This window comes from Thamnophis elegans, chromosome 12, assembly GCF_009769535.1.
Source record: "Thamnophis elegans isolate rThaEle1 chromosome 12, rThaEle1.pri, whole genome shotgun sequence".
In the NCBI taxonomy this organism is placed as follows: Eukaryota; Metazoa; Chordata; class Lepidosauria; order Squamata; family Colubridae; genus Thamnophis; species Thamnophis elegans.
The window spans coordinates 10,418,178-10,488,918 of record NC_045552.1 but is presented as its reverse complement, the minus strand read 5'-3'; the positions used below and the strand labels follow the sequence as shown (position 1 = coordinate 10,488,918).

Here is a 70,741-nt window from a genome sequence, read left to right as displayed (position 1 = left end):
GCGCTTATGCACCCCCCCTTACAGACCTCTTAGGAATGGGGTGAGGTCCACAGTAGACAGTTTAAGGTTGAAGCTGTGGGGGTTTGAGGATGTAACAGCGGAGTCAGGTGGAGCATTCCAGGCATTGACCACTCTGTTGCTGAAGTTGTATTTTCTGCAATAAGAGTTTGGAGTGGTTTATCTTAAGTTTGTATCAATTGGTTGCCTGCGTATTATTGGGGTTGAGCCTCCATCTTTCCAAGCTTCTTTCCCAGTTCTTGATCTAAAAGTTTGCCAATCGTTTTAGAGAACAAGAAATTCTCACAAAACTGATTTTGTGTGTGTGTGTGTGCGTGTGCGTGTGCTGTTTTGCTATCTTCGCATGACAAAAAAAATCAGGATTTCCTGCTTTAAGAACAAAATTTAGGCAGAAATCAGTGTATGTTATTCCCACTTCCCCTTTTGAAAAGCAGAAGGGGAAAATGACTGAGTGCGTTGAAGAATTAAAAAAGAGATTTTTTTTTAAAAGAAATGCTTCTAAGAACAACAGCGGTACAAATTGCAGTGTCTTGTGAAATAATTATGCCTTTTTAAGCTTTTTTTTTTAAACTGACACTAGAAACAATAAAAAAGATTCAGGAGTCCAGCATAAACATAGATGTAAACCAGCTGAGAAGTTGGCTCAGCAAGTTGGCGACTTCTCCTATTTTTTAATATTATGGGATTGTTTTCTGGGGCCCAGAATGATGTTTCAGTAAAGTGTTTTTGAAAGCAGTGGTGTTTCACCTCTCCAAACCCCAATCCCCCCTGGATGGCAGAGGAGAGCAGATAAGAGTGAACAGGAGTAGCTTTTTGATAAGCACATCTGTCCCTAGTCGAGAAAACCCCAGGATCACTTAATTTATTTCTGGATCTGAGTTAATCCTCCATGTTTTCAGCTTAGACAGCTTTAAAGCAAATGATCAATTTGCTTTCCATGGAGTAAATTTTGCAATCGAATGTCACAGCCTCTTTTGGGTGGGCATTGGCTGACCACCAGGAAGTGCCTGAGCCTTGGACCAGTGGGGAGGAGACAAGGGAGAGTGAGCCAGATCTCAGCAGTGAGTTGTTCCTGGATGCCCGGCACCGAAGAGCTAATAGGCGTCAGGAACAGTTGCGCAAGTACAGGAGGTAATTGCACTCAGCTGGTGGTCATTAGGCTCTTCTCCAGACTATAAAAAGGACTGCTTGTGCACACACCCCTCTTGCAGAAGTCAACGCAGGAACTAATGTTGGAGAATAGAATTGTGAGCTTGGCAGGCTGGATTGCTGCCAAGACTTATCTGTGTTGGATTGCTGCCACAGCTTATCTGTGCTGGTTTGCTGCCAAGGACCTGTCTGTCTGTTAATAAATTCTGTAGGTGTGGCCTGCTTTGTGGGAGTGGCTTGTTGGCCATGTGACTGTGTGGGAGTGGCTTGCTGGCCATGTGACCGGGTGGGCATGACCAACTTGCAAAATGTTGTGAAACTCACTTAACAACGCTCTTGTTTAGCAACCAAAATGTTGGCTCAGAAACTCTGGCATTTGAAGCACGCAAGTCTTAAAGCTGTCAAGTTACAAGACCCTTGCACCCCTAACCCTTTAGAAAAAAAACCATGAGTGTTCAAACTTGACAGCTTTAAGACTTGTGGACTTCAACTCCCAGAATTCCTCCTCTCGCTCTTCATCTTGATGATGTGCGGACGGGCGGACGGGCAGGAGCTGGAACTGGTTCTAAACGGCACTGTAGATTTGTGGAACCTCTTCTACAGAAGAGGTTAGAACTGGCAGGAACCCACCCCTGACCAGCAACCATAATTTGGTACCAAACGCCTGCAAGTTCACAAGTGATACTTTAGCCAGTTCTCACATTCTCAAGCTCTCTTATGGACGGGTGCTCTGCTTAGTCCATGAAATCCTTTATGATCCACACTGATTTAAAAGTTCTGTGCATTTCCTTTAAAAGGTTTAAGGCTATAGCAATAGCAATTAGACTTATATACCGCTTCATAGGGCTTTCAGCCCTCTCTAAGCGGTTTACAGAGTCAGCATATCGCCCCCACAGTCTGGGTCCTCATTTCACCCACCTCGGAAGGATGGAAGGCTGAGTCAACCTTGAGTCGATGAGATTAGAACCGCTGAATTGCAGATAACAGTCAGCTGAAGTGGCCTGCAGTACTGCACTCTAACCACTGCGCCACCTCGGCTCTCCTCGCTTCCATCTGCAGGAGGCAAATGCACCCTGGAAGAGCTGCTGTGAAAGAAAAGTAATTCAGGGGCGAATTGCTGGCGGTTTGCAGTCGGAGGGTGAGTGTTGCTTGGCACTGGAAGGTGTCACATTCTGATAAACGACCACAATCTAAAGAAATGAGAAATGGAGGTTTTAAGGCCGTTTGGTTTTGTACTTCTATTTTAATTGCACTGTGAGGCATCCCGAGTCACTTTGGATAATGAGAGGATGGCATGCAAATTTAATAAATAAAACAGATAAAATTAATCTTTTATCCACATATTTCTCCTTCCATAGCTCAGAGTAGAAGCCCTCAGCTTTCCAACACTCCACTGGCTACTCCTATCTGTCCTTGTTTTAAATAAAGCGGCTTGATTCCATTCTGAAGGGGGAATGTGTGTTTTTGCTGGAGAATAAAGATAGCACTGTCTCTCTTGAAAGCACCTGCATCCTTTTCTGTTTGGAATGTCTGGAACTACCTCCCAAGTCCCAGAAAAAAGATCCAGCTGCTTTAAGGACTCCAACACAGCTGCTGGGTTCAAGTTCCTACACATCCCAAAGCAATTTTTGAAATTCACTTTGAAGTGCTATCTGTATCATTTGGAGATGAGGTGGTGGCACTTACTGTATATTTCGGAGTATAAGATGCACCATTTTCCTTTCAAAAAGAGGGTGAAAATCTGGGTGCGTCTTATACATTAAATATAGCATATTTGGCCTCCTGAAACCCCGGCCCCTTCACAAAAATGGATCTGCAGAGGATTTGGGAGACCTGCAAAGTGCTCCCTGGGGTTGGGAGGGCATAAACGAGCAAAAAATGGATCATTTTTTGCTCATACTCCCCCCCAGGCCCCAGGAGCACTCTACAAGCCTCCTAAAGGCTATACATGCCTCTTTTTTTTGGCAAAAACGGGCATTTTTTGTTCTTTTTTGTCTCGCCCCGCCTCCAGAAGCACTTTGCAGACCTCTTAAATTCTCTGCATGCCCCGTTTTTCACAAAAAATGAGGTGCACAAAGGGTTTGGGAGGTCTGCGGAGTGCAAAACCTTTTTTTAAAAAAATTTACCTCTTCAAAATCTTAGTGCGTCTTATACTCCGTTGCGTCTTATAGTCTGAAAAATACGGTAATTGGGCAGGGAAAACCTTATCTCCACCCCTGCCACCCAGAGATGAAGGCTGGGCTCACTGAGATTTCTAAGTTGATTTACTTTCTTTAGGTTTATTACAAGATGAGAATGTCTCCACTAGTATTCAGAATCCTTGATTTGCAACATAGCAGGGTGCCAGTTTGGTCAAGGACTAGGTTAGAAAATGGGAGGCCGTGAGTTCAAGTCTCACCTTAGCCTTGAAAGCTAACTGGGTGACTTTGGGCTAGTTATACTCTCTCAACCCGACCCACCTTACAGGATTGTTGTTGTGTGGAAAATAGGAGGAGAAAGGTGTATTGGATATATTCGCTGCCTTTGAGGTATTTGTAAATAATAAAAGGTGGGAATGGATGGATGGATGGATGGATGGATGGATGGATGGATGGATGGATGGATCAGATGTGAAGCCAAATGATTACTTTGTTCTGCAGCACACTTAGTACATCATGTAAACTAGAATCGTATGCTGATTGGCTACTATTATATTCTACCATTAACTGCTTAAATCCTATTAGTCTGTATTACTCAACAAAGTATCAGAAAGCCACATTTCTGAATCCCTTTGATTAACTTACCCACCTTCCTCTGGAATCTTACCGTTTCAGTGAAGGGATCTCGGCAAAGCATCTTACAGCCAAAAGACGCCACTGAGATGGAGATGCAAAACTCCAGGATGTTGACCACGATAAGAAAAACCAATATTCCCTTACCGATATTCTACCAATGAAACAGAAAAGTAACATATCCATTTTTATACATACAGATAAGGCACATACCGGCATATCTCCAATTGTAGAGTAAGGAAGATGAACTGGATGAGATAGGCAGGATTCTTGTCTTGTCTGGCCCAAAAGGGGATGAAGCATTTTTTTTTTTAAATGGAGAGCAATGGAATACTGCTTAAAAGTGTCTCTGGCAGACACCTCCCTAATTCACTGCAGTATACAAAGAAGGAAGAGGGGCAGCCAAATCAGACTTGTAAGATTCTGTTGCTACAGCCAGTTTTTGTAAAAAAAAAAAAAAAAAATAGTTACAGCCTTCCTGCAGAATTGATTTCCTAATCTGGTCTAGCTTGTGAGACTCACAAATACCTTCTGGGTATATAGTCAAGGGTGAAATATCTAATCTGATCACAATCCAAAAGCAAAAACTGCAACCTAGTTTTGTAAATAAAATAAAATAAAAGGTTTGGTCAAACCGTCAAATGCCAGCCTCAAAGCAATAGCAATAGCAGTTAGACTTATATACCGCTTCATAGGGCTTTCAGCCCTCTCTAAGCGGTTTACAGAGTCAGCATATTGCCCCCAACAACAATCCGGGTCCTCATTTTACCCACCTCGGAAGGATGGAAGGCTGAGTCAATCCTGAGCCGGTGAGATTTGAACAGCCGAACTGCAGAACTGCAGTCAGCTGAAGTAGCCTGCAGTGCTGCATTTAACCACTGTGCCACCTCGGCTCTAGTTAGTTTTTTTTCCCTATGCAGAAATAAAATTCTGGCAAAACATTAATTACTCTCTTACTATGCCCCCTTGAATTCTGCAGATGTGCTGGTTACAGCTGCTTTGAAAGGATTGGGAGGGGGGGGGAAACCCAGAAGAGACAAACTCTAAAAGACAACCTTCCTGCCATTCCTTTCTATGATTAAATCTCTTTGGGATAGATTTTTGACACCATGAACTCCAAAGTCTCCACCAGTGGTGGGTTTCAAAAATTTTTAGAACCTCTTCTGTAGCTGTGGCCTGCTTTGTGGGAATGGCTTGCCAGCCATGTGACCGGGTGGGAGTGACTTGCCAGCCATGTGACCGGGCGGGAGTGGCTTGGCAGTCATGTGACTGGCTGGGAGTGGCCAACTTGTAAAATGTGGTGAAACTCACTTAACAATGCTCTTGCTTAGCAACCAAAATGTTGGCTCAGAAACTCTGGCATTTGAAGCACGCAAGTCTTAAAGCTGTCAAGTTACAAGACCCTTGCAACCCTAACCCTTTAGAAAAAAAAACCCCAGGGGTGTTCAAACTTGACAACTTTAAGATTTGTGGACTTCAACTCCCAGAATTCCTCCTCTCGCTCTTCATCTTGATGATGTGCAGACGGGCAGGGGGAGGGAGCCTGGAACCGGTTCTAAACAGCACTGTAGATTTGTGGAACCTCTACTATAGAAGAGGTTAGAACTGGCAGGAACCCACCCCTGGTCTCCACCTAGAGAACACCAGGAGCTCCCTTCTTCTTCTCTGTCCTGTTGCAACCTAGTTCCCACTGATGGATTTTGGAAGGTCACAAACATATAAAAAGGGACACCTGGGTTTCATCACATTTTTCCTTAGTGTCGTAACGATGATAGTTGCAGGTATCGCCGATGTCAAATGGAAGGAGGGAGCTGACTGAGAAAGACAGGAATACGATGCCAAGGCCAGCTGTTATGGCACTTATCACATTCATTGCCAGCATGCCTTTCACCTAGGAGGAATGAAAAAATAATAATTAAGAAACATAAATTCACACAAGCGCAAACACAGAGCGACTTTATGGCCACCCAGATTTCCCCGATGGGAGAAAGAAAAAAAGAATTCAAAATGGCTTTCAGTTTTGGATTTGCTTTAGCCAGAAAAGGTGACGTTGATAAGCTCTGCACCCTAGTAAAGGTAAATGTTCCCCTCGCACATATGTGCTAGTCATTCCTGACTCTAGGGGGTGGTGCTCATCTCCATTTCAAAGCCAAGGAGCCAGCACTGTCCAAAAACGTCTCTGTGGTCATGTGGCCGGTATGATTAAAAACCAAAGGCACAGGGAACGCTGTTTCCTTCCCACCAAAGATGGTTCCTATTTTTCTACTCGCATTTTTTACGTGCTTTCGAACTGCTAGGTTGGCAGAAGCTGGAGAAGTAACGGGAGCTCACTCCATTACACAATGGTAGGGATTCGAACCGCTAAACTGTTGACCTTTCTGATTGACAAGCTGAGCGCTTTAGCCACTGAGCCACTGTGTCCCTAACACCCTTGTAAGAAGGGTGGCTCAACTCCTTCAATCACCTCTCCAATGGTGCTTTTTGGACACATATTTGCATATCAGACTCTCCACCTGATCACCGTGAAGGAAGAGAGTCAGCTTCAAAATGTTTGCTTCCATAGAGGCAACTGCTCCAACTAACTAAAATATTCAATCAGAGAGGAAGACACAGAACGTCTTTGTCCAAAAGTGACAAAAAGAGATCCTCAAAGGACCTGCAGCTTCCCAAAAGAGAATTTGGGGGAGAAGCTCTTAAACAAGAATCCGCAACCATCATGATGCTCCATTGGAGGTTAATGGTCCAGGAACATCAGAAATCCACCAAGCTCATGACTGGTAACCCAATGGGTTGTAGCTCTTCGGATAAGAGGCTTTTAAGCCGTGGCCTTCACTGGTCTCCCATAGGTTAATTACCAGAGGGATCTTGGGATTCCGAGCAGCTGCCACAGTTAAGGATCCAGAAATAATGTGCTGAAAGAAAAGAAAAAGCAAATCAACCTGGCCCCATCCCCAGAGAACAAAACTTACAGAAGTCTCTCTTCCATCCCAGGCCTATTGTCAGGGTTCCAAGTAATACACCCATAACAGGTAGAACTCTCCAAGGCAGGTAGATTCCTCAAAGAACAGTTTTATTGGATATATCATATTGGCACAGTCTGGTGAAAACCAACTCTAAAGTTCCTCGCGGTTTTCACCAAGTTAAAAGTAAGTTTTCCCCCTTCCCCAGTCAGTCAGTCACATGGTCCAATCAGTGTGTCTTCCTGTTGCTTGGTAACGTCACTCCACCTCTCTCCAACCACCTGTGGGAAGGTCCTTGGTTCCCAGGGGAAAGTATTTTGTTTTGGCTACAAACCCCATCTATCTCTAGTCCCCCCTTCTGTACCCCTCAGCTCCAGTGTGGCAACACTGAAGCCCAGAAAATGGCCTCTGTGAGGCCAGCTTCAGGGTTCACACCTATAATCCCTCTCCCACCTTAATTTGCTTGCTACTGTTCACTAGTCATTAAGTAATGACATTTTTTTGTGGTGAACCTCAATCAATTTTCCCTATTCCAGATGAAGATGCAGCTGCTCCTGCAGCCAGGAGTTACATTCATATAACTTTTGTACAACACAGCATAGCAGTAATATTCAGCAATATTTTCCCCATGTCTCTATGAGAAAAACCAAAGGTCTCCAGCTGGGGTGGGTTTCAACCGGTTCGCGGCAGTCCCCGCGAACTGGTTGGTCGGCGAACCCGGAAATAAGTAACTTCCGGGAACGGCGAAGGGCCCACCCGCCCACCCGCGCTCCTTACCGGTCTTTGAAGGCTTCTGCGCTTCCACGCAGGCGCATGGCACATACAGCGCCTGCGTGAGTTTCCGCGAGCAGCTGGAGCATCGCACAGGCGCTAAGACGCATGCGTGAACTGCGTGCGTGCACGAGGACGCCACCGGCCCCGTTCCAACTGAACCGGTTGGAACGGGATTAGCAACCCACCACTGGTCTCCAGGTGCTGCAAACAAGAACTCTCAAGTCTCATGGTTCCCATGTCTTGCAATTTCCCGCTGGCTTCCCCAGTGACGTTGCTTATCAGAAGCAGGCTGTGAAAGTCACACATGGCAATCACGTGTCACGGGATAATGCATACCAGTTGCTGGGTGTCTGAATCATGATCTTATGACAATGGGGGCTCTGCAATGGCCACAAGGTTGAGGACTGGTCATCAGTCCCCTTCTTAAAATGTACAGGATTAAGTACACCATCCGAATGAAGCTTCTTGGTTCAGCGGCACTATAACTTCAGTCATTGAATGTGGTGGTTGGTAAGTAAGAACCCGCTATACAATAAGAGCCCAGGAGATTTACTTCTATTTTTTGTAAAATTCAGAGGTGTTTAGAAATTTGGAGACCAGGCATAAGACAAAAATGGAACTAGCCAAGCAATCCTGTTTTTCTGAAGTAAAGTCTGTAAAAAGATTTGGAGAAACCAAAAGCGGCTAAACTACAGCTCCAAGCATCCATCAGCAAAGACCAGGCTGCTGTCAGGCTGCTATGATGGGCAGTTCAACATCTGGATCCTGAGTTATCGTGTTCAATTGTTTCAATACATCATCATGTAAAATTACCAAGATTCTACCCCAATAGGGTATCTTTATAAGCAGGAAAAATTACCAAGATTCCACCCCAGTAGGGTATCTTTATAAGCAGGAAGTCACTTGAACCAGTATCAATTAAGTTGGCCAGGATCCCAAAAACTATTCCAATGAATCCTATGAATATCTGTGTGATCTGTAAATAAGAGAAAGTAATCATTTCAATTCCAGTCGTCACTTTCAACTCATACACCACAACCAGAGCAGGGAGGCAGGGAGACATGCCAAAGCCTGATTGCATTTTATCCCATTTAATAAACTTTAATAAAATAATACAAGATTTTAAAATGGGATATCTAACTATAAATGCCATTCGCCTGCAAGATGCGACCTTCCCACAATGTGGAAAACCAACAATACTCCAGATGCCACTGAACTATAACTCCCCGCATCTGTTGGCATTGGCCATTGGTTTGGATCCTTATTGTTCAGCAACCTCTGCCGAATCTATTTGTTTCTTCATTTAATCTTAGCTAGAAGGAGGCGCTATGCAATCAGTTTCCTCCTTGTTGGGATTCAACAGGCATAGATATTTTTTATGTTCAATCCAAGGGTGGGTTTCAACCGGTTCGCGGCGGTCCCCGCGAACCAGTTGGTCGGTGGACCCGGAAGTAAGTAACTTCCGGGAACGGCGAAGGGCCCACCCGCCCGCCCGCGCTCCTTACCGGTCTTTGAAGGCTTCTGCGCTTCCACGCAGGCGCATGGCACATACAGCGCCTGCGCGACTCTCCACGAGCAGCTGGATGGCACATACAGCACCTGCACGATTCTCCGCAAGCAGCTGGAGCATTGCGCAGGCGCTAAGACGCATGCGTGAACTGTGCGTGTGCACGAGGACGCCACCGGCCCCGTTCCAACCGAACTGGTTGGAACGGGATTAGCAACCCACCACTGGTTCAATCCCAACATAGCACACTTTAGAATATCCTTTCACTCATTCTTTCCTGTTTCAAGTTTCAATATTTTTACACTAGCAATTACATGTTCATCATTGTACCCGATCCTATTTCAAACTCAGTCATGCTCAATGATGATTCAATTGTGGTCTCCATATACTGCATATTTAAGGGAATATCTGCCCAGCCTGAAGAAAAGAAATAAAACTAGTTGGGGAAAAATCTGTAACTTCAGCAAGTCAGAGAATGCAATTCTTATCTCTATTGGCTGGAGACCTGCGTCATACGAATCAGCTCCTTCTGTCTCTCTCCAATCTTTTGCCTAATTGTTTTCTTGCCCTTGGCAGGAGTGAGCATGGGTGGCGCTCCAGAAATACAACTCCCAGCATCCTCCAGGACTGGTCCCACTCACTGCAGCTGTTGGGAGTCATGTATTCACCTCTGGAAGACCCTCCACGTTTTCCAAATGGCAAGGCATTCAAGACAAAAACTAAACAGGAATGTCCATTGCTCTGATTTAACTGAGGATGAGGACAGCTATGACCACACTTAGATTTCCAAGAATCATTCAAAAGGAGGCGAACCATCACCCCCCACTCGTCTTTGTACTCACCCCCAGGGCCACAGGTTCACCCTGATAAAACTTCTTCACTGGTAACAGATGATCAGGCTCAGGGGAGGAAAACTGGGAGCCTTTACTCACAACCACAGGAGAATCCATGCTGGGCTTTTCAAGAATGAAAACTCCTTTAAGCCGACCAAGTCAGGAACACTGAGGGACCCTAGAAAGGAAGGGGGAAGGGACAGAGAACGTATGAAAGGCATCATCCCCTTCTTGAGGACCCGGATTGTTGGGGGCAATATGCTGACTCTGTAAACTGCTTAGAGAGGTCTGAAAGCCCTATGAAGCGCTATATAAGTCTAACTGCTAACTGCTATTAATTTCCCATTCCTCAATATTGACGTTCTGCATCAGGAAGGCACTTTGCAATACTGTATCACCAGGCAAGAGGCTTCGCTAATTTGCTAGCTAGGTCGCCTTTAGGAACTTCCCAAGAGTTTCTTCACCCCTGGGCTCAGCATTTCAAAGAGGCCCCGATCCATCCTCTATCATAGATTTAAGGGATTTTCATTTACGTAATTCACAGGTGGGGCACAATCATCCGTGCCCGCCCTCGGGGGTGGAAACAGGCAGGTGCCAAGCCCGCCTCCCCGGCAAATAGCAAACAACAACAACAACAACAACAAAAACCCGAACCCATCTTAAAATGTACAGGATTAAGTACACCGTCCGAATGAAGTTTCTGGGTTCAACCCTCAACAGCCACCCCGGAGGCTCGCAATCTACCACCCCGAACACGCGTGGAGCCATTTGCTCAGCTGCCGGCGCGCGGGTCGTGGGAAAGCAGGAAACGGGATTCTTTCTGATGCGCGGCGGAGAAGCGGCCTCGATCCAGAGAGCCGCCGCTTCCGATCTGGCCGAAGGAAGCGCAGATGGGATCCAGAAGCAGCGCGTCTCTTCGCGCCGTCCTCCCCGCGTAGCAGCCCCTTTCGCTGCCCACGGACTACCGCTGCCGCGACTCCGGAAGGACGAAGAGGAGCGAGTTGGCCGTCCTCCCTCCCTCCCTCCCTCCCTCCCTCCCTCCTTCCCTGCCCGCCCTTCGGACCGAGGCTGACCCGCTCGGCTCGGCGACGCTCCGTCTTTTCGTCCGTCCCGGCCGCGGCTCAATCGCGGGGCTCAGCGTCATTCGAGGCCCGTCGGGGAGGAGGGGATGATTCACCCAGGCGGTCTGTTTACAACCTGGAGCTCCGAAGCTTTTCTGCTTCCTGATCATTACCTCACCTAGTGGAGAATGAGCTAGAAAAACTTTGCAAGGTGGATGGAAGAAGCAGGAAGGCAATGGATAAGGTGGATGGGATCAAGGAGACCCTAAGAATGAATGAATGAATGAATGAATGAATGAATGAATGAATGAATGAATGAATATCAATCTGTCTGTCTGTCTGTCTATCTATCTATCTATCTATCTATCTATCTATCTATCTATCTATCTATCTATCTATCTATCTATCTATCTATCTATCTATCTATCTATCTATGTCCATTCTTGAATAGTAGGCAAATCTTCCTTCTTCCAGTATTGCGCCACCAAAAGTCTTGCTGCAGTTATTAAATGCAAAATTAAGGATCGCTCCACTGAAATTTTTTGATGCATGGATGGGAGAAATGGGGGGAACATTAGTATGTAAAAACACAGTATGCCTCTATTTGGCATGCTTTCTTTGTAGAGGTCGACCTGTTTTTTTTTTTTTGTTTTTTTTTTAAAGACAATTCAGGAAAGAATAGAACTCTAACTTAAAAAGCCCAAATTCTAAAAGCAGCCTGGTTGGACATCTTTTTAATGTAGGAACTCAAAAAGAATCTTTCTTCTGCCACCTTCTGGTTGAAATCTTCCAAGGTCTTTTTTTCTCATAACTATGGTTTTACTTCTTTCTTCCTTTTTTTTTTTTTTTTTTTTGTTCCCATGCTTTTAACAGAAGTAGGTAAGTAAGTAAAATCTTTATTACGGTCAAAGACCAGCAATACACATTAGTCCCCTCACTATGTCAAAAAATACTAACATTAAAATATAATGAAAAAGTATTGACATTAAAAGTGGATAATATCATAATGGTCCAAAGATTGTTAAAGGTATGTCCAGATAATTGGTACAAGATGGTACTACACTTCTGTAGCCAATTTTATTTTTTTTAATGGACATAGCAGCAGCACAGAACTTTGCCACTGCATACGTGGTAACCGGGTTAGGGTCCTGGAGGAGGAAGCCTAGATAAAAATGGTCTGCCCTCCCTGGCAATCTCTCTAATAAGGGAGAAATATGTGCAGACCTACAAGCTCTGTATAGCTCGCAGTGTAATAGAACACGTGAGATATCTTCCACTTCTCCTTTACCACATATACAGACCCGTTCTGCTATAGGTGTTCTCTTATACCTGCCCTGGAGGAGTGCTGAAGGAAGAATGTTAAATCTGGCTCTGAAACTATTGCTATTGCTTTTAACAGAGAACTTTTCATTTTGAAAAGTCAAGTTCTGGTTTATACTTTCCTGCACATTTTTTAAAGATATATGTGAGGGTAGGCTTCAGCTGGTTTTGTTTTGTGTTTGAAATGGATGGATATTTGCAGTTCAACCCTTGCACAAATATTTTAAAAACACACAGGCACAATCATACAGTGTGTGTATTGGATATAAAATCATCTAGAATTTTCATTTCCTGCTGCTTTGGTTAACCAGGATCACTTCTGTAATTTCCACCTCAAAAAACAACAACAACAAAAACTTCAGTTTATCTCAACAGTTCAGGGGCAACAATGTTGAAAAATGTTGGGCTTTGGCAATTCAGGTTTTTATTTTTTTAAGGATAGTTGTAGGACTGACATTAATGTTTTTCAACCTTGGCAATTTTAAGATGTGTAGACTTGTGTGTCACTTCGACAAAAACATAATTTTGCACAATTTATAGTTTAAACTACAAAAATATATAATTGCAATATAATTGTATTTAATAAACCAAAAACAAATTATTTAACATAGCTGCTTAGTAACTTCTTTGTTCATCAGTCGATTTCGTATGTTGCCCTTGATATTATTATCAGTATCACTTACCAACGGTCCTGCTTAGCAACCAAAATGTTGGCTCAGAAACTCTGGCATTGAAGCGTGCAAGTCTTAAAGCTGTCAAGTTACAAGAACCTTGCACCCCTAACCCTTTAGGAAAAAAACCCCAGGGGTCTTCAAACCTGACAGCTTTAAGCCTTGTGGACTTCAACTCTTCAACTAAAAGAGAGACTGATAAATATTAAAAAAAATAAAACCAAAAAGCAGCTACTGCAGTGGCTTAGAATTTTACTCAATTACTGTTGAGCCCATGGAAAGTTCTGCAGCCCCAGGAGCAAAGGAAGGGGGACGGAGAGAGAGAGATTGGCTGTTTGGGGTGCTTGAAACCACCTGGCCCTCCCCAAAGGAAACCCTCATTTGCAGGATGAGCCTCGACTGGCTCTGCCCAGCGGGGTTACCCCAAGCGCCATTGGGCAGCGACGGATGCTTATCCTTTTTCCTTCGGCTGCTTCAGCTGGGACTTCAGACACCCCAAGGGAGGGACTTTATCGGGCCTCCCCCTCCCCACCCTTTGAATGAAGGTGTGATAGGGCTCCTCCATCCCTGCTCTTTAACCCAGCCAGAATTACAGGAGGGCTGCCCCCGTCCTGCTTTCCGGGGTGGATCTTAGCCGAGGGACACCAAGACCCCAGAATGGGTGGAGGGTGGGGGAAGAGCTTCTTGACGGAGGCCATGATCGACTTTTGGAAGTTGTGTTTTCGTAAAATAAGATTAACCTTTGGATGTGTTTGTTCCGCTCGGCCAGCGGCGTTTTCTCCCACTTAATCCCGGCGGATCCTGATATCTGAGCTGGAAAACTGCAACCCCCCCGGAAATGATGACGCCCCGCTGAGTAGCTGGGACTTGCAGAAAAAGGCTGCAGAGAGAGAAGCGTTCGATCCGTAATCCATCTGTGGGGGGCGCTGTGGACAGGCCGGGCCCCTTCTTCCCACCTCTATCCCCCCCCCACTCTTGAGGGACAAGCCCTTTCCCCTGTCCCAACGGTGGAATTTGAGGCTACCTCTGCTTTCCCTCTCCCTCCCTCAGTTGTGCAGCAGCGGCAGCGGCAGCTCTCAGCCTGGGCGGCAGCGTCACACAGGCTGTGGAAGGAGGGGGAGGAGGAGGGAACCAAAGAGAGGCTTTTACCGAGTCTGCGCCCCACAGCCAGGACCGTCCTGGCGCCTCAAGCCGTGTTTCTTCCTGCAAAGCCCTTCTGGCGTCAAGCGGAACTCTCGGGTTGCCCGAAGGGCTTTGCAGGAAGAAACGCGGCTTGAGGCGCAAGGACGATCCTGGCTGTGGGGCGCAGACCCGGTAAAAGCCTCTCTTTGGTTGGTTCCCTCCTCCTCCTCCTCCTCCTCCTCCTTCCACAGCCTGCGTGACGCTGCCGCCCAGGCTGAGAGCTGCCGCTGAAACAAGTTTGGGGAGCATGTGCGTGTCACCCGAAATGGCTACGCGTGTCAGCACTGACACGCGTGTCATAGGTTCGCCATCACTGGCCTAAGATGGGACTAGAACTCACAGAGTCTCCTGTTTCTACTCTGATGCCTGAGCCACTAAACCAAACTACCTCTCTAGTACTGTGAGAGGCAAGTACAAATTTCCGAAATCTTACTGGGTGACTTTGTGTTAGTCATTATCTGAAAACCAGGGTTGATCTGGACAGAAGCTGAAGGAGATGGAGGCCTGCTGGAGGAAAGGCTAGGATAGAAACAAAAAATAACTTAAAGATGTAAGCCAGACTAGATAAGGTCTGGATTCTGTCAACAGCAAATAACATTAAATACAAACTGCATCCACTATAAATACAACATTTGTTTTATTTGTTGCAGCTTCTTCTCCATTTTTATGCAATGTAAATTATTTGGTCCTTCAACATCATGGAGCAAACACTTCGTCACTGATTATGGGAGTTATGTTATTCGACGGCCAACTTTACTCCCGAAGGCTGTAATGTGATAAACTGAATGTCCGTTGATATTACGGGAAGGGATATTAGCTGGGGTCATTCAAGATGGATTACAAAGTAGGAAGGTTGAGTTTACCCATTATGAGGAACCAAAGTCAAATAGACCAGATTACGGTTTAATATGTGTTAACCAGTGGTGGGTTTCAAAAAATTTTAGAACCTCTTCTGTAGGAGTAGCCTGCTTTGTGGGAGTGGCTTGCCGGCCATGTGATCGGGTGGGCGTGGCCAACTTGTAAAATGTGGTGAAACTCACTTAACAACGCTCTTGCTTAGCAATCAAAATGTTGGCTCAGGAACTCTGGCATTGAAGTGTGCAAGTCTTAAAGCTTTCAAGTTACAAGACCCTTGCACCCCTAACCCTTAAAGCTGTCAAGTTTCCTAACCCTTTAGGAAAAAAAATCCCAGGGGTGTTCAAACTTGACAGCTTTAAGACTTGTGGACTTCAACTCCCAGAATTCCTCCTCTCACTCTTCATCTTGATGATGTGCAGATAGGCAAAGGAAGGCAGCTGGAACCGGTTCTAAATGGCACTGTAGATTTGTGGAACCACTTCTATAGAAGAGGTTAGAACTGGCAGGAACCCACCCCTAGTGTTAACCCACAGAATGTTTTTAAAAAAATAAATAAAACTACCTCCTCCCTTCTTTTCTGAATCTTTCTACCTTGTCATCCAATCTGACAACTTCCAGATCCCAATGGATAATAGCTCTGCTATCATAGCTTCTTTCAGAACGAGGGTATGTAAATATAACCCACACCCCACACCAGGCCAAAAACAGCACAGAGTCAATGTCAGGAAATTTAGAAGCAACAAACCACGCCAAAAATTTATTGAGAGAACAGAACTTGAGATTTCTTGGCAGAGAATTTGGATAGACAAGTTTTGCTAAGCAACTAAGAACAATAGTCACTATACACATTGCCCTGACCTCAGGCAGGCAAAGAAAGGAACAATGGATTTCCAGGCCTTGTGATTGTGCCAAGGAACTAGTTCAATGTAACAAAAAGATAATTTAGGGAGAGGGCAATACAAATGGACTTGTGTTGCAGGATCATAATAAGCACAAATGGAAAGGTCAGATAGAAGAAAGATGGTTCTGGGAGAACACCAAACATTTTTTTTCACCATAAGGATGCCCCCTGGTGGTGCCAAAGCATTCCCAGTGCAGTCTTCAGAGGCTTCTGGCAAAGAGGATTCAAGCCCGAGACACATCGTATGTTCTGTAAAAATAAAATAAAAATCAGGATCAGGGTTGGTCATGCGTGAGAATCAGACATATTTCTCAAGCACAATTTTCACGTGATCAAATTCACAAAGATAAGGGGACAGAGCGGGCAACACAGTTGGAAGACTTACCTTGCCTGCTTTTTCCCTCGGCATCGTGGAAATTTCCCATTTTTGCCACCTGAAGAGAAAAGGAAGCAAACGAAGTATTTGAGGAATGCTCTTCCCTAAAGTTCAGAACAGAATGGGAAGAGATGGCATGCCAGCTGCTTCTTACACTAATGGTTTGGGTGCACGAAGGTGCTTGTATTGTGGTTGAGCACATCTGGAATGCCAGAACCTCCCCACCACCATCACTTTGCCCTAGAGTTTGTCTTATGGTTTTAAAAAAAATGGCAGCCTACGCAGCATCTTTAAACCCACCAAGGTATTGGATCACCAAGTATCATTCCTGGAATCATGGTGGAAAACAATGTCCTAAATCATGTGCTTCCCAGAGGCCTTTCCTGAACATTAAATAATATGTAACTCTTTTGATTTCAAATCCACCATCCAGATTTTCTTTGGAATGGATAGGCAGCCGTACAAACTGATAGCAAAGTTAAGTGTTCCCATCTAAACATTGCCTTTTTTTTTGATGAAGTACTTCCGATTTCAAATGGTGATGTTAATGGTGTGATATTATATTCTAGCATTTTCAGTGATGCAGACAATATTGCTGAAAAAGCTCATGCAAAGCCAGTATAATGAACTGATTAATGTTAACTATAATTGTTAAAACTAAATTAGGACTGTAAGGCAATGATACGAAACATGGTTCTGTTCTTTTATTCCATCATTCTCTTTTCAACCTCAGTTAATAAGATACATTTCCTTCCTTTCTTCCTTCCTTCCTTCCTTCCTTCATTCATTTATTCATTCATTCCAGTCTCTCAGGCTTACAGGTAAGAATGAGAATGCCCAAGATGAAAAGGATGGCAGCAGCTACTAAACCCCACTTGCGCAAGGACCAATAATCTGCAAGGCAAACGGAGAGAAGTCAGTAATTTGGGACATCTGGAACTGAAAAGGGATGACAGTTTCAAGAGCATCTGTTGACGTTTGATGGAAGGCACTGCATCTAACCTGCTTCCCAAATCATTCATGTTTCCTGACTTTAATATTTTCAATCATGAACAAACCAAATAAACTGGGTTTGCACAACACGCAAAGCTACCAAAATGCCCTCAAATGAATTTTAAAAAACAACCCACTGACCAAAGCTTAACATATTGTGACGATATAGCCACTAGGTTTCCAGCATATCAAGTGGTATAACCATTGGGCACATGGCAGTGGTGGGATTCAGCCAGCTCGCACCTATTCGAGAGAACCGGTTGTTAACTTTCTAAGCAGTTCGGAGAACCGGTTGTTGGAAGAAATCCCCTTTTGTTTTTTTCCCACTTTACAGGGCTAATCCTGTAAGGCAGTCAGGAAGGAAACATTCTGGTGTTGTTTCTAGCCTAATCTTTATTGCCCTGCTTACAGAAACTGCCTCTCCGGTTAACCCTTAGTACATTGTAACAGCTAAGGTGAAGCGCCCATCGAAGTGAGTGACATTGAGTTGGCCACACCCACCCAGTCACATGACCACTGAGCCCCACCTACCCAGCTGGTCATTAGGTTGTTAAATTATTTGAATCCCACCACTGGCACATGGGCATCACAGAAATTGTGAGCCTTCCAATGTTGTCAAACAAGTGCCAGAATCTCTTTTTGGGCCATCAATATTTGGAGGACTTCAGGTGCCTCATCCCAACACATGTATATGTTACCAGTAATGTGTTGAAAAGGTGGCAGAATGTATAGAATGCCTAGAAAAATCTATAAAATGTGTGACATCTTTAGGCAAAGTATGAAATGTCTGTTGTTTTTAATATGCTATATACTTTTCCTTGGCATTGTATATAGTATCTGGCATGATGCCGAACGACAAGAACTATTTAAGTAAAGTATGAAAAGAGTTATGAAAATCCCAACACTAACCCTATCCTAAATTCTTTATTGAAAAAAAAACATATGAAAATGAAAGAAGAAATGCAAAACAAAGTCCAGGACTTTTTTTACTGAAAGAAAGAAGAGAAAAAGACCAGTATAGGCCTACTTGTTGCAACAAGAAAGGCTAGAATGGCATTTTAGTGGGAATATTTTATACTTTGCCCGTTTGCCATTTGGCATCGCAAAGAATGCCTAGGAAATGTGTGAAATATAAAGTGTTTCATGCTTTGATGTCCCATTTTTGGCATTCAATAGATTTCCTAGACATTCTATAAAATGCTTAATTTCACACATTGATAACAACACACATATTTTATGTTAGTATTTTCTCCCTCAAACCATTTTTTTTTCTTTTTACAGGATTACAGGCGTTTGGAAATCTCCCTTCAAAATTTCTCCTTTGTTTAACCCAGTTTGAAACTCACCATAAACAAAAATATCATGATATTCTTTCAACAGAGCATCTATGGAAAGAGGAAGAAAGCATATTGATGGGAAAATGTCAGAACTGAAAATCGTATTTTGTCAGTATTTACTCGAGTTAAGATTGTAGATTTTATTGTTCAGTAGATGTTAATATATTATCTCAGATATTCATTAACGTTGATAAGTGTCATCTTGGGAAAATTTTGCCCAGCATAGCAAACAATTTAGAAATCTTTAAATCTTTCATAAATAAATTAAATAAATACCTGATTTTTTTTTTGGGTCAACAGGCGGTAGTTGAGGTGTGGAATCTTCTGGAAAAGATAATGCCAGAGGGAAAATTTTACTATGCCAAGAAAAACATCCTTAAAAGTTCTGTTCCCCTGTGAAAGAGGCTTTGTGGATTGTTTTTGGTCTGATTTTCAGGGTGTTTCAGAATTCATTCCAAAATTCTTTGTCTTCTTTGGACTCACCTGGCTTGTTCTTGAATTGCACAATGCTTGTGCTGAGAGCCGCTGTCACTTCAGCTGGTGTTGTCACTGTTGTCACTTCTATAACAAGTCAAGAAAAGAGTGTGCCCTTAGAAAAAAAATTGTTACTTTGTGGATTTTCCCTATCCATTTGATTTCTTTTTATTTTTTTAAATATATTTTTATTCTTTTTAAGCAAAACAACACATACAAAACAAAGCAAGAGAAGAAAAAAAGAATAACTTTCCTCCATTTCATCAAGCATGTCATTTGGTTACAAGTTTTTGTGCATCAATTCTTAAGCTCAGGATTAACATCACTGGTTTACGTTAAACATAACTGAATACTTCGCTGTCATTGAGCATTATGTGTTCAAATTACCATTAATATTCTTTCCTTTGTAACAATCCTTATTTCCTTAAATCCATAATTATCTATCAAATAACAATGAGTCTTTAAAGTATTATAGTGTCACCTATCTCTAAGGAGAAAGAGCGAAGAATAGAAAATAGATTTTTTTTTAAATCAACCTCTACAGATTCTTCAACTAAGCATTAAGCAGAAAAAGGAAATCCTTAACCGTAATTCCAACATTCAAATACATTTTTATGTCAACTCACAAATTGTGGGTTAAGTGTTATTATGCTGAGTTTGGACATCAGTCAAAACTGTTATCTTTGACTGGTTTAATTGGAGGACAACTGCCCCTAGGAACAAATGAACTATATGCATTAAACATCCAATAATGTCCACAATTACATACCGCTTGCTGATACATTCTCTTCCAGAGAGGTTATATTTTCTGGACTGTGAATTTCATTTGTTAACACCCCTGTCATAGAAAAACAAAGCATGGAGAAGGAAAAAGGTACTAAGTAGGTGAATCTCTCTCCCACTCTAAGGTTACATTTTCAACTGATAGTTAAACAGCAGCTTCATCCAGTTACCCCAACGCTACATTTTAGATGAGATTACAGGTTCATAAAAAGGGAGGGGTTTTGAATGAATACAGGTGACCATTTTAAACACTGAATAGTAAAGACTATAGCTCTGGATTGAAATGTTCAGTTCATGGTGTTCTCTAAGACTTTTTTTTCCTCTTACTGCAGACATTTTATTAGTAGGCTAGATAACATCAGCAGTGCAATGGGGAAAATGTATTTGCTGAAATTGGTTTGCCATTGCTTGCTTCTTAGGGATGAGAAGGAAGGATTGGCCCATGGCACCCAACTAGCTTCATGCCTAAAATAGGCCTAGAACTCACAGTCTCCCAGTTTCTACTAGTCTGCTGCCTTAAACACTATACTAAACTGGCTCTCTATCATGATATTACCTAGCCTGATAGTGAGACATCTGCAGGAAAGAGCCAAACTCAGAGAACACCAAGTATTTTATTAAATTATGAAAAGATTGTATTAAATAATAAAGTGGAATATGTCCTCTCCACACACAAGAACCAGACAGTTCCCCCATCCCACATTTCATTTCATTTATTGAATTTCTAGGCTGCCCAATCCCGAAGGACTCCGGGCGGCTTACAGAAATGAAAAATATTAAAAAGAATTAAAACAATAAGACACAACAAAGTTAAAAAGAAGCACAACATACACCCAATCAAAGGGGGGGGGGCTGGACCTCAATCAAGAGGTCAACAGCCCCAGGCCTGCCGGAAAAGCCAGGTTTTAATAGCTTTACGGAAGGCCAAGAGAGTGGATAGGGCCTGGATCTCTGGGGGCAGCTCATTCCATAGGGCCAGAGCGGCAACAGAGAAGGCCCTACTCTGAGGCGTCGCCAGCCCGCATTGTCCCGCTGACAATGTGTATATCCATTTACCAACTCAGATGGTTTGGAGACTTTAATAATTGTGTCACAAACAAAGGGGGGGGAGGATGAACCACCTTATATCAGATTCATTTCTGTTTAAAGTTAATTCTCTATCTCTAGAATCTTAACCCTTTCAAAAAGGGTTAAATAACAACTCCAAACTCCACTCCAGAGTCCATTATATGGCAAAAACTAAATGCTCATTTAACTTTAGCAAAATTTTGAAGGAGTGAAGCAGCATCCTAGGGAAATCAGCCCTTTTGTCCAACCAATTAGTTCTCTTCTCAAAATACATCTTCAGGGAAGCAGAACAATCTAGGGATGGGAAATATATGCTTAATTAGTACACGAATGCTAGCTGAGTTGAATAAGATTGGCTATTGCCAACTATTTTGGCAAGAGACTCACCGACAGTACTGACAAAAGATTCTGTTGTGGTTTGAAATCCTTCGGAATCTTCTTCCTTCTGAACAATCGAAGTTGAACTTTCTGAATCTGAATCAAAATGGAGACGGCTTAATATCCTTTTTTCTGTCTCTTTTGTGTTCATCTTCATCTTTTCCCCAAATTGCTCAGAACTGTGCAACTTCCCATTTTATTCTTACCACACCCTTGAGCAATGTTTCTCAAACCTTGTCAACTTTAAGACACATAGTCTTCAACTCCAGTCCACAAGTCTTAAAGTTGCCACGGTTGGACCACTCCTGCTGTAGTTCAAAGCCAAGTAGTGGAAACTACAAACAGAAAATCAGTGTGTATAAACAAAGCTGGAGGTCAATGTGAGTAGCAGGTCTCAAATTTTGGACCACATCTGGAAAGGGAAGAGTGACAAGTAAGATTGAAGGTATAGAGTTTAGTGCAGGAGTAGTCAACCTTTTTATACCTACTGAGAGAGCCGAGGTGGCGCAGTGGTTAAATGCAGCATTGCGGGCTACTTCAGCTGACTGCAGTTCTGCATTCGGCTGTTCAAATCTCACCGGCTCAAGGTTGACTCAGCCTTCCATCCTTCCGAGGTGGGTGAAATGAGGACCCAGACTGTGGGGGCGATATGCTGACTCTGTAAACCGCTTAGAGAGGGCTGAAAGCCCTATGAAGCGGTATATAAGTCTAACTGCTATTGCTATTGCTCTTGCTACTGCCCACTTTTGTATCTCTGTTTGTAGTAAAAGTTTCTAACTGCCCACCAGTTCCACAGTAATGGTGATTTATAAAGTAGGGAAGTAACTTTATTTTATAAAATTTACAAAGCAGAGTTACAGCAAACCCCCACAGCCCATCATGAAAGCTGGAACGCCCACTAGTGGGCGGTAGGGACCAGGTTGACTACCACTGGTGTAGGGATTAGAATTCCACATAGCATTCCAGTAGCAATAGCAATAGCAGTTAGACTTATATACCGCTTCATAGGGCTTTCAGCCCTCTCTAAGCGGTTTACAGAGTCAGCATACTGCCCCCAACAACAATCTGGGTCCTCATTTTACCCACCTTGGAAGGATGGAAGGCTGAGTCAACCTTGAGCCGGTGAGATTTGAACAGCCGAACTGCAGAACTGCAGTCAGCTGAAGTAGCCTGCAGTGCTGCATTTAACCACTGCACCACCTCGGCTCTTCCCAGTTTTCCACTCAGATACCATTCTGCGGCCAGGGGTCATGTTCGGTCATTTTTGGGAGGTCCCCCACAAAGCTGTGTCCCCTCTCCCATAATGGTTTCAGAAGCTGTAATTTTGCAGATGTTGGATTTCTCCACAATGCTGCTGTTGAGTGAGCCACATCACTACAGAGATAATTGCATTCAGGTCTGAACTCCAAAAGTAGAAGAAAGTATATAGGTAGTCCTCGATTTACAACTATTCATTTAGTGCTGTTCAAAGTTACAAAGGCACTGAACAAACTGACCTGACCATTTTTCACCAGACCATTGCAGCATCCCCCATGGTCCCCCCATGGTCGGGTGATCAAAATTCAGATGCTTCACAACTGACTCATATTTATGACAGTTGCAGTGTCCCAGTGTTACGTAATCCCCTTTGTGACTTTCCGACAAGCAAAGTTAACGGGGAAGCCAATTTCACTTAATAACCATGTTACTAACTTGTCAACTGCAGTGATTCACTTAACAACTGTGGCAAGAAAAACTGTTGTAAAATGGGGCAAACTTACTTAACAACTATCTTGCTTAGTAACAGACAATTTTGGGCTCAGTTTCGGTTGTAAGTCAAGGACTACCTGTACAATTATTTGATGCCAGGATGATCATCCTTCCTCCATATCATGTCCTAAACTCCTTCTCCTTCTTTCTTCTCCTTTGTAGTACGTTTAAGATCCCAATTGGCTACATTTCCTCACCTTTCTTTCTGCCAGCCCTTTGCAAATATTTAAAAATAATTTTTAAAAAGACAATCTGGTTCTCGGCTTTGCAACACAGGCAGAAAAAATGTGAAATTGTCACTGCAGATTCTTTTGAAAAAAATAAATGTGGAAAATGCCAGCATATGTTTTGGCTTATTTAAAGAGAATTAATTTTCATCCTAAGGGTAAAATTAATCATAATATTTTTTTATCTCAGTTCTCCAAATGTCTTCCTTCCCACCTCTTGTGGGCATTAAAGGAAAAAGGGGAGGTGATTAAAGGGGGTCCCCTGCATAATTTTCTTTCTTGTTCCTCTCCCGTCTTGATTTATCTGGATGCATCTTTATAAATTAAAGACACCTTCATCAAAAAATTTCCCATGCTGGTTGCAAATTACATTGACTAAGAACAAGCATAAATCAATCGGTAACTTCAAGGTAAGCGTTTCTCTATGAATTTAAGAAAAGCACAACAAAAAAGCCCAGTACTACAATTAAATTAAAAAAAGATCTTTTAGAATCTCTGATATAGATAAGACAGCTGAACAGATATGAACTTAATTGTTGTCATCAGGCTAGTAAGCAAATATTCCAAATAAGAGATGCACAATTATACTATGGGATGTCTATGGAGATTCTCAGTTTTTCAAGTCATAGTTGTCCCAAAGTTGCTTTATTTTTCAAGAGGCAACTGGATTTTCTCGTTTTTTCTTTGAAGACGTTTTGCTTCTCATCCAAGAAGCTTCTTCAGCTCTGACTAGATGGCGGGGAACTCTTGAAAAATATACTATAAGACCTTTTTCTTCTATTGTGGGGGACGGGAGAACCATACTCTGCTTGATATTTTGTCAATCCTGCCAGGGTGTAGACAAAATGGCTTTAGAAAGTATTAGTAACTGATCTTTGGATCTCCCTGGTGATCTACCTCTCAGGTTCTAAGCTTTAAGCTGCTAGGTTTTTCCTGTAACCCTGAAAGATCCCCATGCATCAGACAGCATGAAAGATTGACAGTCATGGGAAACGTTATTTATTACATTTATATGCCACTCATTACTGAGTGAAATAAATGAACAAACCCATTGCTTGTTACTACTGTGGAGATGAGGGGACATCAGGGGTGGGTTCCTGCCAGTTCTAACCTCTTCTATAGAAGAGGTTCCACAAATCTACAGTGCTGTTTAGAACCGGTTCCAGCTCCCTCCCCCCGCCCGTCTGAACATCATCAAGATGAAGAGCGAGCGGAGGAATTCTGGGAGTTGAAGTCCACAAGTCTTAAAGCTGTCATGTTTGAACACCCTGGGATTTTTTTCCCTAAAGGGTTAGGGGTGCAAGGGTCTTGTAACTTGACAGCTTTAAGACTTGCGTGCTTCAAATGTCAGAGTTTCTGAGCCAACATTTTGGTTGCTAAGCAAGAGCGTTGTTAAGTGAGTTTCACCATATTTTACAAGTTGACCATGCCCACCCAGTCACATGACTGCCAAGCCACTCCCACCCAGTCGCATGGCTGTCAAGCCACTCCCACCTGGTCACATGGCCAGCAAGCCACTCCCACAAAACTTGCCACACCTACAGAAGAGGTTCTAAAAAATTTTGAAACCCACCACTGGGGGACATACATATCATGTCAAAAAAAGTAGCTAGCCTCTTACCTTGGCCAACCACGGGATCTGTGAAACATGGGAAGGCGAGTAGGACAAAAAAAATGAACTGGAGAAAAAAACAGAATTATGAATCAACTGTGATGTACTTTCTAACTCTGTCCCATGATTCCACCCCTGAATCACAACATAATCAACCCAGATAGATTTATCATCAAAACCAACATGGAACATGTTAAAGTTATAAACCAAATGCAGATTCCACCTATACCACAGAATAGGGAATTACCTTAGTACAGGATTCACTAGAGATAATTTATGGGACTCATACATTTTAGTTTGTCCAAATTCAGAATAGCAGATGCTGAGATGCAGAATGTTAATTGGTTTTAGAGTGGTGGAAAAGCACTGTCTTGTTCCACATTTGCAGATATTTCTGTATTTAAAGCAAGTTACAGCTTTTTTTTTTTCATTATGAAAGTTTCCCAGATTTTCAGAATGGGCCCATAATCCATTAGCGTACCGGTCATTTTTAAAATTAGCTTGTATTAAACAATGTGCAATCCAACCTATTTTCTCTGTTCACATTTGCTAATTTCAATATGAAAAACTGAAATCAAAAATTGGATTGTGTATCATTTCTGTAAATGAACCAACAGAATCGAAGTCTCAACTTATCTAGTTAAATAGCAGTCTTTTCAAAACTCAAATTCATACTTTAAGCAACAAATTAAAAAAAAACTTTCTGAATGCTCACCAGCGTGGCACTCATCAACGAAAAAAAGGAAGAAACCCTTGGTTTCTTAACAAAAACATCTTAATCGAGAAGTTTAGCAAAACCCATAAATACATAGACTCGCATGGATGAGAGAAAATATTTTCCCATCAGAATATAGAGAATTCAAATATTTCCTCCCTCCTTTTTAGCACTGTGTTGCAGTTCGCTAATTCAAAGAGAAAAACTTCCTAATGCCTGATCACATAAATCTGACATTTGGAAAGCAAGTAATAGAACAGGTTTGGGGGCATGTCATCTATACACTTATGCTCACACACACTCACAAAATTCCTACCCTACATGTTCCGTTGTTCTGTCTTAAGTGACCGCTTCACAGCGTAACGGGCATTTCTGGTTTGTTCCAAAGCTCTGACGAAGTGCATCGTTCCATGTAGATCCAAGCCTCCCGAGCTGGAAAAATACTGTCATATCCACCCGGTGGAACAGATTCCTTCTTTCACTGAGACAGCTGAGGATTTTGCAGTTTGTTGGAGAAAAACTCCTAGAAACGTGCGTGCCAAAATGCTGCTATCTGCAAAGGCCATTTGGAATTGTCAGCCAGCCAAAGTCCTCATCACAAAAGGCCGTTTGGGTTGACAGAAAACTAGTGTGGCCTCTCACTTCTGCATCATAAGGCTGGGTGGATTTGCTAACCCTCTCCTACGGGATTCCTGCCAATCTACTGTAGCCTACACATCCCTGAAATTAACTATCCCCTTTCCTGGCTTTTTAGCTTTGTAACTGAGAAGGCAAATGACTTTTCCCTGCTCATATTTGCTTTCTCAATTGCATATACACAAAACACGCACACAAATACACACACAAGAGCAACAACAGCAGCACCAGTTCTAAAGTTCTAAGTTCTGCTCTAACTCTAAAGCCTAAAATTTTGGAACCAGCCGTTACGCCTGAACTATTATGCTCTCTCCACCCATCATTAACTATAACACAAAGTTCTCGTCTCTTGTACCATGAAAAAACTTCCTGTGAGCAAACCAAAAATGGTAAAAAAAAAGGCATTTCAGGGCTCACCAAAAAAGAAGTGGGGAGAAATGCATCTCTCTGTGTTTTTCTGTCTGCCTTCTGGTTTCCAACCCTGCTTTTCTGCTTGCCGCTGATTTTCCATCTCTTCCCATGCGTTTCTTGGTGGAACATGTGGTTTTCATTCGCTGCCACTACCCCCACCCCACCCCACCCCACCTCTTTTACCCAGAGTCAGGTCCTTCAACCCAAAGGGTTAACTTCCAGTGAGGAATTCCCCAGCTAACACATTGTCCCAGAGACAGGAAACTGAGAGACGGGGACTGGTAGTTATTGTTAGAAAGGAAACTGGGAATAGGGGTCACTCACCTTCATGGCGGCTGCTTCACAGCCCTTGGAGTGTGGCATGCCGAGCATCTGGAAGGGAACGAAAGGCCGCACCAATCATTTCCTCTTCTTGCCACTTCCTGGCCCCAGAGAGTGGGTGTGTGAGTCACAAGACACGTGCTCCAACATTTCTAAGTGTGTGGGGTATGTATATACAAAGACCAGCAGCATACATGTACAATATGTGCCTTTCAGAAGGGACCAGTGCATTGGCCGGAAATACAAGCATTCTCTGTTCAGGACAATTCACAGTAACCCAATCTAAGGCTGTTCATCAGAGGAGAACAACAGCAGCCGGGTTTTGCTTCACTCTTTCTCTGCAAGGCTGAGTGAGAGGCAGAAAAGTGGCGTGGCTCTTCCCCAACATTGATGGCTTACAAATATTGGGCACTGTGCCGCCGAGAAAGAACATTGAGAAAACTCTTTTCAAGTTGGCAGGGCAAACTGAACTAACTAAACCGATGATCAGAACAACCAAGTGGGACTTAACAAATTTTAACAGCCTCCCAACTCACATGCAGTGACTTCGGGGCAGGGTATAACATTAAAAATCCACAGTTAAAAAAATCTACCGTTTAAAACTCCACCCCGCATGTCAGTGACAAAATAATCAGACAAGTCGCTTGATCCGGTCTGAAGCACACAGAGAAATCTATGACTTCAAGACAGTGTTATAACGTCAATTCCAGAGGTGGGTGCTTATACCAGTTCGCACCTATTCGGTTCGTCAAATCTACCGAACCGGTTAGAAGAGGTTCCACCAGTGGACCTGGAAAGCAGGCCACACCTACAGAAGAGGTTCCAAATTTTTTTGAAACCCACCACTGGTCCTTGGATATGATTATTCTACACTATCATGCTCATATTTATAAAACGCAGTGCCTCTGGGAAAGATAAGGATGACTACTGCGTTTGTGGTGCAATCAGAACATTCCGTGTGTTGAAGTTGTTTTAACGCAAAGCAAAGATGCCTTTTAAAAAACAAGTTGACATCCTATTCTTATGCATGCCAGGGCTGTGTGTGAGGTAATTTAAGGTAGTTCTGACAAGTGTCGTCGGCATCTTCATATCCGGTCACATGGGCGGCAAGCCACTCCCATCCGGTCACATGGGTGGCAAGCCACTCCCACAAAGGAGGCCACACCCACAGAGTAGGTTCGAACAATTTTTGAAACCCACCACTGGTCAATTCTTGATTTTTTTCCAAAATGGGCATAGAAAGCTTTGTTGGAAAGAAGTCGGAAAGTGTAATGCTGCAGGGTCCAATTCACAGGTGTAGTGTTTCAAGGCAGGTGGGTCCAGACTCACCAAAGGAGAGCTTTAAGACATTTTAATCAAGGGCATTCAAATTCTGGCCCCAGGGCTACACACCAGAAATAATGATCAGAACTATATTTCATTAATATAAATTTAATCGAGTTTAGTTTGGTCTTAAAAAATTATCTATGCCCTTGTCCTGGCTGGTGTAACCTTCAACCTGAAATAAATGGTGCATGTATTTTTGCATATCCTATTTGCAAATGTTTTGCAAAAACCAGATCAGACCAAAACCTCCCATTAGGCAAAGTGAAGGAACTGCCTCAGGTAAGAAATTTTAGATTACAGGACCAAAAAAAAAAAGAGCAGATCTCAGTTTGATTTTCTGTGTTTGATACGGTTTTTCCTTCTGTGGATGTAGAAAGGTAGTTGCTGGAGTCTTTTCTTTCTTCCTTTCGTCCCCAAACTGTTGGGCACTGTTCACTTTGCTTCTGGCTGAACTTAGAAATGGAGTCTTGGTATAGGAAACCAATATTGTGTTTTCTTTCCTACCAGCTCAAAAAAGGGCCCCGAATTTTATTGTCTTAAGAAATGGCTTTTGTGAAAGAAATATCTGAGTTAGTTAGATAATATGGTTGTGATGAAAGAAATGTCCTTCTGGGTTCAGCTCCAAGTGGGGAAAAAGACACTGGAGACACGGAGCCTGCTTGGAAAGATGGTTTATTGTTGGACAGGGCCACATGGCTTGAGTCCTGAACAGAAAAGGTGATCACATGCTTCAATGTTGGTGGAGAAGAAGAGAAGGGCTGAGGGAGGGGCTTGCTAGGCTTTTTATAACCTGTTCAGTCCCACCTCTCTGTTTCCTGTTCCTGTGTAAGAAATGTATTCTGATTGGTTGTCAGACTCCCATGGGGCCATGCAGGGGCAACTCTCTAGGCTGTGTTTTGAATCCAGGTTTGGTTGAGTTCTCAGATGCCATGTGGTGAGTTGGGGCCAATATTATCATACTTTAATCCCATCCCCCTGGGGCTGCATTGGAGAAGTCTTTATTATGTAAAGGGACTAGCTTGGCCTTCTTAATGCCCCATTGACAAAGTGGGGATGGGCAGGAAGCTACAGGCAGCTATTCTGTCTTTTAAAACATGTTTCTTTCTTTTCACATCCAGAGAAATATTCTGCCTTTTTAATATTTCCTAGGATATTTCATTTTTCTGGGAGAGGGCTGGGTGATAACTTCCTACAGTTGTTTGTTGTCCATTCTGCTAAGCTGTGATAAGGCTCAGAACCATGAATCATCCATTTGAGAATATGTGATTTGGGTGACAATGGCTTATTTAAAAGTTATGGTGCATGGTGATCCCCCTGATCAAGTATTGGCTGTCTCAAGGATATATAACTTATGTGGGATCCATCACACAGAATGAGTTGATTGTGCACTGAAAGTGGGCAAGAACAAGAGGTAAAGAAAGCAGGACCACTGAGCAATTTTTTTAAAAATGTGGAAAAAAAATAACGAGAGGTTATTTATCTCCTGCAGACCTAGTTTGTATTTAAATACCATGGCTTTTGGCCACTAATACAGTATTCTTTTAAGAGTTCTTTGAAACCATCCCATGGTTGGTGGCAACGGCAATGTGGCAGCAATTAATAATTGCTTGTGTGTTGTGGATGACAATGTTTTTGAATCTGTCCCAGATGTGCTGGTGGTATCAGATATCCCATAGGCAGTGGTGGGATTCAAATAATTTAACAACCGGTTCTCTGCCCTAATGACCACAGGTAGGTGGGGCTCGGTGGTCATGTGACTGGGTGGGCGTAGCCAACTCAACATCACTCATGTTGATGGGCGCTTTGTCTTAGCTGTGACAATGTAATAAGGGTTAACCAGAGAGACAGTTTTTGTAAGCAGGGCAATAAAGATGAGGCTAGAAACAACACCAGAATCTTTCCTGCCTGCCTGCCTTACAGGATTAGCCCTGTAAAGTGGGGAAAAAACAAAAGGAGATTTCTTCCAACAACCGGTTCTACAAACTGCTTAGAAAGTTAATAACCAGTTCTCCCGAATAGGTGCGAACCGGCTGAATCCCACCACTGCCCATAGGGCACAGCTATCAGCAAATAATCAAAAATGCTTCTACAGCAGCAAGTCAAGAATGAATCAACAATTGGGTAATATCTTTACTAAGACTACCTGCATGTCACAAGACCTTCCAAGCTCTTAATAAGATTGCTGGGTAGAAAAAAAAAACAGGAATGGAAAACATGATGTTTTTAAATCCATCATTTTAAAACAAAACGGCACACACAGAAATGCCTCCAATGCCTCCAACTTCCTGATGTATCTGTGACTAGCAAAACATGTCTATTTATAGCTATCAGTACAATATCCACTGGCGGCACAGTAATGGATTATGAGGCCAAATGCTTTCCTCACGTAGAAAGGATGATTTAATAGGAACTCTCATCCATTTCCCTGCACAAGGGACTTCACACATCTTGTTGTGCCACTGCGCCCTCTGCTGGTCGTTTAACCTACAAGTAAATGTAAATAAAAGAATGGGACAATTGATCATGGCAACATTTTCGCATCCATTTCAACACCATCCCAATTGCAGCCAATCTAGCTTGGGTATTCATTCTTAGCTGGCCCTCTGCCAGCACTCCACCCATGCCACTGGTCCCATCAACCCCAGGCCAAATGATCATGGCCGATTCAACCAGGGAGACTTAAACCTGGCTGAGTCACAGTGCAAGACAACTGAATGCCAGCCAGTACCCTCGCTGAGGGATGGGCCTCTTACCTTAATGGATTGCAGCAGCCTTGGGTACTGGGGAGGTGTGGGACAGAGCAATGAGGTCTGAAAAGATCTGTGGGAAAAGGGCTACCACTGCCCTACACTTTACATGAACCTCAAAATATCTCCAACTCAGTGTAGGAAAACTTGAAGATAATTTGCAGAAGCATCCAGTCAGTGATCCTACATTGAGAGTGCCAATGCACAGTGCTATTGGCTTGTTTGGAGAAAGTTCTTTAATGGTCCTGCTCCAGAACCGGTAGCCCTTGTTCATTTTCTCATGCTGGTTGGGTGGGACCAATGCAGAGGTGGGTTCCTACCGGTTCGCACTGGTTTGATAGAACCGGTTCATCAAATCTACCGAACCGGTTAAAAGAGGTTCCACCAGTGGACCCGTAAAGCAGGCCACACCTACAGAAGAGGTTCCAAAAATTTTTGAAACTCACTACTGGACCAATGCATGTCACAAACGGGGGATACCCAAGTGGCTTTGATTCATTTGTTTCGAACAAAATTTCCAACTGGCCTGAACTTTCTGACAGTGAGAACAATCAACCAATGGAACAGAAGTTGCCTTTGGAAGTTGTGGGAGCTTCATCAGTTGAGACCTTCAAGAAGAGATTGGACTACCATTTGTCAGAAATGGTGTGGGATCTCCTGCTTCAGCGGGGGTTAGACTAAAAGGTCCCTTCCAACTTTGTTATTCTGAATCTTTGCAGAAGTGCTTTGAGGACTGAGAGATGTGGGGGGAGACTTGGTCTTATATTTAACGCTGTGCTTTGGATTACAAGTCCCATCAGCCACCTCCAGGGATCACAAGTCCCATCAGCCACCTCCAGGGTGGGCATGTTGTTAGGGATCATCCCTTCTTGCAACAGAGAGCAAGAAGTTGAACAGGTTAAATCTGATACTTTAATAAATAAATAAATTACACATCGACAGACACACACACACAGAGGATAGGAGATGCTTTGTTTGGACTACACGTCCCATTAGCCAGCTTTGCAGGGTGGGGGCTTGTGGGGATTACCTCTCTTGCAACATATTGCCCCTGTAGTTGTTGGGTCCTCACCACCTAAAAGTCAAGCCCCTTTTGCTATGTTTTTGTGTTTTGCTTGCCCACCATGTTATATATAATTTTGCCAAGCAACCCTTTATTTTATTGTGCAAATATTGAATGTGTTATTTTTTTCCCACTTTCCTTTTAAGAAAAGAATTCCAGATCAGAACATGCCCTGTTCGTGCTTATGGCCCTATTATCAACAAGGTTATTTTGTTTAGCATATACTCCAGTGAGGGAGAGTACTCCCTTGCATTGTTTCTTTCTACTTTTAAATATTTTAGCCAGGTGGCCAAATAGCAACTCAGATTGGAAGTCCGCATTCTGATGAGTAAGGAATAAAGTCAGCAAGCTGGCATCACATTAAATGGCCAGGAGAGAGTGTTGCAATTTGAAAAAAACTACCTCGGGAGAGTACAGTGGAAGGGATGGGTCAAGCTCTCTGCAAAAGGTTCCTAAAATGCATCCAAGCAGCACTCAAGTGTGCAAAATCACTGCCTGTTGCATTTGAGCTATCATCTGGGCTGCAAAGGACCAGCGGTCTGCAAAGCCGACCAGGAGAGAAGACTCACTTAGTGACTGTTCAAAGTTAAACACTGAAAAAAAAGGACGTGGCCATTTTTTACACTTATGTGATTTACATTTGGGTGCATGACAACTGCTTCATATTTATGACGGTTGCAGTTTCCCAGTGCAAAGTCCCTTTGCAATCACTTGCAAAGTCAATGGGGAAGCCAGATTCACTGAATAACTGGGTTACTAATCTGTTCTGACCCCCTCCTCCGTCCAGTAACGAATGCCAAGACAAGCTTAGCTGGAAGGCCACAACACTTTATTAGCAGGACTATAAATCTTGGTGGCTGAAAGCCCAAACACGAACGAACAGATAAAGAACCTTGGCAGCAACTCAGACTCCGACAGATACAGATAACAGCTTCTCCAGCGTTGATAATTAAGTTGAATCCTGCAACCAGCCTCCTCACAAAGTCTCTCCTTATATACTATCTTGAGAGGAGCCTAATTACAACCACCTGGGTCCAATTATCTTCTGTATCTGCGTAGTTGTTCTCTGCGTCTATCTGCCCTCCGTTGCCGAGCGTCCAGGACCAACTCCCTTGTCTCCTTCCCACTGCTCCAAGGCCTGATGTCAGGATGAAAATTCCCTTTGGCTTTCACCACTGCTCCATGCCTCAGGTGCCACCTGGTAGCCAACCAGCCTCTCTGATCCCTGCTCGGAGTCGGAACCCTGTTCCTGGGTCCTCCACATCTTCCAGAGCCGACTCATAGGGTCCCTCACTGTTGGAGTCTGTTTGCAGCTCCAATGGCTCCCACTGGGCCACAACACTAATGTAACAATGATAGCGATTCACTTCATAAATGTGGTAAGAAATGTCATAAAATGGGACAAAACTTACTCAGCAAATGTCTCACTTAGCAACATGCAGACTATATTTGCTTTTTCCTATTCCATTTAGAGGCCACCCAGAGGTTTGCAGCCCAAACTGGAGAGCTTGAATCTGTACATTAAGTCCTGAAAAGGGCTTTTGCGAGGTATGAATATGATGACACAGGTAACCTTTGACATACATATAACCATTTTTTTAGTGACTGATCCTCACACTTATAACTGTCACAGCATTCACAGTCACCTGATTGAAATTCAGGGAGTTTGGCAATCAGCATGTATTTAAGATAATTGGAGCATCCTGTGGTCAACTGAAATCTTTCCAGCTGGCTTCTGAGAAGCAGATTTGCTTAACCACATAATTCATTTATCAGTGGCAATGATTCACTTAAGAAATGCGGTTTTAAAAAAGAGTTTGAATCTGTACATTAAGACCTGAAAAGAGCGAGGTATAAATGATACAGGTAACCTTTGACTTATAACCATTTGTTTAGTAACTGAAGTTACAACAGCATTAAAAAAAATGACATAAAACTGATGCTTACAAAAGTAGAAGTTAAGGCAGATTACCATGTATACATGCACTCAAGAGAGTTTAAACCTATTAGAGGTAATTACCCAATATATCAGATAGATGGTTCCACCACAAAACCGCGCTCGACTAAACCGCGCCCGACTAAACCGCGTCGCTGACGTCATCAACAGAGCGACAACAGCGCGGAGACAGAAGCACGCTGTAAACCCTAAACCTAAAATTAACCCCTAAACCTAAACCTAACCCCCTTAAACCTAATCCTAAACCTAATCCTAAACCTAACCCTAAACCTAACCCTAAACCTAACCCTTAACCTAACCCTAAACCTAACCCTAAACCTAACCCTAAACCTAATCCTAACCCTTAACCTAACCCTAAACCTAACCCTAACCCTTAACCTAACCCTAACCCTTAACCTAACCCTAAAGCTAACCCTTACCTTAAGTTGAATCGGCTTGCTTTCAAAGTGCTATTAAAGCGCCCTTCTTTCTCCGTGCTGGCTATTGTCGCCCTGTTGACGTCAGCGACGCGGTTTAATCGGGCACGGCTTAGTTGAGCGCGGTTTTGACGGGTCACGCAGATAGATAAGTAAAATAAGAGGGTTAAAAATATAATACAATACAATACAATAGCAGAGTTGAAAGGGACCTTGGAGGTCTTCTAGTCCAACCCCCTGCCTAGGCAGGAAACCCTATACCATTTCAGACAAATGGCTATCCAATATCTTCTTAAAGACTTCCAGTGTTGGGGCATTCACAACTTCTGGAGGCAAGTTGTTCCACTGATTAATTGTTCTAACTGTCAGGAAATTTCTCCTCAGTTCTAAGTTGCTTCCACCCATTGCTTCTTGTTCTACCCTCAGGTGCCTTGGAAAATAGTTTGACTCCCTCTTCTTTGTGGCAACCCCTGAGATATTGGAAGACTGCTATCATGTCTCCTCTAGTCCTTCTTTCTATTAAGCTAGACATACCCAGTTCCTGCAACCGTTCTTCATATGTTTTCATATGTTTTAATGATGAAACTCAAATGAAATATATTAGAAGGTGAAATAACATAAAGAGAATTATATCGATTTGAAATTGCTATAAGAAGGAACATGAAGTCCCAATGTATTGTGTAAGTGTAGTTTATGACTAAGTTTTGTTTTTTTATATTTTGTATGTTTGAAAATTAAAAATAAAAATAAAAATAAACATGCTCACACTTACAACTGTCACAGCATTCACAGTCACCTGATTGAAATTCAGGGAGTTTGGCAACCAGCATGTATTTAAGATAATTGCAGCTTCCTGTGGTCAACTGAAATCTTTCCAGCTGGCTTCTGAGAAGCAGATTTGCTTAACCACATAATTCATTTATCAGTGGCAATGATTCACTTAAGAACTGCGGTTAAAAAAAAGAGTTTAAAAATCAGACATGGCTCACTGAACAACCACCTTGCTTAGAAATGGAAACATTGGCCGTACGTCAAGGACTGCTATATGGTCCAGGAGAAATTATTTAGCTGATCATTTCACATACAAATTTCAAGTGAAGTCCTTAGTGTGACCTGTGATCTGTCCCTCCTCCTCCGTCATCCAGAGGCCAATTTGCTCTAGTAGTTAAGGCACCAGGCTAGAAAGCTGGAGGCCATGAGTTCAAGTCCTGCCTTAGCCATGAAAGTCAGACTTTGGGGCAAGTCACTCTCTCTCTCAGCCCAACCCACCTCGCAGGGGTTATCATTGTTGTGGGGGAAATAGGAGCAGGAAGGTGTGCTGATATGTTTGCCACCTTGAGTTATTTGTAAAAATAATAAAGGTGAGATACAAGTAAATAAAACTAGCAATAAATCTCCTAATTGTAACTTAAGCTTCACAAAGGAGCCTCAACCTTATCTACCTTTGGAACTTAATTGTAGATTTTATTTTGCAGTACTGTAGTAAAAAAAATAGCTTGGAATAATAATTCACTAAATGTAGAAGCATTAAATTTTGAGTGACAAGGATTTATGGATTCCTCAGCCTCCCTTCACTGTATCCAATTCTAATGGTCATTTCACTAAATTCAGCAGCTTTTTAAAATCTGGCAGATGTGTTGTGATGTCATTCCCACTGGTCTTGCTGCAGATGTTATAACATTTGTAGTTCTATACACCTGAAGGGCATCTGCTTGAGGAAAGTTAGTTAATTTATTCTGAGCACCTTATTCCCAAAACCTTATATTCCACAATGAGTCAGGGAAGTGAGATAATCCTTATTTAAAAGCTTAAAATCTAAAAGACACAATATAAAAACAAAGAAAAAGGATGGGAGGAAAGAAGGAACAAGAAAGCCCGAGTACTAACTTAAGCTAAATGATTTCCTACTTTAATGATCTATTGGGTACTGTTAGGAATATAATCTAACGGTTGGGTTGGCAATATATAAATCATGTAACAATGTTGTACCTGTTTCTTTAAATCATGCTGTAAAATGTGATTGGTTGCTGTTTTCCTCAATCGGCCATAAGAGGGAGCCAGAATGACTGTTAGCTCTCTGTTTGTTAGATACTGGGCTGATCTGATCTGAGTGCCGTGAGCTATTGTAAGTTTTGCAACTGCTAGCAAACTTTGTGTACCGAACTGATTATATGATACTGGACTATGTTATTTGGATTATCCCTTAATTGAAAGACATTTATGACTGACTGTCTTATCCATGTATGACTTGGACTGTTTGATGGACTCTGATACCTCTATTTCCATGAAAGTAAAAGCCTATTTACACTGCAGTGTCTCTGTATGCTGGTTTGTGTGTTCTCCAACACAACTCTCACAACGCTTCGCTCAATGTACTCGCTCTCCCAACGGGGAGCTTACTTAACAGGTACCATTTAAGGAGAAAAGATACATAGCAAGGAAAGAAAGAAAATGGCATGAAAATCCTTAGATTTGCCTTAAGTAACTCCTTGAAATCCATGTCACCCATGTCCAAATCAAGAAGTAGACTTTTAAATGTGCCTCAGTGTGAAGACTTCACTTTTACATTTTAAATTAAAGGTTTTCTGACATTTGCCTATTGTATTTGATTGGGTTTAATTTATTACACCGGATGAGGACCCGGATTGTTGTTGGGGGCAATATGCTGACTCTGTAAACCGCTTAGAGAGGGCTGAAAGCCCTATGAAGCGGTATATAAGTCTAATTGCTATTGCTATTGCTATGTCTGATCAATCTCCTTCATAAAACTGTAGTATGATTTGTCGGTAGTTCCCTTCCATTTAAAAACAAAAACACCAAAACAATAATGTAACCAAGGGGTCCCATCATATTCTTTTAAAACATAGCCAAACTCCTCATTTTCAAACCTTGACACCCTTCCATCCAAGATGGCATGGCACCAACCTGTACAGCAAGTTTGGTACGGTGGTTAAGATGCCTAGATAACCAGGAGACTCTTGAGTTCTAGTCCCCCCTCGGGCAGAAAAGTTGTTTGGGTGACCTTGAGCCAATCACCAGAAGACAGTGAGTTCTAGTTTGGCCTTAGAAGCGAAAGCAAGCTAAGTGACTTTTCAGCTACTTACTCTCTCAGCCCAAACTACTCCACAGGATTGTTGTGGGGAAAATAGGAGGAAGCAGTATTATGTACAGTGGGGCAAAAAAGCAGGGACTTAAAATGGGGAAAGTTAAAAGTGAACATGGGTATTGTAATAGATCCCTGAACTTTGTAATGAGAAGATGTGGCTTAGAGACCTAACAATGAGGAAGGAAAGAAAAAAGTTGGGCTGTGAATGACTGTCACCGCGGGGGGGAGGGGAGGGGGGGTTGTATGTTTAAAATTGTATTTGTATCTGTATGTTTTACTCTTAAAAAAATGTATAACTAATGAATGCCGATACAAAAGGCTGTATATTTACTTTATATTGTTATGTATGTTTTGTCTTTTCTTATGTTGTTGTGTTTTTCTTTCTGTTTTTAAAGGTAATAATGTTTAATAAAAACTATTTTAAAAAAAAAGTATTTAGTCAGCCATCAATTGTGCAAGTTCTCCCACTTAAAAGGATGAGAGAGGCCTGTAATTGACATCATAGGTAGACCTCAACTATGAGAGACAAAATGAGAAAACAAATCCAGACAATCACGTTGTCTGATTTGGAAAGAATTTTTTTTTTGCGAATTATGGTGGAAAATAAGCATTTGGTCAATATCAAAAGTTCATCCCAATACTTTGTTATATATCCTTTGTTGGCAATGACAGAGGTCAAACGTTGTCTGTAAGTCTTCACAAGGTTGGCACACACTGTTGCTGGTATGTTGGCCCATTCCTCCATGCAGATCTCCTCTAGAGCAGTGATGTTTTGGGGCTGTCGCTGGGCAACATGGACTTTCAACTCCCTCCAAAGGTTTTCTATGGGGTTGAGATCTGGAGACTGGCTAGGCCACTCCAGGACCTTGAAATGCTTCTTACAAAGCCACACCTTCGTTGCCCGGGCGGTGTGTTTGGGATCATTGTCATGCTGAAAGACCCAGCCAGGTTTCATCTTCAATGCCCTTGCTGATGGAAGGAGGTTTGCACTCAAAATCTCACGATACATGGCCCCATTCATTCTTTCTGTATGTTGATCGTCTCGAGTTACTTATACAGTAATAAAGCTGGGATAAAAATCCAATATATAAATATATAAATAAAGCCGAGGTGGCGCAGTGGTTAGAGTGCAGCACTGCAGGCTACTTCAGCTGACTGCAGTTCTGCAGTTCGGCTGTTCAAATCTCACCGGCTCAAGGTTGAACTCAGCCTTCCATCCTTCCGAGGTGGGTAAAATGAGGACCCGGATTGTTGGGGGCAAGAGGCTGACTCTGTAAACCGTTTAGAGAGGGCTGTAAAAGCACTGTGAAGAGGTATATAAGTCTAACTGCTATTGCTATTGCTATAAATCATGACTCCCCACTCCCCCCTGAAGGTACTATAAAAGGTGAGGCCCACCCTAGGACAAAGCACTATGATTGCATTGCAACATATATTTCAGAGGAACACGCAATCTGGTTGAGAAATATGTCACGCATTATTGGGGACTTTCATCTTCCCCAACCCCCCTTTTATCATCACCGAAAATTACACAGACAATTGACTGTATATTACCCACTCCTTGTTCTTTATTTTCCATAGTGCGATTGGGGCACAAATAAAAACCAGGCAAATGAAGGAAGGAAAAATTAAAAAAAAAAAAGACAAGCTGAATGAAGAAAGCTGTTTTTCACAGCACATTAGATCTGAGTTTATAATGTGATGTGCTATTTGAAGCATCCCATCACCATTTTATGAAGTGTTCAAGCGTTGTATTTCGATTTGATTTATCTGACATTTGTTCAGGCTTCTTATAGCTAAATGTTAGAAAAAAATATTCTGAATAAATCAGTATTCATGGGTACTTTTGAGAGCAGGGGGCAGGGGTGGGTTTCAACCGGTCCGCGGCGGTCTGCGCGGACCGGTTGGTCAGTGAACCTGGAAGTAAGTAACTTCCAGGAACGCCGAAGTGCTCACCCGCCCGCCCGCGCTCCTTATCGGTCTTTGAAGGCTTCTGCGCTCCCACGTAGGTGCATGGCACATACAGCGCCTGCACGATTCTCTGCGAGCAGCTGGAGTATCGCGCAGGCGCTAAGACGCACACGTGAACTGCGCGCGTGCACGAGGATGCCGCCAGCCCCATTCCAACCATACCGGTTGGAACGGGATGAGCAACCCACCACTGGTAGGGGAGGAGGAGGAATTTGCCAAAATGGGTAACAGAGGCTATGGTGAGTAACGAAGAAAGCTAACTGTCCATAATTTTACAGCCACAAAGTTGGCTGTGCAATCCCTACAGGGAGGAAATATCTGAAGAAGGTTTCTGCCTTTTAAGAGCTCCAATTACTCTGCACAACAGTAGTATGAGCTACATTGCTTCATGTCTTCCCTCCCATTAAAAACCAGGTTTGCAAATATCTAAATGTTAACAGAATTACGACCTTATGGATTTAAGGAATAGGGAAACTCTTCAGAGTCAAAATAAATAAATCACCAAGTCATGAGATTCCTTTTTTAAAAAAAAAACCGCCATGATTTTTATTGATTGGTCAATTTTTTTCTCCATGTGCGACATGGAGATGTGGATGGTACTGCATGGAGAAGCTGGGGGTCAGCGTCCCTTGGCAGAAGAGGACCGTATGACAAGAAAGCAACCCTTCCCTTTCTAACAATTCTTCCCTAGCTTGCTTGCCCATCACTCCGACTACGGTACTAGATCAGGCCTGCAAACCCTTACTGTACCACTAGATGGCAGCAACAAGCTATAGAAAAAAAAACTCTTCACTTTGCCGCCCTCTAGTGGTCAGCGGTAATATTATATCCTAGTTCTAGGAGTCCGATCCATTAGAAGGGATGGAATACGTTACAGTGCCCTCCCCCACACTCCAAGAAAGGGCTAGTTTCCCACAAGGCAAGGGGGGGTGGGGCTCTTTGGACTATGCCACTTCACTTTGTGGCTAATGGCGTTCACAGCACAGCAAGAGGCTCAGACAGCAAAGCAGCAGCAGCAGCAGCAATAGCAATGGAGGTTTATATTATGCCCAGCGGCGAGGAAGCATTTTGGTGATTCGTTTTCCCAGAGAGCAGCAGCAGCAGCAGGCAGCATTATTGCATTTTAATGGGACCCTGTGTAGGAGAGGGGGGGTATTTATAAGGACCAGCCCCCAGTAGAGTCGGGGATCAGCTGACACTGACTGGCAGATGGGCTGCATCACCCCGTGGCCTGTGCCATGCCCCAACCCTACCCGGGTGGCCTGCTCCCATCATGCAATGGAAGCGCAAGAGCTAACTGGTTATAAAAGTGCCCCTCCCTCCTTGAGTTTAGACAGGAGAGACCCTCCCCCACCCGGGCAGTCAGTGCCAAGGTCTCTGGAGAAAGGTCCCGGGCGCGGTTCATCGCCAGCCACTCGGGAGCAGGACATCTTCAGGACGGTGCCTACACGGTGCCAGCTGGAGCTAGGGAAGAGAAAAGAGGGGGAGGGAGGGGAAAAAATGAGGAATATGAGCATTTAAGGTATAGTAATAGCAATAGCAATAGCAGTTAGACTTATATACCGTTTCATAGGGTTTTCAGCCCTCTCTAAGCGGTTTACAAAGTCAGCATATCGCCCCCACAGTCTGGGTCCTCATTTCACCCACCTCGGAAGGATGGAAGGCTGAGTCAACCCTGAGCCGGTGAGATTTGAACCGCCGAACTGCAGATAACGGTCAGCTGAAGTGGCTGCAGTACAGCACTTTAACCACTCCACCACCTTGGCTCTTAGTATAATACAGGCAGTCCTTAACTTACAAGCCTTCATTTACTTGCCATTTGAGGTCACAACAGTACTGGGAAAAAATGCCTGACAACCAGTCCTCGTACTAACAACCGTGGCAGCATTTCCCCATGGTCATGAGATCAAAATTTGGTTCCTGAAACTCAGTGTGACTTACTTAATGACCTCCCCGCTCAACGACAGAAATTCTAGGCTCAATTGTGAGAAAACCCACAGAGGGGAAAAAAAGATTTTTGTTTTAATTCTTCCAATCAGGTTCCATTTTCTTTCCTTTCTTTTTAAATTATTTTTATTCATAGCTGCCCATCTCATAGCAATAGCAATAGCACTTAGGCTTCTGTACCACTTCACAGTACTTTACAGCTCTCTCTAAGCGGTTTACAGAGTCTTGCCCCCCAACCATCTGAGGCCTCATTTTATACACCTTGGAAGGTTGAGTCAACCTTGAGCCTGGTGGGATTTGAACTCCCAAATTGATGGCAGATGGTAGTCAGCAGAATTAGCCTGCAGTACTGCATGATTGCTGACTCATACATCAGGGGTGGTATTCTACCAGTTCTGACCAGTCCATCTGAACCAGTAGTGGAAATTCTGGGTAGCCCCGCCCACCCAATCTGCCTCTAGGGCCTCCCTTTAGGCCAATTTCTCACCAAAAGCGCATGCACGGAAACCTGTGCGTGCACGCTTACATCTGCAAACTGGTAGGGAAGGTAATACACACACCCCCGGTCATACATGCAACTCAAGGTCATGCATGTAACCTTAATTGCCATATTTTTTGGAGTATAAGATGCACCAGAGTATAAGACGCACCAAGATTTTGAAGAGGCAAATTTAAAAAAAGGTTTTGCACTCTGCAGACCTCCCCAAAACGACTCGTTTTTCACAAAAACTGGCCCATTCCCCCCCCCAAAAAAAGGGCATGAATAGCCTTTAGGAGGCTTGTAGAGTGCTCCTGGGGAGTGCCCCCCCCAAATGAGCAAAAAATGGTCCATTTTTCACCAAAATGGGCCCAATTGTTTTTTCAAAAAAATGGCATGCATAGCCTTTAGGAGGCTTATAGAATGCTCCTGGGGGCTGGGTGGCAAAATTGAGCAAAAAATGGACCATTTTCTGTCCTCCCCAGCCCCCAGGAACACTCTGAAAGCCTCCTAGAGGCTATGCATGGCCATTTTGGTGAAGAGGGCAGGGTTTCTGGAGGCAAAAAAAATGCTGTATTCAGTGTATAAGACGCACCCAGATTTTCAGGCTCTTTTTTGAGAGAAAAAGGGTGCGTCTTATACTCCGAAAAATATGGTGTTGAATTTTATGCAGCTGCCCATCTCATGCATATGATTTAGACTTGGGGTCCATTCTTTTCTGTACCTTTTACCATGCCACCATTCCTGCTCCCCAAAATGATGCCCTGCCCTGCCCTTCAGAAGCCTTTGCAAACAACTCTTCCCCAAGGGCTTCTCAGCTCCCCAAGGAAGAGAGCTATTTGTTGCCACGACATCATCATCACCATAGAGCCTTCAGCTCTCCTGGCAACGTCAAGAAGCTCCATGGTAACCCCAGGTGGGTAGGTGGGAGGTGACTTCAGGTGTGGGAGCCGCAGGCGACGGTTGACTTTCTCCGCAAGGAGAAAGTTTAGTGAATGATAAACAGGTAACCTTACATTAACATGAATACACAACCTATCTCTGTGGAATAGAAAGGCTGGTTTAAGGTAGGATCCCTGGGTTACCTTTAAGCAAAAATTATTAAGGAGTAAAAAGTGAATATTTGTTCTATAGTCTCTGTTTTGGGGAACTCAGCTTTTGGAATTGAGAAAGTACCAGAATTCATTTATTTTTTTTAAAGGGATGTCATATATAATGGTGCTGTTTGAACAAAGGTCCATTTGGTTTCAGTGAAAAGTGTGGGGGAAAGACATTGGATCCATGGAAGTTGCTTGGAAAGAAGATTTTAATGATAGACAGGATCATATGCCTTGAAGATGTTGGGTGAAGGAAAAAAAGGACAGAGATGCTGAGAGTTGCTGGGTTTTATGCCCTGTCTGGGCTTTTGAATTTGAGCTTGTATTCTGATTGGTTATCAGACTCCCCCGGGGCCATGCAGGAACAACCCCATAGGCTGTCCTGAGTCCCAGGCTTGGTTGAGCCTTGCTGGGTGATGTAATCTTTCCAGGTGCCATGTGGTGAGATGGGAAAAGCGCTAATTCTCTCATGCCCTGAGGGCAGTGGTGGGATTCAGCCAGTTCGCACCTATTCGGGAGAACCGGTTGGTAACTTTCTAAGCAGTTGGGAGAACCGGTTGTTGGAAGAAATCTTTTGTTTTTTCCCCACTTTCCAGGGCTAATCCTGTAAGGAAGGCAGGAAGGAAACATTCTGGTGTTGTTTCTAGCCTGATCTTTATTGCCCTGTTACAGAAACTGCCTCTCCAGTTAACCGAAGCGCCCATCGACCCGAGTGACATTGACTTGGCCATGCCCACATGATCACATGACCACTGAGCCCCGCCTACCCAGCTGGTCATTAGGGCAGAGAATTGGTTGGTAAATTATTTGAATCCCACCACTGCCTGAGGGCCGTGTCTTAATCCCGTCACCCTGGAGCTGAAGATGGGAGGCAGGGACCTGCAGGGAGCTACTTTGTCTTTAGAAACATGTTTCTCCTTTTCTTATCCAGGAAAATATAATAACCTGCCTTTTTAATATTTCCCAGAATATTTCATTCTTTTAGGAGGGGTGGCGTGGGTGCTTACTTCCTACAGTGCTAATACACTCAAACACCCAAATGTTCACCTTGGTTTCATCACCACAAGACACGGAAACCTCTCCCAGTAACTGGCTACTATTACCCAGTGCCCTACAGGTAGTCCTCAACTTATAACCAATCGCTTAGTGACCATTCAAAGTTACAATAGCACCCGAAAATGTGGCTGAGGGCCGTTCCTCGCATGTACAGCCATCACAGCAGCTGGCATGTATTTACAAATGTTGTAGTTTCTTATAACTGCTATTTGCTTGCAACAAGCAAAGTCAATGGGAGAACGCTGAAACGCTTAAGGACTGTGATTCATTTAACAGGAACAATTTGCTTAGCACGTCCCCCCCCAAAAAAGGTAATAAATTGGGGTATAATTCGTTTAACCACTACTTTGCTTAGCAACAGAAATTTGGGGCACAATCATGGCCATAAGTTGAGAGTTACTTGAAGGCCATGGCTTCGGCATATCTTTTTTTTTTTTTAATAAATGTGTTTTTATTTTCCATTTTCATTTCGTACAGTCACATATATACTGTGCATAACCAGGGCCATATAACAATAAACAACAAACACAGCCATTCCTCTTGTCAACAATACCCCCCAAAATAGAAACCCAATGTACCTCTTCGACCCTCCATACACCCTTTCTTTCGCCCCCCTCCAACTTTCCATCTTCCCTCCAACATTCCCCTCTACCCTACTTCCCCTCCCCCTCTACCACTCCTCTCTCCCAGTACACTCCCTCCCTTCCTTCTCACCCTCCCTCCCATCCTCTCTCCCAGCCTCTCTACCCCTCTTTCTTCTATCCCTCTACTCCTCCCTTCGGCTTCGGCATATCTTGAATGGGGTTTTTTGTGAGCATCCTGTTGGAAGGTCGTTTGGTCCTTGTGGTGCCAATCCAGTGGAGAACATTATTCACTACATCCCCCCCCACCTCTCCATTTATAAAGAGATTAGGATGACATTATTGATGAGAAATGAACTAAACAGTTCTGATTTCAAACAGTTGCGTCATCTTCTTGCAGGGATGTTTCCAACGGTTAGCAATCAGTTTGCCACTTTTTGTTGCCATTTAAATTCAGAATTTTATTTCCCATTCCTCATTCATAGTCCTGGTTTCACCATGTTTTGACCACTTTGTATCTAAACCCCTTTATTACTTTCCTCTTATTTATTCTGTATTGCACTGTTACGACCTATGGTTGCAACAATAAAATACTTCCTTCCTTCCTAATGTATGTCCACTCAACACATTTAATCAGGTTGCAGCTTTACCATTTCTACATGATGCTAAACTGGTATGCTGTGTGAATGCTTCCCCTGTGGTTAGTTCTGCACCATCCAAATCCAGGCTAAACGTGCAATGTTAACACACCCCCAAATACAACTATGCAGAGTTATACAAGCATGCCAGTGAGGGGGCCCTTTTCCAGAGCCTTCCTCTCTTCCAATGTTGCAACACTTACTGGTAGTTTTCCCTGTCGCCCTGGGATCTGACAGTCTGCAGAAGAGAAGAAACACGAAGGAAATCAGTGAAGATAGGCCAAGGGAAGAATATTTCAGGGGTAACAGAACTGGGTCGAGGGAGGGAGGGAGGAAAAAAGAAGGGAGGGAAGGAGGAAAAGGGAAAAGAAGGGAGGGGGAGGGGGGAGGGAGGGAGAAGGAAAAGAAGGAAGAGAGAAGGAAGGGAGGAAAAAGGGAGGGAGGAAAAGGGAAAAGAAGGAAGGAAGGAAAAGGAAGGAAAAAAGAAGGGAGGGAAGAAGGAAAAGGGAAAAGAAGGTAGGAAGAAGTAAAATGGAAAAGGACGGATGGAAGAAGGAAAAAGGGGAAAAAGGAAGGAAGGAAAAGGAAGGAAAAAAGAAGGGAGGGAAGAAGGAAAAGGGAAAAGAAGGTAGGAAGAAGGAAAAGGGAAAAGGAAGGATGGAAGAAGGAAAAAGGGGGAAAAGGAAGGAAGGAAGGAAGGAAGGAAAAGGGAAAAGGAAGGAAAAAAGAAGGGAGGGAAGAAGGAAAAGGGAAAAGAAGGTAGAAAGAAGGAAAAGGGAAAAGGAAGGATGGAAGAAGGAAAAAGGGGGAAAAGGAAGGAAGGAAGGAAGGGAAAGGGAAAAGGAAGGAAGGAAAAAAGAAGGGAGGGAAGAAGGAAAAGGGAAAAGGAAGGATGGAAGAAGGAAAAAGGGGAAAAAGGAAGGAAGGAAGGAAGGAAGGAAGGAAGGAAAAGGGAAAAGGGAAAAGGAAGGAAGGAGTACTTACCCAGGGTCCGATTTATTGCATTTGAATTTTTTACCTGCAAAAGAGAAAGTGGTAAAGTAAGACAGGAAGAAACAAGGCTCAGGTAATGCAATCAGGAGGTCCAGGATGGGGGATATAAATAGGGTGTGTGGACAGGAGCATGTGCACTCATATCTTCAGGATTCAGGGAGGAAGAGAGGGGCCCCAGAAGATTTAGAATGCAAAATATATATATTTTCGAGAAATTTGTTTTTCCCATTTGCATTCTTTTAACAAGAAACACAAAATAGGGACTCTGCAATGGGGAACGTTTTTGTATTTCAGTAACTAGCCTGCAAACGGTACTCATGAGCACACTCATACGTACATATACAAAGGACCTTTTTTTTCCAAGGAATTCGGGAATTAAGAGTAAGAGAAGAAGTCAGGATGGGATTTCTAGGGGCCAATCAAAGTCAGATCCAAGCATGCATTAAAAAATGCAGGCATCAATAAAAAAAGGTGACTCACTCAGTGCTATCAAGATTCCCAGCACAAACAGGATGCTGGCCAAGATCATCCCCACCAAGCGCAATGTATCGTAGTCTGTAAGGGGATAATAGGGAGGTTCAAAAGTCAGGTGTTTGTGAAAAGATGCTAGGACAAACAGGTAGATTTTAAATCTGAACTTTTTTCTATTGGGTATAACACAGGGGTGGGTTCCTGCCAGTTCTAACCTCTTCTATAGAAGAGGTTCCACAAATCTACAGTGACGTTTAGAACCGGTTCCAGCTCCCTCCCCCGCCAGTCCGCACATCATCAAGATGAAGAGCGAGAGGAGGAATTCTGGGAGTTGAAGTCCACAAGTCTTAAAGCTGTCAAGTTTGAACTCCTCTGGGGTTTTTTTCCTAAAGGGTTAGGGGTGCAAGGGCTTGTAACTTGACAGCTTTAAGACCTGCATGCTTCAAATGCCAGAGTTTCTGAGCCAACATTTTGGTTGCTAAGCAAGAGCGTTGTTAAGTGAGTTTCACCACATTTTACAAGTTGGCCATGCCCACCCAGTCACATGGCCAGCAAGCCACTCCCACCCGGTCACATGACCAGCAAACCACTCCCACAAAGCAGGCCACACCTACAGAAGAGGTTCTAAAAAGTTTTGAAACCCACCACTGGTATTACCCTAGAAAAATACGATAAACAAAATATTGTATATATTTAATATTGCATGTATTAATAGCAGTGAGGATTATGCTTGCACAATACTAGAAACATGAAGAAATACCACGAGACGAAGAGATAATTAGCAAGATACTGGATTGTGCAGAAATGGGCAGACTCACATTGAACAGGAAGAAGATGCAGAATATTATCAAACCTGGAACTTATTCTACCAGAGGTTGGGAAAAAGGAGGTGGAGAATAAGAATGTCATCTGTATGTCAAAGCAATCTGCTTTGCATATAAAATAACCCAGACAACACAAGGTTTATTAAGCACTAACAAAATGTAAACAATAGAAAACCAATAAAACTTAAAAAAAAAGTCAGGTGTTCGTGACCCTTCCAGTGTATTCCCATCAGGAACATCTTGGATTGTCCATCCATCACCGCAAGCCATACCATATTTCTTCATTTCTTGAAGAAAGAAACTCCAAATCTCCTTTCACCCATGTGGACCAATATCTGCAACCTTTCAATTAACACCACTCACCATAACTGAAGGGGTCGACAGGCTGGCTGGTCTCTGGGGAGTAAAGAGAGCAGAGAGTCAAAATACAGTGACCAAGCAAAGCCGCTGAATATTTTATTTCAATAACTTTGTTTGGGTTGAGTATCAATTGGGTGAAGTCGTTCCTTGTATTTATCCCACAAACTTTGGCTTAAACACCATTCTTCTGGGTTCATTCACCTGCTTTGCATGGATAATGCCATACCATCATTTGGAAGCTAGGTGGCACTGGAGTTAATCATATCTGGTTGGATTCATTAGTTTCTCGCATCCCTTCAATTTTCTTGATTTCCAGAAGTAAACAAAAGCACGTAATCCTAACAGATCCAAATCGCAGCTCTGCCCTTAGGGCAACACTATTGCAATGTTTAACCTCATTCATCATTCAATCCATTCATCTATCAGCAGTGCTCCATTACTCCATTGCCACAAGGTAAAAAAAGATGTTGAGACTCCAGAAAGAGTTCAGAGAAGAGCAACAAAGAGGATTAGGGGACTGGAGGCTAAAACATATGAAGAACAGTTGCAGGAACTGGGCATGGCTAGTCTAGTGAAGAGAAGGACCAGGGGAGACCTGATAGCAGTGTTCCAATATTTGAGGGGCTGCCACAGAGAGGAGGTCAAGATATTTTCCAAAGCACTTGAAGGCAGGACAAGAAACAATGGGTGGAAAATAATCAAGGAGAGAAGCAACTTTGAACCAAGGAGAAATTTCCTGACAATGAGAACAATCAATCAGTGGAACAACTTGCTTCCAGAAGTTGTAAATACTCCAACACTGGAGGATTTTAAGAAGAGATTGGATATCCATTTGTCTGAAGTGGTGTAGGGTTGGACTAGAAGACCTCCAAGTTATTCTATTCTAAAGTTCCCTCTCAACTGGACAATCTGGACAATCTCGACAATCTCGACACAAAAATAATAAGCAAATACAAAAGCAGCCATGTCCCCAAAACTGGTGGATTCATTAGTCTTACATATATGATAGTCATTCTCATAGGATGGGTGGCCATTCGATAAATAAATAAATTTCTAAAAGCAATGCATAAAACAATGCAACAAATTCTTTTAACACTTCTGCCATGCCCCTTAAATTAGTCCCACTTGATCAAAAGCGCTGAATGAGCTTTCACGGTGGAGTCTCTGAGCTGGGTCCATGGTATTGTTGAATTTAGGAAGCTCACGGGCTAAGCTTCTGACTGTGATTGTCAAAAACCAACAGCTGTTTTTCTCACCACCCACCAAAGTGGGAGCATAAAAGGCCGAACTATAAGATCCCAAAATAGGTTTAACCTCATGTGTGTATGAGATGTGTGTGTCACTGTGCATGAGTTAAAATAAATGTGTTTAATAAATAAATAAAGGCAGAGCTGCTTGCTGCAGTTCTCCGTTTCCCGAGAATATTAAGGCTATTTAATGAATGCGTTCATATAACAATTTTGACTAATTTACTGAATTGGCCCCTCTGCTAGATTCATGCTGATCATTGAATTAGAAGCTAATTAAGAACACTGGGCTGGCACTGTAAAATCTTCCCAAGGTTCAAATTAATCAAGATTTGCAAACCATGCAAATCAATCCTAGCTTTTCAACCGACCTGTTGAAGCCCAGGTATGTTGGTTATCCATCCAAATATGAACTACTGTACAATGTTTCAAAATTAAGTTCTCTCATTTCACCAGAGTAGATTCACACAATACATTAAACTGGCTGGGGAATTCGAGGAGCTGAAGTCCGCACATCTTCAAGTGGCCAAGGTTGAGAAATATTGCTTTAAATCCCAAGCTTATATTAAGAAAACACAGTATTGCTATTTCTGTTTTAATAGCTGTTGTCGCATCCATACAAGGATCCAGTCAATGTCTAGTCAAAATATACATCATCATCTTCTTTAAATGACCTTACTAGTCTGGGCAACTGAATGGAGCAAGTAGAGTATTTTAATGGCCGGACACTCTTCCTGTCACCAATGAGGAGTTTTGTTCAATGGATATATTCTCAGTGTGTCCAGAGAGAGAAATACTTGGCTCTACCTAGAATCGAACCCACAGTCTCCTGATTGTGAGGCGAGAGCTCCGCCTCTAGGCCACTACACCACCCCAGTCAAAAGATATACAATTATCTTTAAAAGATCTAAAGCTGCTGGTAGCTCTCTACTTTGGCTTGATATTGGCAATGCTTTCTTGACTGGATGTAAGATCAGCTACTGAAATACAATGACTTCATTTACCTAATAGATTTAACTTTTGTGTATGTTTGTGTATACCTGCCAGTCAGTCTTAATTCCTGATGACTGCCCAGACAAGTCCCAGCAGTTTCCTTGATAAAGTTTCAGAAATGGTCTGCCATTGCCTCCTTCCTAAGGCTCAGGGATGGGTTCCTGCCAGTTCTAACCTCTTCTATAGAAGAGGTTCCACAAATCTACAGTGCCGTTTAGAACCGGTTCCAGCTCCCTCCCCCCGCCTGTCTGCACATCATCAAGATGAAGAGTGAGCGGAGGAATTCTGGGAGTTGAAGTCCACAAGTCTTAAAGCTGTCAAGTTTGAACACCCCTGGGGTTTTTTCGAAAGAGTTAGGGGTGCAAGGGTCTTGTAACTTGACAGCTTTAAGACTTGCACATTTCAATGCCAGAGTTTCTGAGCCAACATTTTGGTTGCTAAGCAAGAGCGTTGTTAAGTGAGTTTCACCACATTTTACAAGTTGGCCACACCCATCCAATCACGGCTGGCAAGCCACTCCCACCAGGTCACATGGCCGGCAAGCCACTCCCACAAAGCAGGCCACACCTACAGAAGAGGTTCTAAAAAAATTTGAAATCCATCACTGCTAGGGCTAAGAGAGACTAACTAACCCAAGGTTACCCAGCTAGCTTCATGCTTAATGCAGGACTCGAATTCACGGTTTCCTGGTTTCTCCTTTGATGCCTTAAACCAGTGTTTCTCAACCTTGTCAACTTGAAGATGTCTGGACTTCAACTCCCAGAATTCCCCAGCCAGTGAATGCTGGCTGGGGAATTCTGGGAGTTGAAGTCCAGACATCTTCAAGTTGACAAGGTTGAGAAACACTGCCTTAAACCATTAACATCAAACTTTGCTCACAATATATTTTAAAAGATCCATGGTGGTACAGTGGTTAGAATGCAGTATCGCAGGCTAACACTGCCCACAACCTCGAGTTTGATCCTGACAAGTTCACTCAAGGTTGACTCAGCCTTCCGTCCTTCCCAGATCAGTAAAACGAGGACCCAGATTGTTGGGGGGCAATAGGCTGACTCTGTAAACCGCTCAGAGATTGCTGTAAAGCACAATGGAGGGGCATATAAATCTAAGTGCTATTCCTATTAAGTCAGTTAAAAAATCTAGCGGCTGCTGGTAAGCTTACAGTAGATATTTTTCATCTTGTTGAAGGTTGTTTCCCCCCCCCTCCCCTTAGTATAGTCTTAAAATGTCATTTGCACATGACTTGCTGGATGAGGCCAGCCAATAAAATCCGCTTTTGGAAATCTGCAATGAAGTTAGGAACCAGTTGGCCAACATCCTAGAGAAATGGGACTTTTGAGAAAATGTTACAGTGCAGAATATTTCTGCTTAACTCTAGACATCCCACTTCAGTTATCTTTACACTTGAGATTTCCTGCAGTTTTAACCCCATTTGCAGCAGGCAATCAAAGAACAAAATGATCTTTTTTGTATTGCCGGTGGTTGTGGGAGAGGGGAGGGGGCGGCATTTACATAGACATCCCCCTCCTTGGGGTTCTCCCAAGATGGCCGTTCTTTGCATGAACGCTGCCAGCCTGGCTCCCAAGGACTGGCATCTGAAAACCCAATTAGGACATCATGGAACTGAACTTAAAACGAGAACAAAATTAAATTGGAAGGACTGGGAGCTTTGATGGAAGCAGTACAGACAGTCCTGGATTTAAAATCATTTGTTGAGTGGAATATCCAGCTTCAACTATTGCTACGAAGAACCAAATCTATCTATCTATCTATCTATCTATCTATCTATCTATCTATCTATCTATCTATCTATCGCCATCTATATCTATCTATCTCCATCCATCCATCCATCTATCCATCCATCCATCCATCCATCTCTGTCTGTCTGTCTATCTCTGTCTGTCTGTCTATCTATCTATCTCTATCCATTTATATCTATATATCCATCCATCCATCTATCTACTGTATCTATCTATCTATCTATCTCTATCCATTTATATCTATCTATCTATCTATCTATCTATCTATCCATCCATCCATCCATCCATCCATCCATCCATCCATCCATCCATCCATCCATCTATCTATGTATCCACTGTATGTATGTATGTATGTATGTATGTATGTATGGTATGTATGTATGTATGTATGTATGTATGTATGTATGTATGTATGTATGTATCTATCTATCTATCTATCTATCTGTCTATCTATCTATCTATCTATCTATCTATCTATCTCTATCCATTTATCTCTATCTATCCATCCATCCATCCACCCATCTCTGTCTATCTATCTGTCTACGTCTGTCTGTCTGTCTATCTCTATCCATTTATATCTATCCATCTATCTATCTTTCTATCTCTATCCATTTATCTATTTATCTCTATCCCTATCTATCTATCTATCTATCTCCATCCATCTATCTATCCATCCATCCATCTCTGTCTGTCTGTCTGTCTGTCTGCCTATCTATCTATCTATCTATCTATCTATCTCTATCCATTTATATCTATCTATCTATCTATCTATCTATCTATCTATCTATCTATCTATCTATCATCTATCTATCTCAAAATGCAAGAATCTCCTTTTGGTGCCCTTTTCACCCCAATCAACTTCCCACAATCTTTATGTAATGCATTTCAAAGCACCCAAACTGAGGAAAGGAAACCAGAGGTTTCTATAAATATTTCTAATCTAAAAGTCATATTCTGACATCTGTATCTGTTGGGAGGATATAACGTGCCTTGCACCCTCACCATGCAATTAGCCTATTTTTGAATTAACTCATTTTTCTGAGATTACACCATAATCTCAGTGAATTCTATGCTGGCCCCTCTTCTAACTACCCAAACATAGCTTGCTATGTCCCATGCAGCTACTACATCTTTAATTGTTCCCTCTTGGTGGGTTGCACAGACATAACCAAGGTATCTGTCATCCATCTGTAATCTTACTTGTTTGGACAGCTTGTTTTCTACACGCCTGCCTGTTAATGGGAAAGTTAGGATGATTTTCTTCCTTGGCTGAATGTCCTTCCAATGGGGAAGTTGGGGGGGGGGGGCGCGAATCCCAGAATTCATTGGGACACATCAGCAGCCCTCCTCTGATTCCCCTGTTCTCCCAATCCATCCTATTCCTTGTAGCCAATTTTTTCCCAGGCAGAGGAGTTTCATCGGCCACCTCTTTCCTCTGAATTCCTATTTTTGCCAATATTTCTTCTTGCATCCCTATATAAGGGCATAGAAAAGAACATTCTTGACATTTAATAGAAAGCTCCTTGGCCAAAGCACCCTCCAGGCATCCAGCCTTTGCCTCCAAGGGCTTCCCGTCTGCCTTCTCACCACCAGGGCTGCCCTTGCCCCATTCATAACATCTCAGGCATAATCCTAATTTCAGGCTAAACCATGAAAATTCTTCTCCCATTTAGAATTCTTGCATCTCGCAGCAAAGGCAGCTTCCCTCCCCGGCCTTTCACCCAAACTAGGGGAAATCTTCACCTTAGCCATGATTATAAGCAACAAAATGACCACTGGTGTGTCCCAGGATTATGTGATTCCCTTTTGCGATCTTCTGACAAGCAAGTCAATGGGGAACCCAGATTCACTTAACAACCATGTTACTACTATGTTTTCCCGAAAATAAAACAGGGCCTTATTTTCTTTGGGGATATCTTATTATTTATTTATTTTTAATTGAAAATTTTGAAAAAAAAAACTTTTACAAATATTTACTTCCCTCCCCCTACCTCAAAGACTTTGGCCACCTAATGAGAAGGAAGGACTCCCTGGAGAAGAGCCTGATGCTGGGAATGATGGAGGGCAAAAGAAGAAGGGGATGACAGAGAATGAGGTGGCTGAATGGAGTCACCAAAGCAGTCGGCATGAGTTTAAATGGACTCCAGAGGATGGCAGAGGACAGGAAGGCCTGGAGGAACATTGTCCATGGGGTCACGATGGGTTGGACACGATTTCGCAACTAACCAATGCTGGTTTACTGTTCTTGCAGAGAAAGTTGCCCTCAACCCCCTTCCAGAACCTCTCAACCCTACCCGAGCTTCGCTGCCTTTGCTTCATTCAAGAGAGAGAGAGAGAGACAGAGACAGAGAGACAGAGAGACAGAGAGAGACAGAGACACTGTCCCGTCTCCAAAACTAACTGCAGCCTAGATAATTATTGCACTCCACCCACTTTTCATGAGAGGGGCCGGCTCTGTGAATTTGATTAATGAATAATTAATAAATAAGAAAGTCGGGAGAAACCTCCAAGTGCTAAAGACAAGATTGAGGGCAAGCTGCAGCTGCTTGGGACTGCGGTTGAATAATGCAAACTCCAATGCAGAGGATGGTGGGGGGGGAGTTGCCATGGAGACGGGATACTGCATAAAGCCGGCGCAGTGCCTTAAATCCGCTGCCAGAGTTAGGAACAGGCAAAGTCAGGAGAAAGCAGGATGCTGAAGTTCTTCCCAGGGCTGCCTCCAAGGCAAACTGTTGGCAGAAAACTTCACCCCCAAATCTAGGGTCCTAAACAGTAGCAGAGTTGGAAGGTGCCTTGGAGGTCATCTAGTCCAACCCCCTGCTCAGGAAGGAGGCCTGTACTAGGGATTTGAACCGCCAAACTGCCGGCCTTTCTGATCGACAAGCCTAGTGTCTTAGCCACTGAGCCACCTACTCCTTCTAATCACCATCCATCAATTCCCTCTCAGTTTTATTCCACCTTGGTCCTTGGTTCAGCCTGCTCCTCTCCCCCCCCCAAAAAAATCTCCCGCTGTTGTCTTGAGATGTGCTCTGGAACATTTAGAGACCCTACTGGGGTTTTTTTTTCCTTCCTGTCATCTGCGGTCTCCAAGAAATCCAGGCGTCAGCTGGGATTTTGGTGCGGGACAAGTTCTCCCTAAGAGACTCAGCAGCTGAGCTTTCCAAACAAGAAAGATCTGGAAGTCAGCCAGAGAAATACTCTGCAGACAGTCTGATGCAGCAGAGAGAGAGAGGAAAAGGGAGTGGCATTTCCCAGAGCAGAGTATTAGATTTATTTATTTTTGCTGTTAAAAGCCTGGCCAGGGAAAGCCCGGTGGCATTATCTGCCCCCTGGATTTCATTTCTCCACCATGCCACATCGTGACACACCGTCATTCGATCGTCTCTGCCTCTCAAGGGGGGGGGGAAACACCCGGATACTCTGCAATGCTGCAACACGCTTCACACCTTTTGCTAGGTGTGAACCAGGTTCAGAAGTCTGGATGTGGCAGAGGTGGCTCCAGCCCAGCCCATCCCAAGACCTTAAAATGAAAAGTTGTTGATGGGTTGGGGGTTGTTTTTTGTGATTGGCATGCTGACTGGTCAAACACAAGGCAGCAGGAGATGTTTGGAATCAGAAAATGTGCATCTTGAATCTGATAACAACTTAAGATAGTTTCTCTTGGGAATAAAACAACTCTCAGGAGGTAACACCTGCTTATAGGTACCAAGAGAGATGTGGCTGCCACTTGTATACTACCATGTTTCCCCGAAAATAAGACAGAGTCTGATTTTCTTTTGACCCCTGAAATAAGCGCTTGGCCTTATTTTCAGGGTGCTTATTATTATTATTATTATTATTATTATTATTATTATTATTATTATTATTATTATAATACAATTGTATCACAGCAGCCAGTTGTTTCGCCGGATTTGGCATTGGTTACTAGTCGGGCCCCACCCAGGGGCCTAGGACGTCGTAACGTATTATCGTAATATGCGTGCAGATCTAAGCAGTGCGGCTTTTTGCATTTGACTGATGGTGATTTTGTCCATTTTTAACTGTTTTAAATGTAAATCCAGTGCTTTTGGAATAGCACCCAGTGTGCCGATTACCACTGGAATTACCACTGCTGGTTTGTGCCATAATCGTTGAATAATTGATTTTTTCATATTCCTTCTTGTCAACCCTGCTATCATCTGGTATTGCAATGTCTATGATTGTAACCTTGTTTTTCTCAACCAGTGTGATGTCTGGTGTATTATGTGTTGTTGTTGTTGTTGTTGTTGTTGTTGTTGTTGTTATTATTATTATTATTATTATGTTGTTGTTGTTGTTAACTGTTTTTTTATTTTTTAAACATAAAAATAAAATAAAAACAATATTAAAAAAACTGATCTCATCCATTACATACAGCATGTCGTTTGGTTACAAGTGTTTTTGCATCCATATTCTCAATTACATTTACAATCACAGATTTTTCATCTAATATAACTAAATACCTCACTTTCATTGCACAGTGTATATTCAATTACAATGAATATTATTATTATTTTTCCCAATAAACCTAATTCCCTTACATTCTTGATTGTCCGTTTAATAACAATATACCTTTATATAATCACAGATCCCAATGTGAAAGAGATTTACCAACCATTTATATTTGTATACCACTGTTTTCAATTATGTATAATTCCACCCATCAACCATCGAGTATGCTTATGTTCATTATTGTCCTTGATTTTCATACAAGGGCGCTTACTATTTTTGAGGTGCAGGAGGCCCCTTAACCTCAGCCTGCAAAGTTCTGTCTCTGTTTCTGGCATACTCTTGCCAGCCCTAGCGTCACTGGGCCCGTTGCTCTTTTTGCATCCGCCACTAAAATAATAGCAATAGTAATAGCAATAGCAGTTAGACTTATATACCACTTCATAGGGCTTTCAGCCCTCTCTAAGAGGTTTATAGAGTCAGCGTATCACCCCCACAGTCTGGGTCCTCATTTCACCCACCTCGGAAGGATGGAAGGCTGAGTCAACCTTGAGCCGGTGAGATTTGAACCGCCGAACTGCAGATAACAGTCAGCTGAAGTGGCCTGCAGTACTGCACCCTAACCACTGCGCCACCTCGGCTCTTCAGTGCGGTAGCTAGTGTTTGCGGGAGTGGACTCTACAAGGCTGTTCAACATGGATTGCAAGTGCAAGGGGCATGTTCCCTCCCCCCGCCAGGAAATGATTGGGACCGGCTGCATATGCAGGTAAATATTTTAGGGGAGGGCTTATTTTCAGGGGAGGGCTTATTTTAGCGCATGTGCTCAAAAGCCCGATTGGGTTTGTTATTCGGGAAGATCTTATTTTCAGGGAAACAGGGTATAATGGAACAGGTAATCCTTGACGGATGGTCGCTATTGAGTCCCAAATTTCTGTTGCTAAGCCAGACAGTTGTTAAGTGAGTTCAGCTCCATTTTATGACCTTAGCAATAGCAATAGCAGTCAGACTTATATACCGCTTCATAGGGCTTTCAGCCCTCTCTAAGCGGTTTACAGAGTCAGCATATTGCCCCCAACAACAATCCGGGTCCTCATTTTACCCACCTTGGAAGGATGGAAGGCTGAGTCAACCCTGAGCCGTTGAGATTTGAACAGCCGAACTGCAGAACTGCAGTCAGCTGAAGTAGCCTGCAGTGCTGCATTTAACCACTGCGCCACCTCGGCTCTATGCGACCTTCCTTGCCACAGTTAAATGAAACCCTGAAGTTGTTAAGTTAGTTACGTGAATTGTTAAGTCAACTCTTAAGTGAATCTGGCTTTCCCATTGGCTTCGCTTGTGGGAAAGTCACGAAAAAGAATCACTACAACTGCCTTTAAGCATGAACTAGTTGCCAAGCAGCTGAATTTTTATCAGCAGTCGTAAGTGTGAAAAACAGCCACTTCAACTTCAGGCAATCACTAAATGAATGGTTATAAGTCAAGGACTACCTGAGTAGCACTTGAAATAATTTGGCTTCACCTAAGAAAACCTATGGGGACGCGGTGGCTCAGTGGCTAAGACCCTGACCTTGTCGATCAAAAGGTCGGCAGTTCAGCAGTTCGAAACCCTACTGCCACATAATGGAGTGAGCTCCCGTTACCTGTCCCAGCTTCTGCCAACCTAGCAGTTCAAAAACATGCAAAAAATGCATGTAGAAAAATAGAAACCAACTTTGGTGGGAAGGTAACAGCGTTCCATGCACCTTCATCATTTAGTCATGCCGGCCACATGACCACGGAGACATCTTCGGATAGTGCTGGCTCTTTGGCTTAAAAACAGAGATGAGCACCGCCCCCTAGAACCGGAAACGACTAGCACGCATGTGCGGGGGAACCTTTACCTTTTTAAGAAAAAATAATTCCCTATTAATTTCCTTGATAATCCCCTTTACTTTTTGTCCTTGAAAGCCCATTAGTTCTTAGTTCATATTCAAATTTAGACCCTGTGATGAATTGCTTAGAAACAGGATTGGCCTCAGGATGCGCTGAGTCCAGATTAGGATTAAAAGAAATTAGTGTGCTAAAGGGACCTTATGTTGAATCATTCCCACATCTTCTTCATCACAAAACTCCCTAATCTGATTTTTTTTGTCAATAGGTGAGGGTTTAAAGTTTTTTTTTTAAGGTACAAATGAGAGCCAATTTCTGAGCTAATGGTTAAGGCGCCAAGCTAAAAACTGGGAGTCTGTGAGTTCTAGTCCTACTTTAGACAAGACGCCAGCTGCGTAAACCTGGGCCACTCACATTCTCTAGCCTTAGGAAGGAGGCAATGGCAAATCGCTTCTGAAAAAGCTTGCCAAAAAAAAAAACCTGAGGGACTTTTCTAGGCAGCCTCTAAGGATCGGACATCACTGAATGGAAGAAAAAGAGGGAAAAAAAATATACAAATAATAGATTGATTTGATAAGAATGTTTAATATCTTCACGCTGACAAATGAGAATTGTCCTGCCATATCAGAAGCAAAAGAATGCATCAGTTGAACTTCACAACAAACACATTTGAGGACCCGGACTGTGGGGGCAAGTTGCTGACTCAATTTGCTAAAAAAAATTGTAAACCGCTTAGAGAGGGCTGAAAGCCCTATGAAGCGGTATATAAGTCTAATAAATAAATAAATAAATAAATTTGAATCCTTGACTGTCAAAAACAGTTCAAAATATCACCCAGAGTTCTGGCGATATTTAGGCTTCTGAAATGATTTCAGAAATACCATGAAGATTATCAACGACGTTAAAGATAGATATTGTAAGCAATTAATATTATTCCTTACAACAACATTACAGGAAACTTTGGAGCAGGCTGGAAAATTATTAGTAATGTGACTGGTCCATGATCATAAAAATTATTTTGGCAGAAAAGAAAAAACAGGACCATTTGTTATGGTATACACAAATGTAACTACATAGGTACTAAACTTTGGCATTGGTATCAAACACACACTTCCACCTTGATTGCAAGCTTCTGAATGCTGCAGTGGCCACAAGTGTGGAAAACAGTCATAAGTTATTTTTTTCTCAGTGCCATTGTAACTTTGAACAATGAGCTCTTGTAAACCTGTATTTAGGGTTTATTTTAGCTAATAAGGAATTACAGAAATGGATCCATTGCGTCTATAGGAATCTGTTTGAGAAAGGTAATACATGGGTGTGTCTAGGCATAATATCTGTCACACCGGCATGGCCACCTTAATTTTTGTGACTCTACAGCACCCCTGGCAATGGGCATACAGGAGCCACTGTGGTGCAGTGGTCAGAGTGCAGTACTGCAGGCTACTTCTGCTGACTGCCGGCTGACTGCAATTTGGCAGTTCAAATCTCACCAGAAGTCAAGGTTGACTTCTATCTTTCCGAGGTGGGTAAAATGAGGACCCAGATTGTTGGGGGCAAAAGGCTGACTCTGTAAACCACTCAGAGAGGGCTGTAAAGCAGTATATAAGCCTAAGTGTTATGGCTATTGCTACATCAGCCCCAGGTATTGCAACTCATAGCCATAGCATTTAGACTTAGAGATACCACTTTGCAGCCCTTTCTAAGCGGTTTACAGAGTCAGCCTCTTGCCCCCAACAATCTGGGTCCTCATTTTTCCCACCTCAGAAGGATGGAAGGCTGAGTCAACCTTGAGCTGGTCAGGATCGAACTCCTAGCAGTGGGCAGAGTCAGACTGCAATAGCAATAGCATCTAGACTTATATACCGCTTCACAGTGCTTTTACAGCCCTCTCTAAGCGGTTTACAGAGTCAGCCTCTTGCCCCCAACAATCTGGGCTCACATATGAACAACTTCAGAAGGGAAGGAAGGCTGACTCAACCTTGAGCCGGTGAGACTCGAACTGCCAAACTGCCGGCAGCCAGCAGCCAGCAGAAGTAGCCTGCAGTACTGCATCCTCACCACTGCGCCACCACAGCTTCATAAAAGGAGTAAAGGAAAGGAAATTCCCTAATCACAAAAGCCAAGCGCCCTATACCGCAAGAAACTATGTTCCATGGATGCGTGGAAAGGGTGTGAGGTGACCGCTAATTCTCACATCCAGAGCTGTTCACAGAATATGGTAATCAAGTGTCAACGGATGGTGCAATCAAAACTCTCTCTTTTTAAAAAAAGAAAAAAGCTGGCAGGGTTTTGATCACACCACTGCAGTTGTCACTTTGACATTTTTTTGACTGTGCCCTCCAGGCCTCTGCGTCTATCACATCAAACCCGCACAGCATGGGCATACGTTTCTCAAACTGTCTTCAGGGCCACCACGCCTAGGAACACCGCAGAATGAACATCACAAGATTGCTCGCTAGGAGGAATGGCTTGTCTAAAACTTTGGAGAACCTGTCAATCAAGAAGCGGAAATGAGCTTCTTCCTCCCATTTGCTGTACCGTAAGGTTGGAAGAAAACAGCTTCACCTTTTTTTTTCCTGATTTATTTTTGTTTTAAAAGAAGCATTTAGCATTTCAATTTAAGCACCACTTGAAGGAGAGGCTGAATATTCCTTTTTGTTTTCTGAAATGGGGCTCATCATTTGCAAAGAGTTAATTCTGGGGATACTAATGGAGGTACTCTATTCCTCTCCACCTTTAAAACTGTGCAGCGGATAGCAAATTCTAAAAATTAAGCAGTTTAAACTTCCCCCATTCTTTGTGGGGAATTCCATCTATTATTCAATGGGTGCCAAAGCAGAAAAAATCAGACTCATTGACTGCATTTTAGATCATTTATTTTTATGCATCTGTGTTAATTTGATTATAGCCCTGGGAAATATGCTGCTCTAAATTACTTGGCTGGCTATTTGATTAGTAAAACCCTAATCAAACTTTACTGACATCTATCTTCAAGGAGGTTTGATTGACAATTGTGATTTACTTTAGCTATTGTTTTTATCACTTTGAGATATTTCACTGTAGCGTTTATAATTGTAGCTAGAATTTTTTTTTAGTTGATCAGGTCTGGTAAAATGAAAAAAAAAATCTAAAATATGTTATTTATCGGTCTTGGTAAAAGAGTCAAACTATTTGATGTGATGCACCAAGCTGTACAACTGTTACTGGACTGCCAATGCGTTCACACATTATATGAAGTTTGGTTAACGCTGACCTTGGTTAGGCTTCTTCAGATCTCAGCTTTTGCTTAGGCGATGATTTCATGAACATCCCTGCCTCGAAAATGGGTTACTTCAGAAACCAGGTTCTGCAGTCCTGAAGTTTGATTCCAAGCCAGGTTCCCCTCGACCCATAATGTATGAAATGACATGATGCCAAAAAGAAGCAGTTCTCTATTACTGAGATCAACATAGAAGAGCCGAGGTGGCGCAGTGGTTAGGGTGCAGTACTGCAGGCCACTTCAGCTGACTGTTATCTGCAGTTCAGCGGTTCTAATCTCACCGGCTCAAGGTTGACTCAGCCTTCCATCCTTCCGAGGTGGGTGAAATGAGGACCCAGACTGTGGGGGCGATATGCTGACTCTGTAAACCGCTTAGAGGGCTGAAAGCAATATGAAGCGGTATATAAGTCTAACTGCTATTGCTATTGCTAATGTAGAGCAGGGTGTCAAACTCGATTTCATTGAGGGCTGCATCAGAATTGTGTTTGACCGGGGTGGGGGCATGGCCAGCTTTGAGGGAGCAGTACTGCAGGCCACTTCAGCTGACTGTGATCTGCAGTTCAGCAGTTCAAATCTCACCGGCTCAAGGTCAACTCAGCCTTCCATCCTTTCGAGGTGGGTGAAATGAGGACCCGGACTGTGGGGGCAAGTTGCTGACTCAATTTGCTAAAAAATTTGTAAACCGCTTAGAGAGGGCTGAAAGCCCTATGAAGCGGTATATAAGTCTAATAAATAAATAAATAAGCAAACAAACAAACATCATTCCTGTTGGGGGCATCTGTGGTGGCCCAAGTGCTCTGCCAGCGAAAATGGGCTCCAGAGCTCAGTTTTCACTGGCAGAGGGTTGCAGGAGGCTGTGGCAGCTGAAAATGGAGCTCGGGAGCCCATTTTCGCTGGCAGAAGCATTGCGGGCCGGTCCTTCGCTGTTTCCAGGGCACCAATGTGGGCCAGATCTAAGTACCCCGCAGGCCGAATCTGGGCCTTGAGTTTGACACCCCTGACCTGGAGGATTTGAGTACCTAGTTTGACATCTTATATTAGTTCTGTCAGCCTCTGTTTCCCTTCTTGCTTTCGGCTGCCATTGAAACGGGGAGAGGGAGGCATGGTATTTGGGAAGGGAAGTTTTAAGCACAGCAGAGATTGTGAAAAGGGAGTTTTGTTCTCACCTTCTACTGCGCATGCTGGGACAGTGGATAGGCCCGCCAAGGCCAACTGTCCTGCATACCAACCTGATGATGCTTTTTGAAGATGGAACTCACGTGACACCTGAGGGATTTGCAGATTGGACTATGGGATGGGGTTACCAGGGGGAGTGGGGTTGAGTCACATATTGATATCTATGATTTTGCGCGCTTTTGCCTCAGATCTTGCTTTGCTTCGCTGCTATCTTTTCATAACCAGTAAAAGTACCCTTAATTCTGCGAAATGGAGTTAAGTGGTTTCTTTCTTGGTTGCTGAGGGAGGCTGGCTTGAGAAGTTCTCACATCCTGTTTGCACATGACCGTTGACTCCCAGAATTCTGGGAATGGAAGTCCACACATCTTCAAGATGCCAAACATTGAGAAACATTGCCTTACTGGTGATGTTTTAGCCAGGATAGTTAAAAACTAGCGGATACCATCTTGCAACCATAGCAAGCTTGGTTAGTTTGTCCTAGGAAGACATTTCTATGGCTGGGCTTGCTATATGACACCAGTCAACTTGGCTAGTTTATGGATTGTAGTAAACAAAGCCAGCAAGCAGGTTAACAAGTGGAGTCAAGTTATGGGTGACATGCAAATGTAGCCATACTTCTATCACGAATAGATATGTCCCCTTGCAACTCATCCACTCTGTGACTAGTATGCTAGTAGGCCACTAAACCCTTTAGTGAGGAGGGCAGCATGAAAATTCCATGAATAAATGAAATAAGTCTTCTGATACAACTGGGGCCAGGCTGAGTGGCTCCTATAGCAGAAGAGATGTACTCCAAAGACCTTCCACTGTGAATCACACAGGTCAAAGACAGCATATCCTTTCATAGAGAGCCATGGTGGCATAGTGGTTAGAATGCAGTATTGCAGCCTAACTCACTGCTCACTGCCACGAGTTCGATCCTGACCAGCTCAAGGTTGACTCAGCCTTCCATCCTTCCGAGATCAGTAAAAGGAGGACCCAGAGTGTTGAGGGCAATAGGCGGACTCTGTAAACCGCTTAGAAGAGGGCTGTAAAAGCACTGTGAAGTGATATATAAGTCTTAAGTGCTATTGCTTTAAAGTTTGATAAACTCAATGGCCCCACCAACAAATAATTAGTGAATTTGTGAGTGTGAAAATGGATGGCCTTTGCACAATCCCAATATCCTCCATAATCATGCATCACTTGGGAAAAATGTGTACATCAATGCTCACAGATAATGCCTGAAATATTAATTATGGGGATAAAAAAGAAGAAGATGCCATTCGCTCTTCTGATAGACCTTGTTCCCCCAAAACAATTTTCCTGGTTCCTGAATTAGCTCATTGTCCCTGTTTGTGCAGTACAAACTAATGAAATGGTTTATATACCATATCAACCCTAAACTACCATGAAATAAATGAATGTCAACTCTAATCCATTTTACTTGCTTTGTATGTAACTGTTAGTCTGTAACTGATCCACACGTTATTTAGATACAACCATAACTTATTTTTAAAGACTGGAGGGAAGGGGAGGGAATACATGATTTGGCTAAAATTGAGGAAAAACAGACATTCATTAAAGCGTCGGCTTTAATGGTCACATATGAAGCCCCTAATTTTGTAACCCACAGATTCGGGAACAGACCACAACTAACTGGATTCCTACAGCAAACTATGCCCTTAACTCAGTGGTGGGTTCCGGCAGCCGCTACTGCTGGTTCGCTCAGGGATGCGGCCCGTGCGCATGCACACTTTGCACGCACGCGCAGCACAACGGAAATCGCTCTACACATGTGCAGAAGGCAAAAAAAGCCAAGGTGCCGAACCAATTCAGGAGCATGGCAGGAACTGGCAGCGACTCAGGCCACAAAGCTGCTACCGGTTCGGCTGAACCAGTCCGAACCGATAGCAACCCACCACTGCCTTAACTACAGTTTGCAAAGCAGAAGAGGTAGATTTGTGCAGCAAACAACAAACAATTGTGGGGTTTAGGGTTGTTGTTTTTTTAGCTGTTATATATTGGCTGTTTTATTTATTGTGTGCCCAATGGTGGGAAGTAAGCAATTCGATTAATAAATAAAGAAAGAAATAAAAGCAAGCAGATCGTTGTCATAGGATAGCCTATTGTGAGAAAGCAATCTCTGATGTTTTCCATCTCAGACCAGAGAATCAAACCTTGAGAATTAAATCTTCTCCCAGGGGTATCAAGCGTTCAGCCATCTCACCGAGGCTCATTCAAGAGACGTGCGGTACCTTCAGGACAGAAGCAAGGGCAGGAGGGAAATTGTCTTTATGTTCCCCTGCAATGTCTTAACTTATGAGCTAAACCACGAATGTAGATGATTGACGGGTATCCCTCTAACCCTCCAGAGAACCTGGGGAAGCTGCTGGATCAGCCCCAAAATACACAGCAAGTCGTATTATAAACTGACACACATACACAGAGAGAGGCACAGACTTCATTCTTTCACAAACACCCACTCAACGAAAAAAAGACAAGCCAGCAGGAAGACCATTCACAGACGCATACAAACAGCAGGATATGTGCACACAGAGACAACTGCACCAAAGCCGAACAGGAACGGGGAAGAGTTTGGTTGGGTGAAATGTGGGAGATGCAGCCAATCACAGTTTTCCTCACCTAAGGTCCCACCTACCCACCCACCCACCCCATCTGCGATTCAGAGCCATTTAACAGCTTTGATTTTTCAGGCCCTGTTCAGCTCCCCCAGTAGGAAGAGTGACAAAAATAATAATAACTTCCATTCATCGATGCAGGCACCACAACTGCAGGCAGCCCAGGTTTCCAAGCCCATTTTGTGGGTGGCTTCCTAGCTTGCAAAAGAGGATTCCTTGAGCCCTATGAAGCGGTATATAAATCTAACTGCTATTGCTATTGATTTGGATGTCACAGCATGGCAGCTTCCAACTCCCTCACTCAGGACTTAGTTTCCTCTTTGCCCTGAAATTCTGCAGTGTATTGGTCAGTGCAAAAGATAGCAAGAGCCCTTAGGCTTTTTTTTGTGTGTTTGAACTGAATGTCTTTATTTTTATTTAAAGAACCCTCTTCAGCATGATGAAGCCCTTAGACTTATATATCGCTTCACAGTGCTTTGCAGCAACTCTCTAAGTGGTTTGTAGAGTCAACCGATTGTCCACAACCATCTCGTTTTACAAGGATGGAAGGCTGAATCAAAGTTGAGCCAGTCAGGATCGAACTGTCGGCGGTTGGCAGAATTAGCCTGCAATGCTGCATTCTAACCACAGCGCCACCACGGCTCATCAAGAAGAGCCAAGGTGGCGCAGTGGTTAGAGTGCAGTACTGCAGGCCACTTCAGCTGATTGCTATCTGCAGTTCAGGGGTTCAAATCTCACCGGCTCAAGGTTGACTCAGCCTTCCATCCTTCCGAGGTGGGTGAAATGAGGACCCAGACTCTGGGGGCGATATGCTGACTCTGTAAACCGCTTAGAGAGGGCTGAAAGCCCTATGAAGCAGTATATAAGTCTAACTGCTATTGCTATTGCTAACTATCACAAAGCCTTTCCTTACCTAAATGTGGTAGAAACATGTCTCAGCAACCTCTGTTTGCGGCTTGCCTTCATGACATTGCCTTCATCTGATCTTATCCTTCAGCCGATCAGTTCAGCCCCTCGTGCCAGATTCCTAAGAGATCTGCTGGAAACCCATCTCTGTGCCTGCTGCCCTATGCACATTCCTCGTAGGCGCATAGCTCATCTCTGTACCACATCAGCTTGCAACTACCTCTGGTCTCTTCAACCCACATGCACCTCCCCCCCATCCACCCCCACCCCCACCCACACACAGCAAAAGCCATAACCACAATTATGGCGCTTGTGAGCAGGCCACACAGACGAAGGCTGAGCTCCATATCCCTGGCTCTGCCCAAATCCTTGGCCCAAGCAGGCAGGGGGCATCTCCTCTTTTTGCAAACCAAGGGCCATCAAGGTGTCTACCTCCCTCCCTCCCTCCCACTTCCAGCCTCCTCTCTTGGCAGCATCCCTGGGCCTGTCAGTCAAACAGCAGCTGCAGAAGAAATGACTTCAGGCTGTTCAGTTCTGCAGTGAACCGGCTTGTGCCTGCAAACCCATCCAGCAAACTCAGCCCCTGCAGCAATTCCCCGGAGGGTGCCAGAGGAGAGCCAAGGCTACCACCGAGCACCTGCCTCCTCTCGGCTGCAGCTACCTGTGAGCAAACAAACAGCTTAGCATCCTCAGAGATATATATATATTTAAGCTAGTAGTTATATGTATTCTCACATGCACACACACACACACACTTAGCCACACCTGCCAGTGTCCACTGCATAAGCCCTGCTTCTCTGCACACAACTTGTCTGCATGCCCACAACATCCCTCACCCAGCTTTTGAATGAACCCCCTGGTCTGTTTCCTACATAAACCATGGAACCATTCCTCTGACAAGCCAGAAGCTAAGCTGCCAAGGAATTAACCCAGTTTAGACCAGTGAGCAAAACAAACAAACGAACAAAGCTGTTAAGTCTTTAAACTGACTTGGTTAAATGTGTCGTGTGAACATTAGTTCCTGCATTCCTGGGGGATGCTTATTTTTCGCTGGGAAGGCACCACCTTCCCCCACCCCAACCCGCCAGCAGACTTGTGCCCAGCACACCCAAGCCAATGGGGAGGGGGGGAAATCCCAGTTATGGGTCACTGCACCATAGCGGACCCCCTACACACCCCGAGAAAATTCGGGGAGCCTTAGTCGGCAAACCACGCTTAATCTAAGCCAGTTTTGCAACAGCCGCCCTTCTGTTCCCAAGAGACCCTTCCCACCATTCCAAGGGGACCCAAGGGAAAGTTGCAGTGATTTTATTAAAAAAAAAACCTGCAAAGTTGCGGGAAAAGAGAAGGACCCCCCCCCCCATGCCTCACCCGAAACAAATGAAGGAATTTGAAGGGGGGGAAAACCACAGGGGGGGGGGCAGTCTTCAAACAAACAAACTCAATAACCCCCACCCCCCACCCAAATGGAAAACCGCGCTGTTCGCCGGCTCCGCTATTCCGGAGTGGCTTCGGAGTAGTATCCCGGCGGTTCGGGGAAAAAAGCGCCAGCCTTCCTCCGGATTAACCCCGCAGAGATGCCTAAACGCCACTTCTCTTTTCCCACCTCGATTCTGGGGAGGAAGACGCCTGTAACGCGGGTGTTGAGTGATCCCAATCCCCCCACCCCAAAAAATGAGGCTTCAGCCCCCCCTTTTCTCCCCACTAGCCCCCCCACTACCCCCCCCGGCAAGGAATGACTGGCCTGGCGGAGCGTGGTGGGGGATGCCCCCTCCAGGGAATCCCGGTCTGTGTCCCCCCCCCCACTCCACATCCCTTGTCTGCCTCCCCGGGGAGCGGGGCTGGGAGGGAGGCGGCTCACCCTGATGCGGCGGTGGGGTGATCATGGTGGGGGGATGCTGCAACTCCCGAGGAGGTTTGATCCGGAGCGAAAGAGCGACTGCGGCACGGCCAGGCTGGGCGGGCGAGAAATAAGATGGGAGCGAAGATGCGGGATTGGGTGGGGGTGGCTTTCCTTTCCCAGCGCGTCCGTCGCTCGCCCCCCCGCCTTCTCCTCCGCCGCTCGCGTCTCTCAGTCTCTCTCTCTCTCTCCGCTTCACGTGGGAAAGGAAGGACCAGTGGAAAGGGAGAGAGAGGTGGATCGTCTCCACGGGGTGGGGGAGTTTGGGGGATGGGGGCAGCAGCCAATCTCAGACCTTTTGGCTTCCGATCTCTCCGCTTCTCAAGAACTCAAAGCGAGCCCCTTGGCTGAGAAGGCGTCCGGGGAGGGGTCTTGCTTCCCAAGGACCCCTTCTGGTGTGTCCAGCCCCCCACCCCCACCCCGAATCGGACACAGCTCCCTCCGCAGTAAATCAGGATGGGAACCTATCCGCAGCGGTTGGCTTTCTCCTTTGGCCGAAAATCTCGGGGGGAGCCTCCCGGCACAGGAGCAGTCTACCTCTGCTTAGGCTACTTGCGGCCGCGGCTGACGTTTGTCATTCTGGATGGAACCCCACCCTCACCCCTTACCCAACCAATAAAGCCATCTTGATGTATTGGGGTTACGACAGCCAGAAGATCGAGTTGGGGGGCGTGGGGGGGGGGCTTTTGCTCGCAACATTGTCAATGCCCAAAACTTAGGGGGTACATTTTTCACTTCCTTGCACCTACCTATGTAATATCTGGCAATAATGGGATGGCTTTAGTCCTCAACTAAAGATGTTGAGACTCTAGAAAGAGTGCAGAGAAGAGCAACAAAGGTGATTAGGGGACTGGAGGCTAAAACATATGAAGATCGGTTGCAGGAACTGGGTATGTCTGGTTTAATAGAAAGAAGGACTAGGGGAGACATGATAGCGGAGTTCCGATATCTCACGGGTTGCCACAAAGAAGAGGGAGTCAAGCTGTTCTCCAAACCACTTGAGGACAGGGCAAAAAGCAATGGGTGGAAACTAATCAAGGAGAGAAGCAACTTGGAACTAAGGAGAAATTTCCTGACAGTGACAATTGATCAGTGGGACAACTTGCCTCCAGAGATTGTGAATGCTCCAACACTGGAAGTTTTTAAGAAGAGATTGGATAGCCATTTGTCTGAAGTGGTGTAGGGTTTCCTGCCTAGGCAGGGGGTTGGACTAGAAGACCTCTAAGGTCCCTTCCAACACTGTTATTCTACGCTATTCTAAACAATGGCAGGGCCATTCAGGAGCACCCATGGTGCGCAAAGGAATTGCAAAAACTTCAGTGGCTGCCGAGCACAACAGACAGGTGTAAGCTGACCACCATTGAATGGGTTTCTGGCTTCACACAATACACTGAGCGATAAAAGAGGTGGACTCTCACCACATACCAATCCTCTAGCCAAGGTTAAACTGAATTTGGTGGGCTTCACAGTTGCTGAGTCTTGATCTGACCCAGTAAAACTGTGGTGTGTGAACACAGCCATTTGCCCCCAACCCTAGTAAGCCAACATTTATTGCCAGGGAAACACAAGCAATAAAATATACTACAGTATTCTATGCCTGGGGTCTCCAACAGTGGCAAGTTTAAGACTTGTGGACTTCAACTCCCAGAATTCCTCAAGCCAGTGGAACTCTGGGAGTTGAAGTCCACAAGTCTTAATAGTTGCCACTGTTGGAGACCCCTATTCTATACAGTATCTTATCGGCTGGCTACAGAATTCTGGGAGTTGAAGTCCATACATCTTAAAAGTTTTTCCGGATGTTGAAAAACACTTGTATGAAGTACATTTTACAGGTTGTCCTCGACTTACGATCACAAAGGAGCCTAAAATTTATGCTGTTAAATGAAACATTGGCTAAGTGAATTTTGGCCCATTTTACCACCTTTCTTGCAACAGTTGTTCAGAGAATCGTTGCAGTAGTTAAGTTAGTAACGCGGTTATTAAGCGAATCTTGTTTCCTCGTTGACTGCTTGCCTGAAGGTCGCAAAAGGGGATCCCATGAGCCCAGGACATTGCAACGGTCATAAATATGAGTCACTTGCCAAGCATCCCAATCACATGCCATGGGGATGCTGCGACAGTCGTAAGTGTGAAAAATGGTCATGACTCTTTCTGGACACTCTATTGAATCCCCATAACCTACCCGCCAACATGTCCTCGATCCGTGATGGTGAACCCATGGCACGCATGCCACAGGTGGCACACAGAGCCCTCTCTGCGGGCATGTCAGCTGTTGCCCCAGCCTAGCTCCCCCTCCCATGTGCACACGCCTCCCGCCAGCCATCTGGTCTTCGAGTCTCTGCCACGCATGCACAGGGGGTGGGGTGTTCTGGACCCCCTGGAAAGCCGCACCAACCTGGAAGCCAAAACGGGGGGGCGCAAGAGTGCT

At 43.7% G+C, this 70,741-nt stretch overlaps 3 protein-coding genes across 6 annotated transcripts; all 3 read right to left on the bottom strand.

The window, feature by feature from the left end:
* Positions 1–2,141: 2,141 nt before the first annotated feature.
* On the bottom strand, positions 2,142–11,169 carry LOC116515443 (membrane-spanning 4-domains subfamily A member 4A-like). 3 transcript variants are annotated; one of them, XM_032227489.1, is made up of 7 exons: positions 11,086–11,169; positions 10,022–10,190; positions 8,532–8,648; positions 6,794–6,850; positions 5,671–5,829; positions 3,973–4,092; positions 2,142–2,357 (listed from the first exon to the last, which is right to left on the bottom strand). In XM_032227489.1, the coding sequence occupies exons 2-7, from the start codon at positions 10,127–10,129 to the stop codon at positions 2,271–2,273; spliced, it is 648 nt and encodes a 215-aa protein (XP_032083380.1). In that variant the 5' UTR covers positions 10,130–10,190; positions 11,086–11,169; the 3' UTR covers positions 2,142–2,270. The 3 variants fall into 3 exon arrangements, with proteins under 3 accessions (XP_032083380.1, XP_032083379.1, XP_032083378.1); XM_032227488.1 differs by lacking the exon at positions 11,086–11,169 and adding an exon at positions 10,695–10,986; XM_032227487.1 differs by lacking the exons at positions 10,022–10,190; positions 11,086–11,169 and having other exon boundaries at positions 8,532–8,945.
* Positions 11,170–15,833: 4,664 nt separating this feature from the next.
* On the bottom strand, positions 15,834–27,425 carry LOC116515444 (FXYD domain-containing ion transport regulator 5-like). 2 transcript variants are annotated; one of them, XM_032227492.1, is made up of 10 exons: positions 27,089–27,425; positions 25,012–25,069; positions 21,424–21,510; positions 19,955–20,023; positions 19,195–19,272; positions 18,988–19,035; positions 18,721–18,759; positions 17,201–17,275; positions 16,391–16,439; positions 15,834–16,254 (listed from the first exon to the last, which is right to left on the bottom strand). In XM_032227492.1, exons 1-10 carry the CDS (start codon positions 27,134–27,136, stop codon positions 16,230–16,232), a joined length of 576 nt encoding a protein of 191 aa, XP_032083383.1. In that variant the 5' UTR covers positions 27,137–27,425; the 3' UTR covers positions 15,834–16,229. The 2 variants fall into 2 exon arrangements, with proteins under 2 accessions (XP_032083383.1, XP_032083381.1); XM_032227490.1 differs by lacking the exon at positions 27,089–27,425 and adding an exon at positions 26,771–26,913.
* A 12,770-nt stretch (positions 27,426–40,195) lies between these two features.
* LOC116515597 (FXYD domain-containing ion transport regulator 7-like) lies at positions 40,196–70,532 on the bottom strand. Its single transcript, XM_032227718.1, has 6 exons — positions 70,496–70,532; positions 48,120–48,203; positions 46,942–47,016; positions 46,453–46,486; positions 45,672–45,706; positions 40,196–41,135 (listed from the first exon to the last, which is right to left on the bottom strand). Exons 1-6 carry the CDS (start codon positions 70,530–70,532, stop codon positions 41,116–41,118), a joined length of 285 nt encoding a protein of 94 aa, XP_032083609.1. The 3' UTR covers positions 40,196–41,115.
* Between the last annotated feature and the right edge of the window lie 209 nt (positions 70,533–70,741).

What these genes read in the sequence shown, in the direction of transcription:
- LOC116515443 (XM_032227487.1), bottom strand. Translation starts at nt 8,825, where the DNA reads ATGGCATTTATAGTTAGATATCCCATTTTAAAATCTTGTATTATTTTA. An exon ending in CCTACTGGGGTGGAATCTTG is followed by an intron (nt 6,851 to 8,531) that starts GTAATTTTTCCT and finishes CTTTTCTTTCAG; the next exon opens with CACATTATTTCTGGATCCTT. An exon ending in GGAATCCCAAGATCCCTCTG is followed by an intron (nt 5,830 to 6,793) that starts GTAATTAACCTA and finishes CATTCCTCCTAG; the next exon opens with GTGAAAGGCATGCTGGCAAT.
- LOC116515444 (XM_032227490.1), bottom strand. Translation starts at nt 26,893, where the DNA reads ATGTTCCACCAAGAAACGCATGGGAAGAGATGGAAAATCAGCGGCAAG. An exon ending in TTCTCCCCACTTCTTTTTTG is followed by an intron (nt 25,070 to 26,770) that starts GTGAGCCCTGAA and finishes TTTTTTCTCCAG; the next exon opens with TTCATTTTTTTTGTCCTACT. An exon ending in AGATCCCGTGGTTGGCCAAG is followed by an intron (nt 21,511 to 25,011) that starts GTAAGAGGCTAG and finishes ATTTTGATTCAG; the next exon opens with ATTCAGAAAGTTCAACTTCG.
- LOC116515597 (XM_032227718.1), bottom strand. Translation starts at nt 70,532, where the DNA reads ATGGGTTCACCATCACGGATCGAGGACATGTTGGCGG. An exon ending in GGGAATCTTGATAGCACTGA is followed by an intron (nt 46,487 to 46,941) that starts GTGAGTCACCTT and finishes TCTCTTTTGCAG; the next exon opens with GTAAAAAATTCAAATGCAAT. An exon ending in TGCAATAAATCGGACCCTGG is followed by an intron (nt 45,707 to 46,452) that starts GTAAGTACTCCT and finishes TCTCTTCTGCAG; the next exon opens with ACTGTCAGATCCCAGGGCGA.